The sequence below is a fragment of the Artemia franciscana genome, chromosome 2, assembly GCF_032884065.1.
Source record: "Artemia franciscana chromosome 2, ASM3288406v1, whole genome shotgun sequence".
In the NCBI taxonomy this organism is placed as follows: Eukaryota; Metazoa; Arthropoda; class Branchiopoda; order Anostraca; family Artemiidae; genus Artemia; species Artemia franciscana.
Window position 1 is genome coordinate 21,386,136 of NC_088864.1, and position 61,113 is coordinate 21,447,248.

The 61,113-nt window shown below is 34.8% G+C and overlaps 2 protein-coding genes across 2 annotated transcripts; both read right to left on the reverse strand.

The window, feature by feature from the left end:
* Positions 1-381: 381 nt before the first annotated feature.
* On the reverse strand, positions 382-10,253 carry LOC136043993 (uncharacterized). The gene is made up of 3 exons (XM_065729082.1): positions 10,186-10,253; positions 4,721-7,103; positions 382-525 (listed from the first exon to the last, which is right to left on the reverse strand). Exons 2-3 carry the CDS (start codon positions 7,067-7,069, stop codon positions 382-384), a joined length of 2,493 nt encoding a protein of 830 aa, XP_065585154.1. The 5' UTR covers positions 7,070-7,103; positions 10,186-10,253.
* Positions 10,254-19,462: 9,209 nt separating this feature from the next.
* LOC136034266 (uncharacterized) lies at positions 19,463-60,364 on the reverse strand. The gene is made up of 7 exons (XM_065715409.1): positions 60,184-60,364; positions 43,427-43,599; positions 38,636-38,750; positions 34,188-34,430; positions 26,147-26,263; positions 21,800-21,927; positions 19,463-19,882 (listed from the first exon to the last, which is right to left on the reverse strand). The coding sequence occupies exons 1-7, from the start codon at positions 60,235-60,237 to the stop codon at positions 19,711-19,713; spliced, it is 1,002 nt and encodes a 333-aa protein (XP_065571481.1). The 5' UTR covers positions 60,238-60,364; the 3' UTR covers positions 19,463-19,710.
* Between the last annotated feature and the right edge of the window lie 749 nt (positions 60,365-61,113).

Consider the following 61,113-nt stretch of genomic DNA (forward strand, 5'->3'; position numbering starts at 1 on the left):
GGTCTTCGAGAGGCATCCGAAGCTGGCCCTAGGAGCAGATGTCATTTAATTTTGATTTTGAGCATTTAGATTTCCCTCCAAAGTTGACCCCTCCCCCACAAAAAAAGTCAACTGGATGGTTTTTTCTCAACTTGGGTAACTAGCTAAAAACAGGTTTCAACTTTATTCTTAAAGTTGATAGGATGCCTATTTTCCTTTTCTGTAAGGCTGCAAAAGCTTAACCTTCACTATTTATCGAAAGTAAGAAAAAGACTCCATTTCGGCTAGAAAAAATGTTTTAGAAGCAAAACTAATGCCATTAATTAACAAACAAAGACATAATACATAAAACAAACAATCTGTTAAAGACAAGACGGCCATCGATTTAGACTAGTATAAGTTTTACAGTATCAATGAAAACTTGCCCAATTTCCTTATTTTTCTTAGATCGACTATCTTGGACATTTTCCCATTGGCTTGCCTGAAAATCAACGACCGATCGGCAACAACAGCAATACCACTTAAGAAGGGTCCCGACACGCCTTCCTAAAATAAGGAGAAAACTTGTTTTTTGAGTAGAAAAACATATAAGTTGTAATACAAAACTTAACTAGAAACAAATGATACAAAAAGAACAGAGGATAGGCTACTTTTCATTCATAACTAAATAAAATAAGATATAATCATCACGCCATCACAAGGGAGGAAGACAAAGACATTCACAGGAAAGGGTGACGGGAGCTGTTACCATGGAAACTCAATGATATGAGAATTGATAAATCCGAAAATTTGAAAATATGTCTAGTGATTTTCTTGCAAAATTTAAAAACCTATATACCCCCAAGGCATGACTTACAACCCTATCCCAAGGGCACTGGGGGGTTGTGTCAATACTAGAGGCATTGTTATATGTTCTTTGGATTATTTCGAACAAAATCGCTATCTCACAATTTGAATCAGATTCGTTTGGTGAAAAGATTAGTTAGGTGAAAAGAGGCAGAAAGGCAACTAATCAGGGCAGAAAGAGGAGGCTAGTTGCCCCCATCACTTTTGACTCTTAAAACAGAACAAGAACTTCCCATTTTGAACCGGATGAGCCTCCTACATGGTTTATCCAGCCATCCTTTCCGTAAAAACCTTAAATATCCCTGGTGCATAACTTACAACCCTTGCCCCCAGGCTCTGGGGGTTTGTTTCAACCCCAAAACTTGTTTTTATATAATATTAGGACTATCTTGAACAAATTAACTATCTCAAAGCTTCTATCAGTATTTCGAGAAAACATCAGGTATGAGGGGGTGGGAAGTATCTACGCTCTAATCACTTTGAATCTTAAAAAGGAACCTAGAACTTCTGATTACCAGTCAATTGAGACCCCCCCCCCAATGTTTATGCGTCCACCCTTTCAATAAAAAACCTTGTATGCTCTCAGGACGTAACTTACAACCCTTGCCCTTAAGGTTGTGGGGGTTTGTCATCTTAAAAGACATACTTCTCGGACTTTTAAACTATGTTAAACAGAATGGCTATCTCAAAATTTTGATTGGATGTTTTCGGGTAAATTTTGGGCTTGGGAGGGGGGAATTTTGTCCTTCAATTACATTCGACTTTTAAAAGGGGCGCTAGCACCTTCAATTTCGAATCAAACTAGCCCTTTTAGAAGTTTCTACGACAACTCCTTCTATACGAAGTGCCCTGGTCTAAAACCAAAAGATAAAAATACATTGTGCCAACATCTTTCTTTGCTTAGGCGGCGCGATTGCGCTGCCTATGATATTCCATTCAAACATATAGAAAATCTAGTGGTACGACAGACTGTTCTTCAATTTAATCTATAAAGATAAATTTTTTATTCTTCAGTATAAAATATTTGCTTTGAGCAAACTAAAGAGATATATTTTCGGATGAATGTAATCAGAAAAAAAGTAAAAAAAGAAAAGGGGCCATTTTAACCAAATCCTCAAGTGGAAACCAAAAAAGTGTATAATCCACAAAGTTTTTCTCTCTCCTGTAACAAATTATTGTTGTTTTGTTGTTGTTGTTGACAGATAAAATCATTTTGTTTTGTTGTTTTTATCGACTAATAAAGACATTGTGGTGAAACAAAATATACAGTACAAAATGCATATCTATTTCAGTGAAACACAAACGACACTCCAGACTTCAAGAATTTTGAGGAGACAATGAACCCACTCTTAATTAAAATCAAGTTGCCACCAAGGCATGACTAATTTAAGAAATAGCCAAAGCAGATAATTTGAGTGAGAGGCAAAAGCCTTTTTCAGGATTGTATAAAAATGATGTCATCTTGTTGATAGATAGTCTATCATCCATCCATCCATCCAAAAGCAGATGATGGAGATTTTTGGGTTGACTCATAAAGGACAATGTCAACCTGACTTCTATGTAAAAGGGGGGACTAAATTTCCTTGGACTCACAGGTAAACAACTGGCCTAAGCCTAATAGGCTTGCCCCCTTAGAGTCTTAGGCAGACTACCAAGTTCTAGGATTGACACGTGACCTACAAGTCCCCTGGACTCGCAGGAGAACTGGGAGACCTATAGTTTTCTAATTGTTTGGGTAAAGGGCACGGGTGAACGACGGGAGTAATTATGACTCACTTATTGGACAAATTATTGCGTGTTAGCTTTTGGAGATGCCCACCTACCTAGAGTATCAGGCAGGTTGGTCAAGTTTTAGAATTGACACATAATCATTAATTCGCCTGAAATCGCAAGCAAACAAGTGTCCAGTCCAAAGCCTAATAGGGCTCACCCACCTAGAGTGTTAGGCCAGCTTTAGCACCCAGTTCATGAGCTCAGACTGTTGCGCAAACAAAAAAATAATTAAATAATGGTTGACCGACAAATCGCCTGAACTCGCAAGCCAACAAGCGTCCAGAGCCTAATAAGAGGCCCACCTGCATAGAGTTTCAGGCGAGTGACCCAATTCACAAGTTTAGACACTTACGCTAACAAAAAAAAATAATTAAATATTGGTTGACCAACAAGTCGCATGAAATTGCAAGGCAAACAAGCGTAATTTATGATTATTCCGCCAAGAGTGCATCCCTAGAGTGCTTGCCTAGAGTTTAACTTACTATTGTTTTCAGTTTCATCTGATTTTTCGAACATTTTATGTCCATTTTGAACTAGATTCATTCATTTTTAGTAATATCTGGTATATTTTAGTTTGAATTAGCTATTCATTTTAGCTGCTGTTCATTTTAGGCTCTATTTATTCATGCATATTAGTTTCTGCTCATTTGAAGGTTGACTATGGCTTTATATCTTCTGATCTGTCGTAACTCAGTCTATTGATGTTCTGCGTGGCCATATAGAGCCTAGAGTTTCATTCTAGATGTCACAAAGTCGGGTCACAGGCCTGGCACTTGTTCTTGTAAAAAGAACCAGCAAACGAAACACCGATTTGATGACCTGTGAGAAATCAATGGCTCTGAGCGATCTTTATTTTCCTTATTATTTCTGTTCAATTTAGGCTGGAGAATCGCACATTACTTCTCTTATATTTTTGTTGTTTTTTTTTAGAGTTTATTTCTGTTCTTTTGCGATTTGATATTTTTTAATTATAATTTAATTGCATAAATAATTCCAAAGTTTTTTTTTAATTTTTCTGTTCAAAAACTATAATGTTGGATATTTATTTTAACATTAGAATACATTTGAAAATATTCAGAGTTTTCCATGGGATGTTGCAACACAGGGTACCGTTGTTTTCTACGTTTTCATAAGGTAAAGCTTCCCGAGAGTCTTTTTAATTAGGAAATACTAGTTCATATCCCTGCACACTTTAATATGTTTGAATTAAGATGGTCTATAATCAGTTTTAAAATCCGAGATTCAAGCTTTCATGGTGTAAACTTTGCTGGGGCTTCATTCAGAGGGAACCTTCTTCTTCAGTAATCGATATTCAGGTTATTATGGTGATTTTCTGTCTTTTTTCTTGACGTTATGACAAATAAAATCAAACAACCCGAGATTGAAATTGTTTTCTGTGAATTACAAATTACCGCCGCACCTTTAAAAGGCTTAGAGGGTCTTAGCCCAGCTCATGTTCGTGGTCATTTCTGTTCTCTTTAAATTTGAATTGATTATTCATTGTGGAGTTTCATTTATTCACTTATAGTGATTACTGTTCATATAAGTTCGGACTATTATTTTACTTAATTTCTGCTCGTCTTTTTTTTAAATTCAACTATTGACTTTTTTTGAAAAACTTAATTTTAAATACTTCTTAAATTTAACCATGTCAAGAGACTGCGGATATATTAGGTCCATCACTATCCTTCGTGGTATACCCATTAGCACACACAGTCATAGGCCCCAATTCACATATTATTATTTTTTTTTTTTAATATTCAGTGAAGATACAAGGAACAGTTTTTCATAATATAGGAGGATTTTTTTTTCGATTTTGGTTAATGAAAATACTCAATAAATATATGTTCCAGAATATGCCCCCTCCCCCCCCCTCAATTAGCGACTTTATCTACAAAGGACGAGGAATTAAAATTTTTATCATAGTCAATAGTTATCATAGCTTTACAGCTCATTTGAAAAGCTTTACAGCTAGTTTTTAAAGATCAAACGGAGAAGGACATAGATATTTACTCCATATACCTAGTTTATACAATGCTAAATTTCCTAGAGTACTATAGATGGAAACTTGCAATGCTCGAACGTTTCCAGCTCCGTGTAAGAATAATAAATCGATACATACCTTGTAATAAACTTTAGCTAAAAACAACACATTCCTGGCTAAAGAGCCTTGTGGAATTTTGAAACAAAGGTATGACAGGATTCTTAGCCATTCTAAGGAACGTTCACTGCTGGACAGAAAAATGTAAATAGTGTCACGTTTTTCAGAGCACAATACAAGCTGAATGGTGTTAGTTTTCTCTAATTTCAAAGAAATGACTTTCCGTGTTTGTTCAGTCCGTTTCAAGCACTTGGAATCAGAAAAGTTCAAGCTGATTGAATTGACAATGAGTGTCATTAAAGATGACCTTTTTTTGTCAACACTCTTTCCCATTTGAACCAAACCTTCAAAGAATTCTCCAGAAATTTTAATGGTTTCATCATGTCCAACGATTATAGATTGTTTTAGTGATGACATATTGATCAAGGAAAGTCGTTTTATTTTGCCACTAATTTTATTCTTCTTTTCGTTATTAACCGTATTTGATTCTTTAAGAATAAAGGATGGATCACCCATAGTATGTTCCTTGTTGACTTTTAATGACAAAGCATCTAAGGAAGACGCTTCACCACCTTCAAAAATGGGGCTTGAAGTGTTTTTCTTTTCTTCTTCATCTTCATTGCTTTTATTGAGTTCTAATGATATTTCTGGGAAAGGAAGCTTCCCAGAAATATCATTTCTGGTTTCATCATGTCCAGCGATTATAGATTGTTTTAGCAATGACATATTGATCGAGGAAAGTCGTTTTGTTTTGCCACTAATTTTATTCTTCTTTTCGCTTTTAACCGTATTTGATTCTTTAAGGATAAAGGATGGATCATCCATAGTAAGTTCTTTGTTGACTCTTAATGACAAAGCATCTAAGGAAGACACTTCACCACCTTCAAAAATGGGATTTGAATTGTTATTCTTTTCTTCTTCTTCTTCATTGCTTTTATTGAGTTCTAATGATATTTCTGGGAAGGGAAGTCTCGTGTTGTTCTTTCCAGAACTACTTCCAGTTTTTTTGGTTTCAATATGAGTAGGGTTACTAAAAATTGAAGGCGGGTCACCAGTGCTAATTTCTCTTGGAGCTCTTGGCGAGGAATCGCCCAGAGAAGGTGTATCATTACTGAATTCTTCTGACATAACTGGAATATGACTATCAGCTTCCATAGAAGGCAAATCAGACAGTACACCTCCATCCATTGATGAAAATGACCTTGCACAACTTTTTGAGCTAACCACAGCTTCAAAGGGATCAGCAATATTTGGTTTTTCTGGAGGAATGGAGGTCAAATCAGCATCTGTTGACGTTGCAAAGCAATAGAAAAGAGGATCAAATTCTTCTAAAACTGTCGCGACGTCTTCAATTCCCTTATGGTTTTCAATTACAGTTCCTACTTCATCATCATCACGATTTTTAGAATTTGCATTGCCTAAAGATTCAAATGCAGCGTCCATAGCACTCTTATGATTTAAAGGAAGACCAAGTTCACTAAGAGCTAAGTCTTTTACATCCTCCAGCTTGGAATCAAAGAAAGTTTTGTTGGTTCCAATAAAGTAAAATTCTTTGTTTTCTAGCGATACTGTTGGGGTGTTAAGTATCTTAAGGGTGTGTTTGTTAATTTCTTCTAATTTGTCTTGAAAGGGAGCAAGAGGTGTAGGTGAGCAACGCTCCTTTATTTCTATTAATCTTGGTGCCGTTTCGGGTAGCTTATGATTGTATTCATTATTTTCTTCAGGATTTGGTTGGGAAGGTATAGTAATATTTGAACATGATATATGTCTCCGTGTAACAGGAATAGGACCATCTAATAAAATTTTATTTCGAGTTAGTTCAGCAGAATCATCTCCATTACTTAGGTCTGATGTAATTCTAATAAAAGAAGTACTGACATTGTTCGTGCAAAAAGGATTCGTCCTATTGATTGCAATTTCACTTTTAGAATCATCTGTTAATCTTGAAGAGGGACAATTATCAAATAGGTCAAAATTATTAGCTAGATTATCTGAACTAATAGGCAAGCCATGTGAGCCAGCCAATTGCAAATCTAACTCAGTTTTTCCTTTGGATTCATTGCTCTGAGTGATCAGGGTACAAAAATTACGTTGAGGCACTTGTGGTAAGCTAGTAATAAGCTGTGGAAACTTTTGGTAAGCTAGCGGATAATATACATTTTTTGGTCTTTTTGGACCTTTGGATAGGTATGACTCACAAAATGGATTTTGATTACTATCATATGATAAGTAAGGCAAGGACTTATTCTCTTTGCTGGGCTGGGCTACTTTACTCGTCCTTACAGCTGGCACTGGTAGCTTTGTTCTTGTTGTAGGAGTTGGAGCACCCTTATTATTTGGATTAGGCCCATTCGTGCCATTTAAATCCATCTGGCAAGTTGCATACAAAGTCTTTATTAGCTATCTGAAATACAAATAAAAGCAAATTAATAAAAATATTGCGCCACACAAGAGAAATTGGCGTAAAAGGACAAAGGTCCTACTTTTTTGATGTAATCTATTTTGCTTCTTCAACTTTTAAGGCCGAAATATATTCCAACTAAATTTCTTCCTGAGAATATCTATAGGTAATTCATGCACAAAAAGTGGCAAATGATGTTTGCTTAAAATTTTAATCCACATAATCAATAAATATTATTAAACAAGCTGATAAAACATTTTAAAACTTCTGGTCTTTCGAGTTCAAGCACGTGCTTCAAACAAAGATTTGACATAATTCTAGTATTGGGTGCTATTCTGTAAAACTATTTATCTCCAGTGTTATCTGTGCAATTAAATAAGGGGCTAACTTCAACCGCGGTCATAAGCTAAGCGAGTTAGCTTTCGTTGGACTGGCAGGTCTATTATATCCACCATATTGCTTGAAGAGCGAGCGGTCACTTTTACCGGTGACTTATTATATTATGCTTTTGTAACTGGGGCTGATTACGGACTGTTTTTTTTTTTTTTTTTTTTTTTTTTTGAATAGGTTATATGTGCAAGAGTATCCTTTCACCAGCAATTTTCTGGTAATAGATGATATTAGGTCAAAGCTGATTGCAAGACCCTGTGGCTATTACCCAAAGTCTCGAATTTCTTAAAGTGTTATTGTGATTGAAGGACTTTGTTGGTGACTGGACATTATTTGATTTCTATGGATATTTTTGAAGAATTTTGAGAAGTTTTTGTCTTAGAGAATTTCTGCTTTTCCTCTAGGTCGAGGAATTTAATGCACTACTCGAGTAGCTTGCCAGAATGGAGACTATTGCTATCAAATTGGAAAATTTGGCTAGTTTAAGTGATATCTATTGGACTATTATTTAATATTTGCTTTTCTACAGATTGAAGGAAAATTTTAACGAGTTATTTGAATATCCTACCAAAACGGAGGCTTTTATTGGTCGATTGGGAAGTTTTCTTAAATCGGCTGATATATGGTTTCTTGCATTTATTTTCTTTTTTTTACACATATGTACCAAGTAAAATCGTCAACGTGTTTATTATTAATAAATTATGAAAATATACTGACATAGTTGGATACAAAATGTCTCAAATATATGTTTTGATAAATTATAAAATGGTTAAGAATTCTGTTCCGTCGATTGAGAAGCTAAAAAATTTGTATGACTCAAACATCCGTATGGGTTACAAGTTCCAGAAACTGGCCACCCACTAACAGTTCTCCCACCTAGAAAATCTCACCCTACTAAAAATCACCCGAAAAATTCCCCGCATTAGGAAATACCTTCCCTGGAACATTCCCCCTTTAATATTCTTCTAAGAAAATTCTCCTCTGGAAGGACTCCCGTCATATAAATTTGAGGAGTTAATAGAAAATTAAGACAAATAAAAAGAATGAAGGAAAACAGGATTCCAGGAAAACTTAACTGTATTCCGATACGCATATAAAATGTATGGTGTAGAATCAAACAAGTCGTGGTAAGGAAATGTAATAAAAGAGCAACTCGGGTCAATAGTAATCAAAACACTAAAACAAGGATTTTGGTAACAATTAATGCATCAAAAGTAATTAATTTTTATAAAGACTTCAAATATATAAAATTTCATTAAGTTTAATGTTAAACATCAAACGCTGCAAGTGTGAGAAAATTTGCCTGATTTCCAAAAAAAAAAATGAAGAAAAACCTACTAAAACAGCAAGTTAATATTAATGAAAATGACATGCCTGGATTCAGAATGTTAAAGAAAGGTACTGTAGAGATTTTAAGCTCCTATCTACAAAAATTTGAAATTTGCATTATTTCATATGAAAAAGATCACGGATGTGTGTTTAATTGTTGTTGCTTTTTCCTAGAGGTGATTACATCGAACCAATAGTCCTAAATGATCAGGGGGAGGGGGTTAATTCGAGTGGACGTTAAAAGCTATAGAACCTTTTTAAAGTGAACAATTATATTATGTAACGGAAAAATAGCGTTTTGGCCAGTTTGTAGCACCAAACTATGGGTTCCCCCCATGGACGACCCAGTTGCTATTGACTAGAAATTACGAGAAAGCTGCTCTATTTTAAAAGTATTACAAATTTTATCTGTTGAATTTTCTAGTTGCACAGGAAGTAATGCTGCAAAGTTACCCGTTCCTGAAAGGTCAGGTAGTCCATACAACTTAAGGTACTTAAGAGAGGAAAACCTTCAATCTAGGCCTAGTGGACGATATCCTAAATTTTTTCGCGAATATAGCTAGACGACTTTTTGAAAATTTTCTTTATTTAATCTTTTACTTGCTTATTTGGAATGAGGAGCTCTCTCAATTTTAAATTTGATTGTTTCTGACTTAGTACTTGACTTCTTATTTAATATAGAATAAAAATCCACTGTAAAGGTACTTCCAACGGGAAACCCTTCTGTTGTGCACTTAGTCGATGCGTTTTCGATCGCAAAAACTAAATTGGTATTATGCACTATATTCTTCGCCACGGGCGTTACGTAATGGGGAGGGAAGGAAGCCAGTCTCGAATGTTTTCGGCTAGACAGATAAAAAATTTCACCTGGTAATATAGTGGCGCGAAGATTCAATGTTTTAATATTTCGATTTTTTTTTTATTAGGGCGAATGGGTAGGGAAATGTGTGACGTAAAATTAATGAAAGAAGATCAGTCTCAGTCGGTATTCTAAAGTAACTTCTACAATTTCCAGGGGTGAATCACCAGAATTTTATTCTGGTGCAAGAAGGGGTCCATATCTGGATATTCAAGAGGCATGGGATATATAATAATTTTTCCCCAAATTTTTTTTTTGGGGGGTGGCAACTCCCCCCCCCCCCTTAAAACGACGCCCCTGACCCCAAATGACTTGCCACAAAAATAGTTTTCTTGTCGAATTGCCCCTTTCTACGTTAAAACAACAGGATGTGTCGGTACATAAATAAGAGAATAGAATATTATGCTCGTTATTGTCAAAGTCAGGTTCAAGTGAATTTCTAGTTCATAAAGTAAATAACGAATAAATTTATAATATAGAAATCCAAGATAATTTGAATCAACTTACATTTGATAGCAAGAAGTTTGAGTGTTTGACTCACAATTAGCTTGACTGACAGTTCTTTTTGAATAGATGCCAAAAGCATACAAAATTATAAGACTGATCAGCAACTGATGATAAGTCCTTATCTCCTCCCAATCGTCCACAGAGTTTGGATCAGACACTTTAACAGGATTGACAATTAGCAGGGATCATTTTGCTAAAACAGCCATTTGGGCACATTAATTGAAGCGAACTCGGGTTCCACACTTAACCTTAAAAATCGAAAAGCAAACATGGGCATCAAGCTCAATCTTTAAATTAAAAACAAATCTTAAAACTAAAATAGAAATCAACTCTTCTTTGATACCAAATAATAACTTTACAGGATCTCAACACTAAGAAAATGAAGAGTTAGGTATGAAACTGATTTCAAGCTCAAACTCGTGTTCCAAATACCTAGCTATAGAGGTCAAACAGGATAACAAAACATAGCACACATAACACAAGAAGTGCAGAAAACAGATAAAGAAAATACTACAAGTTTCCTATGTTTTGGTTCTAAAATGATAATAGATAATATAGATAAAGGGAAGATTGGAAACCTCCCATGTTGTAATATTAAAATGAAAACTTTTGACATTAGAGTTAGGTAAGAAACTGATCTCAAGTTCAAACTCGTGTTCCAAATACCTAGCTATAGAGGTCAAACAGGATAACAAAACGAAACACACATAACACAAGAAGTGCAGAAAACAGATAAAGAAAATACTACAAGTTTCCTATGTTTTGATTCTAAAATGATAATAGATAATATAGATAAAGGGAAGATTGGAAACTTCCCATGTCGTAATATTAAAATGAAAACTTTTGAAATTAGAGCCTCTTTCTGTTAAAAACATTAGTCGGAGGAAACGCTCTAGCGTTTCTAGTAGTAAACAGCCATAAGCATTCTATATATTTTCATCATTATTTTTGCCCCCAAAGTCACGGAGATATCCCACTCCTGCAATACCAATTCACACCTCAACTCAATTTACCCATTAATTCAACTTTATTCATTCAATTCTTCGAATACTAAAATTATGTCATTATTCCGGCCAAAATGGTCATTTTTTTTTCTCTCTCTCTCTAATTACTATATTTTTCACTAGGCTATGCCTAAACCCTCTGAGACCAAAGAGTCCCTCGCTAACACAATAGGTTTATATTATTTAGAGCCAAGATTGCGAAGTTTTTCGACTAACGAGATTATTTTTTAATTCCGTGTCTATTTGCGTAATTTACATAGGCTATAATAGGCTAAATTAAACCGTATCTCAAAAAGATGCGTTCAATTTGCAGCCAGTGTCCAAATAGGGCTCATAGTCTATAGATACCACTAGTATTTGTATTCTGACAACCGCTGCTGTCAGTATTTGTACTGTCACGTCATTAGTGCTACCACTGATGTCACTAGTATAGGTATCATGGTATCATGGAATCATGTATCATAGGTATCATAGGAATCATGGCCCATTGCCTTTTACGGACTATCTGTGGCGAACCACATATTTTTTCGTGATCTGCTCTCACCGGTATTTGGGCTTTAGAGTGGCCAAGAGTATGAGAGGTATGGCTACTACAAGTGTAAAACCTGTGGGGAGTAAGCGCCACAGTCTTTTTCCATGGGTTTACAAGCCTATAATCCTCCTTCCCAAAATATCTCAAATTAGTATAGGACCTCTTTCCTTAACTCCAATAATACTCTTCACTATACTCTTCACTGTTTCTCTCTGTCTCTCTAGAGATGACATTATTCAGTCAAATAACTGACAAAGGAAGCCTGTGTAGGAATGGGAAACATCTTACTATTACAACTCAAGCTCACAAAAATGTGCTGAACTAAAAAATAAATTCACTCATCTCTCTGGATCTCTCTGACAAGAGTCATGCCGAGTAGATTTCAAGAGATCCCGCCAATCATAAGCCTCGAGGATGAATCTGTTACCCATCCACTGCTCCATATCAATTGCTGGCAGTTTCTCCCCTTTACTATCCCCCCATTACTAATCATGAGACACTGGTTTTTGATCAGTCGGTGAGTCACCACCCGACCATCCCTTTTTAAGTTAAGCCAATTGGCAAGACTGTAAGAATCTACCTAGGAAAGGCCAAAAGAAAGATTACATGATATTTAAAGTAAGTAGGGGAGGAGTGAAACAGAGAGTCCAAAAGTAGCAATGAAATCTACTTAAAAAAGGAAATTCATCAGATAGTCTGGGCCAAGGGCTCTAGCATGGGGACGTTCAGATCTACACAGGTCAAATGTTTCACTTCCTAGACTGTATCCAGGAGGATGTTTCTGGGTTAGAAACTCACACGAGATTTCTGTCCAACTCGTAAATACATAGCAAAAATATATATAAGTAAATTTTTTGTGCGTTTTTAAGCTTTTTGTAACCATCAATCTCCCCTCCCCCCCCCCCAACGCAAATCCTCGATAAGCCTTTGGTCATCTCCATCAAATTCGCCCTTAAAAATGGAATTGAGTCTAAGAATTACCGTTCGAATTATTGTGAAACGAAATTTCACACATCTGTTTGTTATAACTGTTATATGATTTTATTTTCTCATTTGAAAAAAAAACATACACATGCACATAATTTATAAGTTTAGAGCTTCATGCCATTCTTTTTTTTATATTTTTTTGCAAATAAATTGGACTGTAATTTTCTCAGAGTAAACTATTCTATTTACTAATTATTTTTCAACAAACTTACTGGGAAAAATCATTATAAATGTTCAATCTGTACCAAGCAGTACAAACTGTAAATAAGCAACGACTGGGCCTAAAATTAACCGAAATTCTCAAAACCGAAATTTTTAAATTAATTGAAGCATTAAAAGAATGAGATGATTATGCTGATTCCGAAAATGTATAATTCATCAAGTTTAATGTCAACGATCAAAAGGTAAGAAATTGGGAAATTTTGCCTAATTTTTAGAAAAAAGGGGGCAACATCCCTAAAAAGTCAAGTGACCTTAATGAAAATTACAGCATCAGATCCAGAATATCAGGGAACCCTTCTGTAGAGGTTTCAAGCTCCTGTGTACAGAAACGTGGAGTCTTGTATTTATTTGCCAGATGAAAGATCACAGTTGTGTGTTCTTTCCAAGAGTGATCGTATCTAACTGAATGTCCTAGAAGATTGGGAGAAGGCTCATTCAAAGGGAAATTAAAAGTTTTTGTGCTCTTAACGGAATAATTTCTTTTCGTTTTAAGTTTTAATGTTGCCCCTTGATTTCAAGTAAATAAACTTTTTTTATTCATAAGCATCAATAGTGATCATAGAGCAGCCAACCACATCCAGCAAGAATTTTGAGATAAATATATTGTTTAGTATAGTTGAAACGTCAAATAGCTTCATCTTTGAAGATGACAAGAAAGAATCCCGAAAGGCCTTGGGGCAAGAGCAGTAAGTAGTACAATGTGCCTTTTGCTTACATATAGTGTTTTCTTAATCAGAAAAAGAGGGGGGGGGGGGCATGTTTGACTTTTTTTTTGTCCAAAAGGCAAAACGCATTCAGGTGAACCTCTTAGGGGATGTTGAAGGTAGTGTTGAGCTAAATCAAAACACACTGTGTGCCTGCTGTTTGTCTAAAGGTGTATCTAAGGAGTGACAGAGTATTGAGTTGGAACTTTCAGAAAATGACGAGAGTGATGACCAATTGACCAAAAGGCAATATGTGTGCGCTACTGCTACTACTACTAGCCTACTACTACTAATATTACTTCTACTAATGCTACTACTACTCCCACCACCGCACATGAGCAATATATTAGGAACAGCTAAGCATATTAAAACTTCCAGTTGAAACTTCCACGGCATGATAAAGGGGATGCTCAACTCACCACAAAGCCAATGTGTGCATACTGCTACTGCTATTACTGTTGCTACTGCTACTAATACAACAGCTACTGTTACTACCTAAGGTAATGCTTCTATTATGACTGCTACTAAGGCTAAGGGCATTAAGAATTTCAGGAAACGTTAATGGGAAGTTGAACAAAATTAAAACACACAATGTGTGGGCAGATTGTCAAAAGGGCATATAATCATTTATTTAGGAACCACTCAGAGCATTAAGTTGACACTTTCAGAGCATTTTGAGGAGGATGTTAACTAACCTAAAGGCACTCTGTGCAATTTATCACTATCACTACTATTACTACAGCCACGAATACTACATCTACTAAGGTGAGGGGATTAAGCTGAAACTTTGAAGGAATATTTAGGATATTGAACTTCATCAAAATACGCTATGTGCATTCGAGTTCCAAAAGGATATATGAGCAATTTCTCAGGAACAACTTAGAGCATTAAGTTGAAACTTTTAGGGCGGGCATAGAGAGATGTTGAACTAACCAAAAGGCGCTCAGTACACAATACTACCAAAAAATAATATTACTACTACAGCTACTGAGGCTAAGGGTGTGACCAAGAAACTGTCATAGAATATTTTGTTGAATGTTGAACTAAATTGAAACATACTCTGTGTATGTAGGTTGTCAAAAGGGCGTATCAACATTAGCCCAAGAATGATCAAAGCTACTATGTTAAAACTTTCAGGGTATTTAAGGGGGAGGTTAAACTACCTGAAAGGCACTAAGTACATACTAGTGCTACCACTGCTACTACAACAGGTATTAGTACTAATACTACTACAACTACTACTAGCAGTACAACTGAAGCTAAGGATATTAGGGTAAACATTCAGGAAATGTTGAGGATGACGAGAACTATTTTGAACTAGTGAAAATGCATTGTATGTATACTAGTACTATAAATAGTAGCAGTACTACTACTATCACTGCTATTAGTGTTGCTATTACTAGGGCTAATGGTATTAATGTGGAACTCTCATAGACTCTTGGGGGGAACGTTGGGCTGAATTTGTTTCTGCAGGTGGTCGAAACGGAATAACAGGATTATCTCAGAAACAGATAGGGATCTTCAACTAGACTCAAAAGACATAATGTAAGTGTCTTTACTCCTAAACCTGCAAATACTACTACTACTATCTACAATACTACTACCAATGCTGCAACTACTACTCCTGCTATTTATTTCTAGAATTGCCAAATAGTAATGTTATTAGTAAAAATTCCTGGCAATGCTGAGGGTAGTGTTGAACTTAATCAAAGCATGCTATGTTTTTCTGGGTTATCAAAGGGGTATATTAACACCATTGGTATCAAACTAGAAACACCTTAGGGTATTAAGCTGAAACTTCATGGGTTGTCAATATTACTATTCTCTATTCTATTGCAACTATTTCTGCAGCTACTACTGTTATTGTTAGAACAAAACAAATAAGTGTCAAATTAGGAAAGGGTGTCATTTATAAAAACTCAGGGAAAATTCATGCTACTTGAAAACTAAATGAAAAGGCACTATGTGCATGCTGGTTGTCAATAAGACGTATCTGCAATATCTCGAGAATGACTGAGGCGATGAAGTTGAAACTTGCAAGGCTGCTACTATTACTAATTCTGCTCTTACTATTATTTTAAATCAAAAGGTTGTATGTGCATCCAGCTTGTTAAAATAGCTTAGATAAAATGTCTTAGGAAAAGAGAATCACATGAAATTTTAGTTTTCATGGAAAGGTGAAGTTAAAAACTAAATTAAAATATACTCTATGCATCCGGATTTCCAAAAGGGCATATATTATTAAAAACTATAGAAAAAGTATGTCCAGCATATAGATAGTAAGCCAAAGTCTGGATTCTTATAAAGAAAAACCGAAAAGATTGAAATAGTCTTTGCTTAATCAATAAAGAAAACTAGGCTATGCCAATTAAAAACGAACATAAATTAATTTTTAAAAACTTTCTCTAAAAAAGAAGTTTTTAAAGAAGTAAAGAGCTAGATTAAACCAAGGTATATCAGTACATATATTAAACTTTCAATTTAGATTCATTCTGTTTTTAGTAATTTGGTTATAATAGTGATTTTTTTTATGATGAGAAAAAAATACAGCTCAAAATAGGGATTATTTTAAGTAGAGTGCAAATTATGCTCTGGTCTATCACAGATTAAAGAGCATAAGGGTCCGTTGGTATGTGACTTAAAGCAGACCTATCAGAAAATACAGAACAGGAGTACGTTGCGTTTTGGACATTAACCACCTGATAGCTATTTCCACCTCCCCCCCATCCCCTGACGTTTTTCATTTAATTCAAACAATTTTTCAAACTAAGATGTATCCTACATAACTTTAATTTAAAATCTGAACAAAGAATTATAAAGCAAAAAAGAATAAAGGGAAACAAAATGGAAAACTCACGTTTTCCATTTAATTTAATTGACATTAAATGACCGAAGTAAAAGAACAAATTGAAGTTAAATGAAAGTAGGAAATAAACATCTCAAGATTAAATATGTTCAAAAAGCATCACATTGACTAATGAAATAATTTATAAGAGCAAAGAATCAAAGAATCAAAGAAAACAATCAATCAAAGAAAATACAATAAGATAAATAAATTGATTCAATAAACGAAAAGACAAAGGTAAAAGACGCTATATTTTAACAACTGCAAAAAATAGGTAGTTATTAAACACTTTACGAGTAAAATCAAAAACGAATTATTTGGCAAAGGTTCAGTCTTTTCTATAAAACTGTTCAATCCGTTTTATTTTTTAAAGACGCTTTTCAAAGACTTTATCATCACAAATTTTCAATGTTTCAGTAAGGTTACGTAAAAACCAGTTAAATCACATTTCTAGTAAGACTGAGTAATTGACACAACTTTACCTAGAATTTCACCGCAAATCAATTGACTCAGCCAGGATTCTTTTGTCTCCAAAAATATGTGCAATTTAAATTTGAAAATTTAATGTTACAGCTGAAAAAATAACTTTCAACATTGAAAAGTCACAAAGGTCCTATTCGATACTGTAAGTGTCTAGAATTCAAATCTATTAGCAGCAAACTAATTCTAAGTTTTTGAACTATGAGGATGGGATCTTGAACTAGACCAAAAAGACACAATGTATGTACTATTACTGCTGCTAATACTGCTATTGCTACCTACAATACTACAACCATTGCCCCTGCTAGTGCTTCTACTATCTATTTCTAGTATTGCTAATAGTAATTGTTAATTGGAAAATGAATCGATTCCAAAGCTGTTTCTTAACATACTCTTCAGTAAAATTTGAAAATGTAACCTATACACTTGTCTCTTCATACTACTGACTTTGAACAATTTATTTAATCAATTGGGTTTAAAAGTGATCAAATTAAATTTCAAACACTATTTTTTGCAAACACTAGTATTTATGACAAAATAATTTTAATCTCTTATTTTGCATAAAAACAATAGAAATATCTAATTCAATATCATTTGTCTTCAATCAAACATTCCCCTCTGGACATCAATGAACAAGATTGAAAAAATCAACGGTTCTCGGCCTTTTCTTAGAGGCATACCCTTTGTGTATTTCTATATTTTCTACCTTTTACTCCATTGAGAATTCAAATAGAGACAACTTTAATTATCGTTACAATTATCAAATTTTGTATATTTTTATAAATATGACTGTACCATCAAAACTAAGCATGGTTAGTATAAAAAAGAACAGATCAAGTTTCAGTTACTACAAAAAAAAAGAAAAAAAGGACACACATTTGCAAGCTCTCTACTTTCTTGCATTTAAGTAGAGTGCAAATTATGCTCCGGTCTATCACAGATTAAAGAGCATAAGGGTCCGTTGGTATGTGACTTAAAGAGACCTATCAGAAAATACAAAAAAAAAAGGCCACACATTTGCAAGCTCTCTACTTTCTTGCAGTTGTGTGAACACAAGTTGCGTAAATTGACTGAAAGTGGGGGGGGGGGCCAAATGTATAATTCAGAATATAAGGGTGACCAATTTTTTTTTAAATTAAAGTACAAAAAAAAGTTAAAAAAAAACACTGGTAAAAAAAATTAAGGTTTTTTCAGCATCTAGAGGGAGGGCAAAAAATTTTAAGGGCCCAATGCCCTCCACTCTCCAAATGAACATCACTGATGTACACACAAAATAGGTAATTGAAGAAAATAAGACCCTTGGTGCTTCAACCCTTAATGAAATAAAACTGCTAGAAGCAGAGACAATACAACGTTGTCCGGTTAAGTTGAAATTTTTAAAGGTCTTTAGAAATACTGGCACCATAAACTATCCATCAGTTTGATTGATTTTACTAAATCAGAATTTAAAAAGAAACACGAAATCATACTAGACCTTCCAAAAATACCAAAATCTACGAACCACAAGGGCGGGAGAAATGGACCCAATAAAAAGTTAAATCCATTGATCCCAAACATGAAGCGGATGCCCCATACACTGACAACTTAATATTTTTATTGGGCATCTAAAAGATTTTCAAACAAGTTAAAAGCCCTCTTATATCCTTCTGATTGAAAAGAAGCTAGTTTCTTTGCAAAGAGATATATACATCGCATTGGGGGAATTAGAAAATTACTGGTACTTTTTCAAGGGTATGTCCTAATTGAAGTAACTAGAAAGCGTTGAATATGGGAGGAAAAGAAGAAATAAACTATATTCCTTGCTTTGGCAATCTTATGAAGACTATGAGAAAAAGAAGTATATCTTTTAACTACAGTACCTTAAGTAATATTCATTTGTAGCGAACTGTTATTTTCAATTGATGTTCCATAAGGGTATTCGTTTCAGCTGCATATGATCTCCACCTGCTCAAGATCCAAATTGAAATATTGGAAAAAGGGAATGAGAAAATTGGGAAATTTGAATATTGACCTAATTTATGATTGTCTTTTGGAAAATGAGCCAATAGTCAATAAGGGAATTAAAATTTAACATAATCACCAGGGGACAAGATTACCTACTGGACCAAAAAGAGTTGCTTCAATATTAGCTAACAAGACGATTATTTCACAACAGAATAGTTAAATTAGTTTCAATTTTTATAATTTTCCCTCAGTGGCTTTGATGTTCTCATTGAAGTAACTCTAATAGCTTTTTTTCCCTTATATCAGTAGCGACAATTGTATTTATTATTATTGGTGGAGATTTTTATTTGTTTTTAGTTTAGTGTTTTTTATTTTTATCTTGGGCTGGGGACGCCTAGTTTACATACAGGCGAAAAATCCGCGTTGTTTTAGTCTTTCTTCTCTTTTCTGTATACTGGCCGCAGTCTCGTTTGATATTTTTTGTTGAGTTTTATCTCTCTTTGTTGTTTGTAGAAATTATGCCTAAAACACAAGCCAGGACCTAACCAAAGACTAGATCAGGTAAAAACATATATTAATTAAAGTACGGTTATACGCAAAGAACAGGATTAAATTTACCAATAAATTTAGATTTTCTTATTTGCTTCCTGTTTTGAAAAACTATCTCTTATTACCCGATATTTTATATATCGGCTTGCCAGAAAGCATTGTGAAATATAATGATGACAAAATATAACGAAATATAACCCTATCAAAAAGGCAAAACAGTAAAAGTATTATATCACTTAAACTTATGCTGGAGCCTTTTCACGCTGGAATGAAACGTTTGACGTTCTGCTCAGTCCACGAAATATCGGACATAAAACATCGAAAAATCGGATCCAAATATCCGTTAGTCATTAGCAGGGTGTACCACCTTAGCATCTCGTCTTCTGAATACACACAGAGCGTATAGCCACAAAACGGCACATCTTTAGACCTATAAATGAAATAACCAATAACAAGCAATTAATAGACCTGTAAATAATTTGTAACCTACTGAACTTGTTTTGGTATGAAGTAGAAGAGCTGGCAATTTATTCTTTTTTTGAAAAGAAAAAACGAGCTGAGACACAAGTTGAGAGGACTAACCAATAACAATGATTAGTCATAATGCTCGTATAACCTTTGGTATATCTTTCAGACAACTGAAATAAACTCCTAACATTAAAAAAATAAATATAAATCGACAAACAACAAATTTCGGGCTTCTAAGAAATATTTCTAGCATTGTTATATCCACTAACATGGATAAAACCATACAGATTGTTTCTTATAAACTCTCAATGTGTTTAAATGTTCTATGCGATAACCTGTTTCTAAGTTTTATTAATAATCACTCCCTTACAATTAGTTTGAAGACAATACTTATTAATGCTGTTCCAACCAGCGGGCGTCTTGGGGGGGGGGCAGTTCCTCCGTGTTCCATAGCAATTTTCTTCCCTGCCCTTCACTCTATCGGGCATTAGGCTCTCACAAAAATCACCAAAAAAGTAAGCTAAAGCTTTTGGGTCTCATTAATTAGGCATCATGCAGTCTTTCTTCGCTTACAACGGTTGGCAGCCTGGGCCTTCGACCATTGTAAATAACAACCCCAGTTCTTTAATCCTCTCATGCTTGTTACCACAACATCAAATGTTTATTTTTGCAGTTTTAGGTTTTGTTTTTGTTTTTCCTGAGTTACAGTTTTAAAATTCATAAGATTTAGGCCCATTCACATGATTCCAAACTATACATCAGAAAATTTCATGGGTCTACACTGGATTATTTAGCAAAATATTCAGTAAATATAAAGACAGACACTTTATGAATAGAATGATATACCCTCTTTTACATACAAATAAAAGTAAGTATGCAGGTAGCGCGAGAAATCAAACAGGTTGTGGTATCAAACTGTCAGTAAGGAGCTACTCGACTCAATAGTAACCGACACTCAAAAAGTATCGGAGCTTTGGTAACAATTAGTACATCAAAGATTTGGCTTCTTACGCTGATTCAAAATACATAAAATTCATTGAGCTTAGTGTAACCATCAGACGTAACCATCAGAAGCTATGGACCTGAGAAAAGTTGAAAGGTTTTCAAAAACGGGGGTATCTTCGAAAAGTCAAGTGATCCTAGCGAGAAGTATACTATTCGGTTCAGCATATTAGAGAACCCTACTGTTGAGATTTAATCCCCCTATCCATCGAAACACGGAATTATATATTTTTTTCATAATTAAGATCGCGGGTACGTGTTTCTTTATTATTTTTTTTCCGATGGGGATCGTATCAAACCAATGGTCCTCAGAGTTCGGGAAAGAGCCTTTTCAATTTTAAATTAAAAGATCTAGCACCCTTTCTAAGTGACAAAATAGAGTGAAGGGCAACTATTCCCTCCCCTGTGCCCTTTTTCCCTCTAAAGACATCTGATCAAAATTTTTAGATGTGCATTTTGTTCAGCATAGTAGAAAGGTCTAATAATTATGCTTCTGGGGATGACATGACTCCCCAAAGCCTCTGGAGAAAGGATTGAAGAATATGCAATTTGTTCATTTTTTACATGTAGTATTTTTTTATTTGAAAATATACTTGTATTTTCTGGCGGAAATCTTCTGCGTGTAAGGAGTGAGGATAATCCATGGGGATGAAATCTAATGGGGTAATTTCCCAGCGGAAATGTTCACTGGGGAACCTGCCAGAATTCGTTTTAACCTTTGATTTTGCTCCTTACTTTCGGCTGAGAAAACTTGTTTTTTATTTAAGTACTTACAGAGAAATATTGGCATCAAAATTTCTCATAAAGAACAGAATCGGACAAAAAGTTTAATCGAGGCATTTAATTATCAATAATTTACTGTTTCTTTACCACTCACCTTTTTAGACTTTCTTTGACTGGTAAGATGGTTATACAATGAGGAGTAGCTGTTTTTCTTTTTGCCTCATGGCCAATAAAGTACTGGACACCATCCAAATTCCATTCATGCAGAAGTGTGTTCGATTTCTAAAAAAAAAAAAAAAGATTATCTTGTCTCCTTTAACGAGCGTTAATTGTGTATGTAAGTAGTTACCTATTAAGGCTTCGCATGAGGCCCATAGGGGGTTTATCTGGAGCCACAAGAAGTCACCAGCCCCTTAAGCCGTTTTCCCAAGATTTGTTTCTTCAAGCCATTTTACAAGACCTTCGTCCAGTGGGGAACCTCGGCATATAAAATATGATCTTAGTACCGCTTCAAAAACTTATAAGGTTTCCGGGAGTCCTGTCAAACCCTCAGAGCATTGCTCAAGACGTTAGTCTATTGTTTATTCGGTCTAAATGTTTACTTATGTGAATTCAAACAACCTTGTCAATGACATAGTTTTGCTTCCAAAAACTTTTTAACCAGACGGCAATGGGATTTGAGGGTCAACGTCATTTGTCTATGTAGGGCTTAAGCAAAACTTGTTGTATTTCCAAGAACCATTATAACCCAAGCACATGGGTTTCCCCAGCGCCATTACCGGGCTACCTCAAGAGTGTTTACATTTAAGCTTCACACATAGGTGGCTGTTACTTTTCAAAACGTATAATACAGCATATGCTATTGCTTACATATTGAAATTCATGACGGTTAAAACCTAATTAAAAGTAAGTTAGTGGAAATGGGATTTGGCAGGCTGGTACATTGTTTGCACTTTACACTTCACGCAAAGGAGGTTGTTAAGTTATAGTTTAGCAGGTGTTACTTTTTAATTATCCAAAGTTAAATGTAGATGAGGTAGATTTTTGCTAGGCATAAAACATTTTTCTTCAAGATATTTTTTCAAGCTGTTTCAAGACGTTTTTCAAAATTTGTTTCTTCAAGATATTTTTCTTAAGATGTTTTTTCAAGACATTTTTCAAGACATTTTTTCTACAAATTTGTTTCTTCAAGATGTTTTATTTTTAAGACGCTTCAAAATGTTTTTCAAGACATTTTCCTACTAGTTCTTTTCTTCAAGATGTTTTTCAAGACGTTTCAAGACATTTTTACAAGATTCTTTTCTTCAAGAACTTTTTCTTCAAGGCACTTATCTTCAAGATGTTTTTTCAACACGCTTCAAGAAAATTTTTTGAAAAAGTTTTCTCCGACGTTTTCTATAAGACATACTTCAAGAGGTTTTCTCAAGATTTTTTACCTCAGGACATTCTCAGGACATGCAACGGTTTTGAGCAGACTGGCTTTTTCCGTTATCGGGCTTGCGCAAGAGTTTATTGATGTGTAGGATTTTACGTCCCATGGCACAAAAGTCTCATGGATACAAGTGATCAGGTAGATTTTCCCGTTACTTAGCTTACGCAAGAGTTTGTTGATCCTCTTACCGGGTAGCTCTTTGTTTCTCCAGAGTATAATATTTTTTCAAAGCCTTAGATAATAAGAGTTCACAACAATAACATTGTGAATATAGATTTTTGTTTGTAGAAAATATATTTCATTACTCGATATGGGTGGTTTTACTCTATTGGAACTTGAAAGTACTAGTGGTAATGAAATGAAACCAAAAGTTCCCATAGGATCAGAATATGGTATGCCTTCTTATGTGGATGCGACCCTGTCTTTGTCTCTTCGATTCACTGAATTTTACAGTTATATTTAGAACAGTCTTGAACAAGTGCACCTTATGACTACAGATAAAAAAGACTATTAGACCTATTACTACAGGTGTACATAGACTACAAGATTCTATAATAAAACTGTCAAATGTATTTTGGACAGGGATTCGAATCAGTATATGAGAAAAGAGTAAGATAGCCATATTGTTGTTCCATTTTTGAAAATAAACATGTTATGAAATCAAAAAGTTTTCTTTTTTCTTGCTAAGTATTTTAGTGGGTTACCAGGCTCCCCAACATCAAGACACACACGCAGGAATAGATAAGAAGAATCTGGAAGGGATGAGGAGAAAAATGCTGAACGAAATGCAGTGGACAAGAATTGAGAGAATCACAGTTTTAGCTTGGCAAAGTAAGAGACTATTAGAAGAAAGGGAACCCTAACGGCCCAAAGAAAGCTAAAAAACACAATGAAGCTCTTGGAAAAAGACCTATAGTATACTAAAACGGATTCACGAAGAGCAAAATAAAAGCTTGAGAAAAGCAGAGCCTCACTACAGGAATTCTTGACATTCTTTGAGAAATAACAGAGAAGATTCGACAGCAACCCTGAGCCTCCTCGGTTCAACCTTCAGAGAGTGCCATATCTCTTTCAAGGGGGTCTCTAATGTCAATAAGTTTCATCCTAGCGAAATTTGTCCCATAAGAATCATTTAGTTTGAGATTTTTTTAGATGGAACTTGCGATCTTCCATGCCAGCCAAGAGCCGCACTCGATCAAACCTTCCGAGGGCTCCCTGTCTCCCTCTAGGGGCCCCAGTATCAAAAGATCTCCTGCTAGTGAACGATTTAAAAGTAATGGATATTAGAAACTTTTTTCGGCTAAAACCTAACAAGAGTTAAAATGATGGACATCAGAGACATTTTTGGGGGTTAGTACTAAACAAGAGCATTCAACACTTTAAAAATTTTCAGATGGGTTTTGATAAAACTAAGCAGTTTTGGCCTCAGGTGGCTTGGTGGTGCAGTGAGTTTTTAGTAGTAGTTGCACCTTCGTGTTTTTTGTTTGCAGGCCATTCATACAATACCTATAACACTTTAAATATTTTCATTATCAAACGTTACTGTTTCGGCCGAAGATGGCTTGATGATGCAGTGATTTGTTAGTGATTTGAATTTTGCAGTGATTTGAATGGTGCACATTAAATTTTTCAATAAGAGTTAAATTGCAAGCGAAAATCTCTTACAGTGCTAGCTATTAGGCCTTTGTAGCAATAGTGTTTTCGTCCTTTTTTGCAATCCATTCACAGAATATTTTAAGCTTTTTCAGGTATTTTCTTGATAAAACGTTGCATTGTTTGCCTCAGGTGGCTTGATAATGCAGTGAATTGTTAGTAGGAGTTTTTTTCATGTTTTTTATAGCAAGCCGTTCATATAATACCTTAAACACTTTAGACATTTTCATGATGAAAAGTAGCTGTGTCGACCTCAGATGGCTTGATGATGCAGTGTGGCCTTAGTAGTAGTAGTAATAGTGTTAGCAGATTATACGGTTTTTGAATGTTGCCCTTCAAATTCTTCTATAAGAGTTCTATTGTAAGCAAAAATCTCTTACACTGTTAGCTATCAAGCTGTCGTAGTAATTGTGTGTTTTAGTTCTTTTTGTTGTTTTTTTTGAAGCTACTCATATAATGCTTCAAACATTTTCAGATATGTTCTTGGTACAACGATACAGTTTTGGCCTCAGATGGCTTGATGATGCAGTGAGCTGTTTGGAGTGATTGTATTTAAATTTTTAATACACTAACTGCAAATACACACGCAGTTAGAAGACTTGCGACACCGAGCATGTGAGCAAGTCAAAAATGAAAATGAAGAGCAAATACACACGTGGTTAGAAGACATGCGACACCGAACATGTGACCGAGTCAATGAAAATCAACCTTGACAGCGAGAATCAAAACGTGTCAAAATTTAAAATGATTGCAATGATGATTGGGTTCGGGATTTTGACATGGATAACGTCATCAATGTCTACCATACCTATTAAAATCAAAAACCTGGATTAGATAAATCATTGGAAGAAAAAGGATTTTTATCCCACCACCTGAATTATTAAAAGATACAAAGGTTCGGCGATGTTACTTTCATTATGACAAAAGACAGGCCAAAGCAAAAGTTAAAGGTCCAGTAAAAAAAAAAAAACATAATTTTACAAAGGCACTACTTCTAATTTAAGGTCCATTTGGGCGTCATGACATCAATAAAAGGCTCAAATTGGCTGCATTTAGAAGACAAGCTACGGTGACAATCCATATATAGTTAGTTTCACCGTTCATGTTTTTTTTTAATATGTCCAGTGTCTCTTAAACAGGTGGATTTCTTGGAACAGCCCCTCAGAGAGGTGGTTCCGGGTAGGTGTGCAGTACCAACCAAAGCAAATTTTTCAAGTTTTTTTTTCTTATGCGTTTCTCCCAACAATTCATCAAAACAGCGGTTGCTGGTCCTGTCCCCCTTCCTTCTTCCCTATGTTGGCAGTGCGCAATAAAATGAAACCTTGCCATTCTTTTAAGGAACAGAGCCTTAAGTACTGTATAGGCTTTATATATAAAACTATTTTTATTGTTCAGATACAAGTGTATACCACTTACTTTTTGATCTTTGTGGATTTGAATTCTACCATCATTGACAACTACTGATAAAAACTTGTAGTCCTTTGATTTTCTGTCAGCAAATTGGACAACTTCTATTTCTGGTCTATTGTTTATCTAGAAAAAAACGGGAGAAAAATCAATATTTGGTTTCATCCCATGCATCACTTTAAATACTCAGCGAGTAAAACAGACGAGCTAAGAAGGTTGCCACGACAAGGTTACTCGAGCCATCAACAAGACATATGATTAAAGAAGTTAGAGTTGCCACCTTGCCAATAGGTGTCAATGTTTTACAATTGTTTTCTTGTGTTGGGTAAGCATACAGTATTTTTCTTTCTTTTTTGCTTTATACGACAAGCAGCTTTTTATGACTAAATTGAACTGAAAAAAAAAGAAAAAAAAAAAAAAAACTAGAAAAAAAGTAATGAAACCTAATGAATTGAATTTCATAAATTTTTAGCTACTCAGTAAGCCACACATAACTATATCTATGTTCAATGCAGGAAGTATATCTAGGCCTTGCTAGTCAAATTTGTGTTGCAGAAACATGCATGTTTGCATAAAAACACATCTGTGTTGCTCTAGAATAACTGAAAATTAAAAAATCTGGAGTTCGCTGAAACACCTATACATAGAGATTAGAACTAAACGTCAAGAAGCATGGAAGATGAAAATTTCAGCCATTTAAAACTTGATATTAGCAACCTAATCTTCTATCAATCTTGCTATCTGTATAATCTAGTGCTTACCCCCTCCCACATCCTTGGTGCAATACCTTGCCATAAATTGAACCAATTAGAACATCTTTATTGATTTTAGTTACTTGTTTAAAAAGCAATGAGTAATTTATTTTTCCGGACAAAATCCAAACTTTCACTTAGTTATTGCAACAGCTGTTTTTAAGGATCATCACTAACCAAAGGACAGCTAAAAACCCTTTAAAATCCCTTTAAATTAGCAATCCTTTACAAATACATTCTAGTAGAAATGGGACGTATTACAATTTTTAAAGGCAAATTTAATATTTAAAGACATACTATTTTCCAACCACCACCAGGGTAAGGGTCCTAAATTATGCAAAACAGTCTGTCTTACAACATTTGCCTTATAAATAAATTTTAGTCAACATGTTGAACAATGCATACCTTGTTGAAATCAGTATTCAACACTGATTTTCGTCTAAAAAATATAAAAGGAAAAGAATATGCTTATTCACTACAATTAAATGAAGAAAATAAGTTTTTTTAACTGAAAGTAAGGAGCGACATTAAAACTTAAAACAAACAGAAATTACTCCGTATATTAAAGGGGCTTTTCCCTACTCAGCACCCCGCTCTTTACGCTAAAGTTTGATTCTTTCTCTCAACTTTACCTTTTAAAACAGTAAAAAACTTTAGTGTAAAGAGTGGGGTGTTGAGGAGGGAAAATTCCCTTTTTGTAACTTGCATCCCCTTCCCTTAGACTGTGAGGGAGTAAGTCGCCCCCAAACACATTGTTATTAGGATTTGTGACTATGCTGAAAAAATGGCTATCTCAAAATTTTGATTCGTTGACTTTGGGGAAAAAATTAGCGTGGGAGGGGGCCTAGGTGCCCTCCATTTTTTCGGTCACTTAAAAAGGGCACTAGAACTTTTAATTTCCGTTAGAATGAGCCCTCTATTGACATTCTAGCACCACTGGGTCAATACAATCACCCCTGGGAAAAAAGAAAAAAAAGGAGAAAACAATCAACACACACCCGTGATCGGTCTTCTGGCAAAAAATACGAAGTTTCACATTTTTGTAGATAGGAGCTTGAAAATTCTACAGCATTGTTCTCTGATATGCTGAATGCGATGGTGTGATTTTCGTTAAGATTATACGACTTTTAGGGGGTGTTTCCCCTGTTTTCCAAAATAAGGCAAATATTATCAGGCTCGTAACTTTTGATGGGTAAGCTTAAACTTGATGAAACTTATATATCTAAAATCATCATAAAAATCCGATTCTTTTGATGTGTCTATTACTATCAAAATTCCGTTTTTTAGAGTTTTGTTTAGTATTGAGCCAGGTTGCTCCTTACTATAGTTTGATGTTTGATAGTTTTAAACGAACTGTTTGATAGTTTTAAACTAGTCAACACTTTCATATATAAAGGTCTGAAAAACATAAAATAATTATTTAAAATGGCTATTAAGAATATTGCTCAATAAAATATGGCATCTTTCCGTAGATTAAAAAAAAAGTTTTTTCAACTGAAAGTAAGGATTGACATTAAACTTAAAGCGAACAGAAATTATTCCATATATGAAACGGGTTGTTCCCGTCATCAGCGCCCTGCTCTTTACGCTAAAGTTTGACTCTTTCTCACAACGCTACTTTTTAAAACAATAAAAAACTTTAGCGTTAAGAGACAGCCCTTTTATATACGGAATAATTTTATTCGTTTTAAGTTTTAATATCGCTCCTTACTTTCAATTGAAAAAAACTTGTTTTTTTCTTATTTGATTTCTGAGCGTTTTGAATTAATGCGTGTTTTGATTTTGACTCACCGTACATGGATAATTTGCATATTTTTTTTTTTTTTTGGCAAGATGGCTTTCTCATAGTTTTGGTAGGACGATTTTGATAAGAAAACGCGAGGGGGAGGAGGCCTAGTTGCCCTCCAGTTTTGAGTTACTTAAAAAGGCAACTAGAACTTTTCATTCGTTTACGAACGTTTTTATCTGTAATAGATATACGTAACTTACGAATTAACCTACGAAACGAACTTCTATATTTGTATATTTTTATTTCGTATATGAGGCGGTTTGCCACCGTCTCAATACCTTGCTCTTTACACTAAAGCCTAAATTTTGTCCCAATTCTATAAGAATGGGCCCTGAATCACAAAGGCCATAGAATAAATAGTTGAAATTACTAAGAATACTTTAGCGTAAAGAGCAAAGTATTGAGGAGGAGACGATCCCCCTTTCTACGTAATAATATTCTGTTTGTCTTAAGTTTTAGTGCTGCTCCTTACCTCAAGTTGAAAAAACTTTTATTTATTTGTTTATTTTCTCTTTGTTTTTTTAAATAATACTAGAAAATCCTGCGCCCTTTCATGGATTCGTTTCCCTCATAATAAATTCCTCCATGTAAAGATCCTCCCACGTAAACTCCTCCCTCAGACCCCCCCCAACGCGAAAACACCCCCTGAAAACGTCTGTACACTTCCTTATAACCATTACTATTTGTAAAAATAGCGACTAAGACCACACTGCCTTTCCATAACAAAAAAATAAAAAGTTGAAACAATAGGGAAAATCTTTTCAAGACAGTGGAAATCAATTGTGTGAATATTTCGGTCCTATGCCCAAGGGCCGTCTTCAGCACAATACGAGAAAGAGAGAGAGATAGAGAGAGAGAAAAAAATATGCATATATAAATAACTTACATTAAAATGTGAGAATTAAAATTAATAATACTTTCTTTTATTAAAACAGTCATAGCATTTTTATTTCAACTAAATTCAGCCAGGACTGACAAAAAGAATGAAGTGAGATGATAAATTCATTCAAACAAAACATAACAAAGTGATTAAATGCAATTTCTCAGAGCCAACCTTGCATTTTTAGCAGCCTGTCTTAAAGGCCTTTTTGTAACTGGTTCAGTACTATTATAAATCGGTTTAGTAAAATATTTTGTTAGATCATTTTCAATTAAATTTCAGTATAAAGAATTTAGTGAGTACTCCTGTAAGTCCCTGTTCAAAGAAATATTATTATTTATTTTGAGACTAATTTTGATTGATTCCCGAACCACCTGTCCTAATCATTACTGATGAGTGAAGATTATTCAAACAGTATCATGTGGGAGGGATTATTAAATATATGCCAACCTAAAGCAGAATCGAAGGAGTTGTTGGGACTATTTGAAATTAATGCCTTGTCTATGTCTTTTTATGCTGTTGTAGCCGTTTTTTTCGATGCTGATGGGTCCTGCCAACATAGTAATTTCCACAGTCACAAGGTATTCGATAGACCCCTGTTTGGCGTGTAACTGGGGTCTTATCTTTACCGGAATTTAAGAAATTAATGATTTTAAAATTATTAGTAAAAACTGCATAAAGATTATTTTTTGTGCAAATATTTTTTATTTTTGTTATGATTTTCGGGATATACGGAAGATAGACAATATTTGAGGGCTTATCAGTAGCCTCACATTGTGAAATATCTTCTTCGATTTTACAAGAATGTCTTTTTTTTCTATCGTTAATTATCTTATTGACAAAATGAATGGGGTTTTATAAAACAGAATTGTTTTATGTTGGTTTTCGATAGATAGTAAAATCAAGTCTATCAGCATCACGAATACTTAACACATCTAAAAATGGTAGTTTATTTTCAATTTCAATTTCTAGGGTGAACTGCAAATTTCGGTCATAAGTGTTAAGATGATCTAAGAAGCCCCGAAGTTCAGTTTCCCCATAATTCCAAAGTGAAATTACGTCATCCATATAACGACCCCAATAGACGTGTCTTCAAAATAAAAATTTAATGCCCAATTTTCAAGGTCCTCGACATAAATATTTGCCAGTAGCCCGGATAAAGGTGCCCCCATGGGTACCCCATTCTTTTGGGTGACCCGTGGTTGAAACCATGGGTAACCCGTCGCTGAAACCTCGATTAAGTGGTAATTTTCTTCTATTTTGTTTTTTAATAATTCCTCAGAATTAGTCACATCTGTATTTGTATACATGGAAACAATGTCAAAACTACTAACTATTGTGTTTTCTGAAATACTTCTGTTACTAAGTGTTTTAACTAAATCTGCCGAATTACGAATATAAGAATTTTGGGAATACAATAAAGGTTTGAAAACTGTGTATTTATATATACATATGTTTTTTTTCTCTCTCTCTTTCTCGTATTGTGCTGAAGACGGCCCTTGGACATAGAACCGAAATATTCACAGAATTGATTTCCACTGTCTTGAAAAGATTTTCCCTATTGTTTCAACTTTGTATTTATTTATTACTATATGTAAATAATGGTCAAAGTTTGTAACTTTCAGCCCCTACTCCGGGGACTGTGAGGGATTAAGTTATCCCCAAAGACATAGATATTCGGTTTTTCGACTATGATGAACAAAATGGCTATCTCAAATTTTGATCCGGTGACTTCGGGAATAAAATGAACGTGGGAGGGGGCCTACGTGACCTCCAATTTTTCGGTCAATTATAAACGGCACCAGAACTTTTAATTTTCCCTAAAATACACCCTCTCGCGACATTTTAGGACCACTGGGTCGATACGATTACCCCTGGAAAAAAACAACGACAAAAAAAGAAATAAACACGCATCCGTGATCTGTCTTCTAGCCAAACATACAAAATTCCACATTTTTGTAGATAGGAGCTTGAAACTTCTACAATAAAGTTCTCTGATACGCTGAATCTGATAATGTAATTTCCGTTAAGATTGTATGACTTTTAGGGGGTGTTTTCCCCTATTTTCTAAAATAAGGCAAATTTTCTCAGGCTCGTAACTTTTGATGAGTAAGACTAAACTTGATCGAACTTATATATTTCGAATCAGCATAAAAATATGATTCTTTTGATGTAACTATTGGTATTAAAATTCCGTTTTTTTTCGTACATACAGTTCGTTACCACGAACTGTTTTATGATTAGAGAATATTTATTCCCTATAAAATCTTTAAGCTGTCTAAAATCAAACCCAAGAAGTGTAAGTCTAAAATCAAGGATAAAAAAAACTATCAAAAATAGCAACAAGAATACATCGAAACTGTGTAGTGCTACTTAAAGGCCAACACATTTAGATAAAAAGAAATGTCAAGCAACAAAATCCCTAGTTAAAACGATGACGAACAAAATGCCGCCCAAAGAAATTGCGACATCTTTCCATGCCAAAGTGAAATGAATGTGCTTGAAGTAAAAGTCTATTGCCACTATATTCAGTTAGTATAGCAATTATTTTCTATGATGTCAAAGTAGGGATAAAGAATCTAGTAATGAAAGTCGAACTGTAGGTATTTTAGTCCAAACTCATTAGTAGGATAATGTCGTCTCTTTTTCAAGGAGGTCTAATGAACTTGATTTTAAACGTTTTCATGAGTAATGAAGGAAGATTGAAAATAATTTTTAGCTCCTTTTTGAATTATCTTAATTTTAGCTGTCTTATCTTTACTGAGCCATGGATACCAATAGAAGAAGTGCTTTCAAGTGAGGTTCGAACGCAAGAGAAGTAAATAGTTCTTGAACTTGTCATTTGAACAGTGAATTCTTTAAGTTGAAAAAAAAAATTCCAAAAGCTGACAAATTTAACAATTATCGATAGAGGAGGTTTAAAGTTAAGGTCATCATTCAACCTTTTGCATTAGTCGCAAATCACTTGTATGAGTTTAAGAAGAGAAAATGTCCTAACTTCTTTACTATTCGAAGTAAGTTTCACTTACTCAAGACCATATTTTGAAGTTATTAGGTATCATAGGCTTTGCTGCTGAGACTATGGGTTTTAAGATGAAACTATTACTAAAGCTAAGGGTATTTATGGATGTAGGTATATTTTATTGCCCATAAAAAGCAAAACCGACAATGTGGAATACAAGGACAAAGAAATGAAACAAAAAGAAAGAAAGAAAAAAAAATTCTCAAATACATTAAGCAAAAAAATAATTAACCCGCTTCAAAAAGGAAAAAATGCAAAAGAAAGTCATATTCAGAAATGAAATTCAAAGTTCTGACGCATTGAGCTTCGGTAAGACTATTAATTTGAGACGGTTTATCAATAAGGTCATATAAAAAATTCATTAAATTGAATGTTATCCATCAAAAGCGATGAGCATGAGAATATATGCCCAACTTTCAAATAATGGGAAAAACCCCTCAAAATAAAGCGATTTTACTGAAAATCACACCATTAAATTCAGTAAATCAGAAAAAACCTTACCGTAGAGGTTTCAAGCTCTTATTTAAAAAAGTGCTGATTTTTTTTTTCTTGTCAGAAGACACATCACAAGAGTGTGTTTAATTGTATTTTTTTTTTTCAGGGACATCGCGTCGAGCCAATAGTTCTAGAAGATCGGGAGATGGCTCCATAGAACAGAAATCAGAAGTTTTTGTGCCATTTTAAGTGGCCAAATAGATTAGAGGGCAACCAACCCCCTCCCACACTTTATTATCCCCCAAAGACATCTGATCAAGATTTGGATTTGATTAGACATAGTTAGAAGGTCCAATAGCTATGCCTTTGCAGATAAAATGACCCCCCAGAGTGCCCGGGGAAAGACCTGTAAGTGGCACAATTTGCTTATTGTTGACATGTATATTTGTTGTTGGGAAACATGCTGATTTTTTTTAGGTAGGGGGTACTTCTGATGGGGAGATTTTCTGAGGGAAGAATTTCCTGTGTGAAGGAAAGTTTCCAAGAGAATTTTACAAGGGGAAAAAAGTGGATTTCCTGGTACGATTTAAAAAACGTTCAGAACAAAAAACAAGTTTTTCAACTTAAAGTAAGCTGCAACATTAAAGCTTATAACAAACAAGGTTTGCTCCATTTATGGGGAACCACCTCTTCCTCAAATCTCCTTTTAACTTTAAGGTTCGACATTTGTCACTATTTTTCTTAGAAAGGCTACCAAAACACACGGGCTGCTGAATTTGAATGAGAAGTATTTTTAAAATATTTTTAAAGTAGTGAAAAGAGCGAGAGTGGAGAATTAACGGGTTTGAGCCAAATATACTACTGAAAAACCTTGCCTTTAAAATGCCTTTTTACTTTCTATATATGTGCTTGGGGTAAAAATATTTTTGATTATTTTAGCGGAAATAGGTACGAAAACCAAATTATCTATTATTGGCAATAAATACTTGGACCAAATTTATTAAGAACAATGAAATAGAGGTGCTCCTAAATAAATATATAAAAGTAATACGAATTTCAAGAAAATACATTTGATATATTTTCAAATTGAACTTGAATAAATATGAAGAGGCTCAATCATATAAACCATATACATTAATGAAAAATGTACTTTCATACAAAAAGAAACATACCCAAGAAGCAATCCTCTTCAAGAATCCATCTGTCCTTAGAATTAGCTTATTGTCTTTTCCGTCTTCTGCATCCCATTCTGCCCATCGTAAAACAGCAGGCAAAACTAGTTCATCGGGATGGAACGGACGAACCAAATTATCTTTTAGTATTGATTCAACCAGCATACAAGAACCATTATAGTCTAACTTGTTTCTAGCCTGAATCTCTTTAACAAGGTCCAAAGCAATGGTAGTAGGAGTTATCTGCATGAATAAGTCGCATTTAATAATATGTAGTTTACATGGGGGAGAGTGTTGTACCTTTGACCATTTAAAAAAAAAATGGTTTTACGACAACTGTATTTCAATCTGAAATGATTTGTTATATTCATGACAAGCTTTAGTTCTTGATGCATACAAATAATTTCTGGAAGCTATATTGCATTAATTTTTTCAAAATACATATAGGTCACAAAAATATATGTTAACTGGTCAGAGGTGCAACATAGGTCATGTACCTTTGATTACTCTATGTTGTACCTTCGACCAATTTCAAAAATAAGTACAAAAACTAAAAGGAACATGTTTACTACTAGTTTTTTTTTTTAGCAAGTATTAACCATTCTAAAGTAAATTTTAACAAATCAATTTTGAATCGCAGATGTTCCATTTGACGAGCAGTCCTACAGGTTTTCACTGGAACTTGAAGTTTCAATAAAATATCTGAATTCGTCAATATGACACTCCTTTTGATCAGTCCTTACAAATTTAAAAGAGTTTGTATCATCTAGTTTTCACACTGCCATTGCCAGCCAATTTTTGCCAGCCAGCCTTTTCTGGAGTGTCGGTCAATGTTCATGGCTTGGCTCTCTGCCTCCCTTCGGTGACTTTTTTCCTGGGCCCTGCCTATGGATGAGGTATAATCATCTCTGGTGAAATGATTTCGTTGGCATTTTCGGATGAAAAATAAGTGGCTTCCAAGGTTTCCTCACCATACCAATTCAAACTTTCAGCGACAGGAAGTGGTGTGTCTGTTACAGTTGGAGATGAAGATTCCTCTTCTATGAAAATATTTTCATTCAGTGACGCTAATCCAGCTACCTTAAAGTCATTTAGAATTTTATTCTGGCAGAAGGGCTTTGGACCTTCTGCCCGAATGGGCAGAATGGGACGCAGAAGACGGGATACGCAAATCTAACTAAAGAAGCAACATCATATATTGTGATAGGCTTACCAGAATTACTATGTGTCAACATCCAATCATTTGATGCCACGTTATAAAGGATTTAAAAGGTCTAAAAACAGACCTGTCTAGTGGCTGCATTTTGTGACTGGTGCGGGGATAAAATGTTAATAAATGTATCCCACAAGATTTTGTTAAAGGGATCGCTGGCATGGTCACATGACTATCGTGGTTGTCCATCAGAAGAACCACTGATGTAGCAGCTGTTGGCTTACGTGCTTAATGGAGTGTTTCGTAAACTCCAGGAATAATTTTTCATTGCACCACCCTAACTGATTTGCTGCTCCAAAGGCACCTAGTGGTGCACCTATCAGCATAAAATCTTAAAATTGACACTGATGAGTAAGATTGACACTGATGAGTAAAACTAAACTTGATGGAACTTATATATTTCGAATCAGCATAAAAATATAATTCTTTTGAAGTAACTATTGGTATTAAAATTCCGTCTTCGTTTTCGTACATACAGTTCGTTACCAGGAACTGTTTTATGATTAGAGAATATTTATACCCTATAAAATTTTTAAGCAGTCTAAAATCAAGCCCAAGAAGGGTAAGTCTAAAATCAAGGATAAAAAATATAAAGAAAACGATAAAAAATAGCAACAAGAATACATCGAAACTGTGTAGTGCTACTTAAAGGCCAACACATTTAGATACAAAGAAATGTCAAGCAACAAAATCCCTAGTTAAAACGACGACAAACAAAATGCCGATCAAAGAAATTGTGACATCTTTCCATGCCAAAGTGAAATGAATGTGGCTGCATTTTGTGACTGGTGTGGAGATAAAATGTTAATAAATGTATCCCAGAAGATTTTGTTAAAGTGATCGCTGGCATGGTCACAGACTCTCGTGGTTGTCCATCAGAAGAATCACTGACGTAGCAGCTGTTGGCTTACGTGCTTAATAGAGTGTTTCGTAAACTCCAGGAATAATTTTTCATTGCACCACCCTAACTGATTTGCTGCTCCAAAGGCGCCTAGTGGTGCACCTATGAGCATAAAATCTTAAAATTGACACTGGAAAATATTAACATTGGTGGAATGCTTACGCTAACAACATATCTGGCGTCTATCATCGTAATATTATTGCCTCTTTCACCAGATGTAATGCTTCCAATTTGTTTTACCCCCCTCAGGTGACAATATCGTGAGTGGTACGTGAAACGTTAACAACCCGTCTCATCAGCATTCCAAATATCAGAAAGCTGAAAATCTTAGCGGTTCAAAACGTTCTTGTAATTATTAAAGACAAGTTTCACAGTTTCTTTGTTGAAAGCTGTTGACCTGGTGAGACTAGTTGGCTTTGGTTTTCTTAATAAAAGTTCTTCGGAGAATTTTTCCCTGACATCCCTTAACTATTTTCTATCAGCCATTTATTGTCATTCCTTGATTGGGGGTAATTTTTATTATTGGCAACCGCATACTGGTAAGCTAATTGCCTGACAATTTTCAAAGAAATTCCATACTACATCATGGCTGCTTCCTTGACATAACTCACAAGTAACCTTTCTTCTTCATGTTGACCGGTCAAAGGTACAACATTTATTGTGGTCAAAGGTGCAACATACCATTATTATTCATTAAATGCATTCATTGAGTTAAAGGCTATGAATTTAGGATTGAAATAATATGCTATTTATTTACTCCAAAGATATAACTGCAATGTAGAACAGTGAAAAGTAAATCAATATTAATATTAAAGAGTATAATGAAAAATCTGTACATGAAAATGCTTACATATAGAGATAGAAATGGATAAAAATTTCTTGAAAAATCTGCAAGCACGTGTTGATCTTCATAACATGTATAAGAGCTTCCTAGGGGCTAATACCAGGAAGTTTAACTGCCAAAAAATGTGTAAGATGGCAGCAAAAGACAAGGTGGTCAAAAGTAAATGCCGGTCAGAGGTACAAGACTTTCAAGGGAATTTTTTCAAAACAAACAGATTGCCCACATTTACCAAAGATATCAGACGGCCATAGAAAAAAAAGAAAGCGTTAACGGAAGAATGTTCAGCCGGGATTAGATAGTACCTGAAGTCAAGCTGATTTTAAGCTGGAGGAAAAAGCTACGGAATGTAAAATCCGACTGCTGGTAGAATATAAGAAAAGGTGGGGAAATTTGTCCCTATTCTGCCTAATTTTTGTGTCGAAGAGCAGGCCTTTGTGCCCTGAGCTTCAGCTCAGTTTGGTGAGTCCTTCTATGTTAAAAATAAGGGAAACTTTAAACACTCCCATTTTTTCACCTATTCAAAAACATCTATAAAGATAAGCACCATACTCGAGGCAGAGGTACCCTAGTTCAGCTGATGGTTGTATTTTCTTAATTGTTGTAGTTTTTTTTGAAACGTGTTTGTACAATACATCATTGTGCACAAATAAATAGCTGTTTAAAATATTTGCCAACATAACTGAACAGCCACGCTTAATATACAATGATTGAACGATATGGGCTTTTTAAATGCTCCGAGGCTTATCCACATTTTGAGTTGCAAATCCGGATAGTAGTTAATACCTAAATATTAAAAACTGCAAAATCAGATGTACCCGGTTGTATTTCGACTAAGTTGGTCAATTTGGCTATTAATCTAGGTCTTATTCATTTTCTAGTCTGTACAATACAATTATAAGCTGCTATGTTTATTTGTAGTAGTTTTTGTTTTTTATTATTATTTTTTTCGTTTCAAATTATAACATTTATATCGTAGTTGTTCTCAATCAAGATTTAGTTTTTGTTTTTAATGTCTCTGCAAACAAAATTGAAATCGTTTATCTTAAAATCTGTGTTTTAAAGTCAATCTTGTAAAATTTTAGAGCAGAGATACCCCAACATATCTAAAAATCCTTATATTTCTCTGCACACACATGAGCTAATTTCTTATTTCAGGATTAGAAAATATATTTCTGAATTTACAGAAATTCTTATAAAAAATTCATCTACTTGCTAAGATATAATGTACAGAAAACATGAAGCTTTGAGTTTATTTACTGCTCTCAGCTTTTACTATTAATTGCTAACAGCCTCAAGATAAAAAAAAAAATCTGCTAAGTGCTGCTTGACTGCTGCTAAGCGAGTATAACCGAAAATGGTTAATATAAATGAAGGCCTTTAACACCTGTGGCCTAGATCATAAAAGTCATTTTTTTTTCTTCTGGACTTGCGTCTCTTAAGAGCTGAACCCTTCAAATACAGCGACAGAGGATTATAAGACAAACACTCACAGACACAACCATAGGCTCTGAAGAATCTCTAGGGAATGTGCTAGTCAAGGAGCATCTCTCAAGATTGTCACCACCTAGCTCGATGTGAACCCAGACACGGAGATCACCAGCTTTCCTATAGGGAAATACATAATAAGTGTTGTAAATAAGTGTAATAAGGTAGAATAGAAACATTCTACAATTAATTTTTCTTTCGAGTAACTTATAAATTTAGTCTGCTGAGGCTGACAAGGAATCAAACTTGAAGAGTTACGTCCAAGAAGTCACAAGTTGAAAGTCAAAACACGACATAATTCGTCAGAATGATCTCTTTCTTGTTTGCTTGAATTTCATCAAAATGAATATGTACACAATGCAAAAAATCCCACCACATTTGCTGTTGTAAAGCTGCTTGCTACGCTGAATGATATATGTGTATATTTAAGTATATACTTGATTAAAACACTTAAAGACAGCTTATTAGTTTTTTTACATCCGCATCTTCAATTATACCACAAGACTGGGAGGAGTGGGATATGACCCGTAGTCCCACCAGCTTCAGGAAAGTCTGGAAACATAATTTAAGCATATACCACCTGAAATCATGAATTGTACGATGGTAAAAGAGGAGAATATCTTTATTAGCTGGAGCATGCTAAACCTGAGGGGCAGATGCTAAACCTGATTTAGGCAGTATGCCTAAACCTGAGGGGGATTCTCCCCTGATCCTGAGGTGGGTCTACGTTCACCACAGATTTTGTCACTGACTACTGATAACACACTTTCTGAAACATCGAACCCTCTGGTACCAGACAAACTAATGAAAACTTAAAGTTTAAAATTTATACACCTTAAAATATAAGATAGGGAAAAAGTTCTATCACTTCTATATTGTGGAGCTAAATTTTGACTAAAAACAATCAATTTACTGTGCAAAAATCACCAAGCGTACAAGTCCACAAATTCCTACCAGAATGTTTCATAGAAAGCATAGCTCAAAATGAAAATAAAAGCAAAATAAGGGTCAGTTCGATTTCTGTTCGTTTTGAGTTTGAGCTGAATATCGGTTTTATTTTTGATACATTCTAAGCTTATTACTAGTTTCGTCTTTTGTTAAGCCTAATATTTATTTCTTTTAACTTTTATATCTATCTTTTAATATCTGTGTTTTTCTTTTAACTATAATTGAGTTACAAAGGAACAACTTCTCAATTCATATATCTTGTAATTTCGGTTCGTTTTGAGTTTGAGTTGAATATCAGTTTTATTTTTGGTGTATTTTAAGTTCATTATTGATTTGATTTTTTATTAGTTTTAATATCCATTTCTTTTAACCTTTATTTTCTTTGTTCATAATTGTTTTTCATTGTTGTTCATATACCCTCAATTTGCCATCACTTGACATCACAACATGGTCTAAGCTCTCCTTTATCTATCGAGGAATAAAATTGTGGAATAGTAATGATAAGACAATTAATGACATAACAACGTTTGAAGAATTTAGAAATAAAGCTAAGAAAAAAATGTATTCTAATTACGAGTTTTAAGTTATTATTTGTCATTTTTATTTATATTTTTTTGTATAAATTTATGGACTTGTAATAATATGATAATTAATGATATAAAATGTTTGAAAATTTAGAAATAAAGTCAAGTAAAAATAAATCATATTAATGAGTCCTAAGCTATAATTCGTCTTTTTTTTCTTATTTTCTTTTCTTGCTTGAGGTGTGCGAAGGAGTGATGCGAAGGATGCGAACGAAAATCACATCATCGCATTCAGCGTATCAGAGAACCCTACAGCAAAAATTTCAAGCTCCTATCTACAAAAATGTGGAATTTCTCATTTTTTGCCAGAAGACAAATCACGGGTGCGTGTTTATTTGTTTGTTTGTTTTTTCCCAGGGGTCATCGTATCGACCAAGTGGTCCTAGAATGTCGCAAGAGGGCTCATTCTAACGGAAATGAAAAGTTCTAGTGCCCTTTTAAGTGACCAAATATTTGGAGGGCACCTAGGCCCCCTCCCACGCTCATTTTTTCTCCAAAGTCAACGGTTCAAAATTATGAGATAGCCATTTTGTTCCGCATTGTCAAAAACCATAATAACTATGTCTTTGGGAATGACTTACTCCCCCACAGTCCCTGGGGGAGGGCTGCAAGTTACAAACTTCGACCAGTGTTTACATATAATAATGGTTATTGGGAAGTGTAGAGACGTTTTCAGGGGATTTTTTTTGTTTTGGGGGTGGGGTCGAGGGGAGGGGGCTATGTGGGAGGATCTTTCCTTGGAGAAATATGTCATGGGGAACAGAAATTCAATGAAAAGGGCGCAGGATTTTCTAAAATTACTATAAAAAACAATAAAAAATAAACATGGAAAAGTTTTTTTCAATTGAAAGTAAGGAGTAGCATTGAAACATAAAACGAACAGAGATTATTACGCATATGAGGGGTGCTAAAAATACTTTAGCATAAATAGCGAGGTATTTAGGAGGAGATAAATACCTCGCTCTTTATGCTATAGTATTTTTAGTAATTTTAACTATTTATTCTTCAGCCTTTCTGATTCAGAGGTTATTCTTAAAGAATTGCGACAAAACTTACGATTTAGTGTAAAGAGTGAGGTATTAACGAGGGTACAAACCCCCTCATATACATAACAAAAATTTAAGAATATAAAAGTTTGTTATGTAAGTTAACTCTTAAGTTACGAATATTTTTTACTAATAACAACATTCGTTAAAAATTAAAATTTATAGTTGCCTTTTTATGTAACCGAAAAATTGCAGGGTAACTAGGCCTCCTTCCCCACCCCTTATTTCTCAAAATCGTCCGATCAAAACTAAGAGAAAGCCATTGAGACAAAACAGGAATTAATATGCAAATTTCATTTTAATAATTTATATGTGGAGAGCCAAAATTAAACATGCATTAATTCAAAAACATTCAGAAATTAAATAAAAAAACTAGTTTTTTAACTGAAAGTAAGGAGCAACATTAAAACTTAAAACGAGCAGAAATTACTCCGTATATGAAATGGGTTGACCCCTCCGCAATCCCTCGCTCTTTACGCTAAAGTTTTACTCTTTGCCACAATTCTGCTTTTTAAAACAATTAAAAGCTTTAGCCTAAAGAGCGAGGGATTGCGGAGGGGACAACCCATTTCACATACGGAGTAATTTCTGTTCGTTTTAAGTTTTAATGTCGCTCCTTACTTTCAGTTAAAAAACTATTTTTTTTTTATTTAATACATACAGTAATGGTTATTATGAAGTGTACAGACGTTTTCATGGGTATTTTTCGCGTTGGGTCCGGATGTGTCAGGGGAGGGGGTTACGTGGGAGGATATTTCCATGGATATTTCCATGGAGGAATTTATTCCATGGAGGGAAGATAATTTCCATGAAGGGGGCGCAGGATTTTCTAGCATTATTTTAAAAAAATGAGAAAATAAATAATTGTTTTTCAACTGGAAGTAATGAGCAGCATTAAAACTTAAAACGAGCAGAACATATTACGTATATAAGGGAGTCCGTCTCCTCCACAGTAACTTGCTCTTTACGCTTAAGTATTTTTAGTAATTTCAAATATTTATTCTACAACCTTTGTGAATCAGGGGTCACTCTTAAGGAATTGGGACAAAATTCGAGCTCTAGCATGAAGAGTGAGGTATTGACGAGGGGGCGAACCCCCTCATATACGTAATAAAATACACAAATATAGAAGTTCATTACGTAAGTTAATTCGTAAGTTACCTATATTTATTACTAACCAAAACGTTCGTAAAAAATAAAAAAAATACTGTTACATTTTTAAGTAACCAGAAATTGGAAGGTAACTAGGCCTCCACCCCCCCCCCCTTTGTTTTATCAAAATCGTCCAATCAAAACTATGAGAAAGCTATTTAGCAAAAAAAAACTAATGTGCAAATTTCGTTTTAATTATTCATGTGCGGTGGGCCAAAATCAAAATATGTATTATTTCAAAAACGTTCGGAAAATAGAAAAACAAGTTATTTTAACTGCAAGTAAGGAGCGACATTAAAACTTAAAACGAACAGAAATTGTTCTGTATATGAAAGAGGTTGTCCCCTCCTCAGCGCCTCGCTCTTTAGGCTAAAGCTTTTTATTGTTTTAAAAAGTAGAGTAGTGAAAAAGAGTCAAACTTTAGCGTAAAGAGCCAGGCGTTGAGGAGAGGACAACCCCTTTCATATATGGAATAATTTCTGTTCGGTTTTAGTTTTAATGTTGCTCCTTACCTGTAGTTAAAAAAACTTGTTTTTTTTTAATTTAAGTAATCTTTAAGCTTACGTAGAGTTGTTATCATTCACAATATAAAAAAGAGTATCTTTATTTCCTTACTTGTTAAAAAATCGAGAAGAATAGTTTTTTATAATAGGTAATATTATAGATGACATGCTGCACATGTTAATTGTTTTAGAGCAGAGTCTGAGAGGCGGGAGTGAAGTTGATTATAATCTATTTATAATGTCGTTCTTCATAACAAGATATTTATTTGGCAAACTTTTTCTTGTTTGTTCAATAATTTAAAGCGGCTGAGTGGGAAGAAAACTGATGTTTTGTTCTGTTCGTTTCCCTATATTTCAATTAGAAATGACTAAATAGTTGCATGTGCAAAATTGAAAATATATGAGTATGTAATAATGAGGTTTGATATCAAAAATTTTTACTAATTCATTGTTACGGAGCTTAATGAGATATTTTTGCTTCGGATGGCAGTATAGGTCATTTACCAGGAATCAATTTCATGTTATACAAGCTCTTTAGTTTCCTCACATTTCTTGCAACATACCGTTTGGAGATTTTTCCAGTAGCAATTTCGTGTGCCATCTCAGACACAATCTGAAGTTTCATTTCTTTGTCCAGCTGCTCCGGTGTCAGTCCATACAGTTTTGGATAATGGACAATTAGATCGTAAACCAGCTTTGCGTCATTATTAGCACTGAAACGTAATTCAGTATTTGTCTGAAAGAATTGAAACAAGCTTAGTATTAAATTTAGTTCTAAAAGAGAAACATTTTATTAATGAAGAATTAAACCATAGGTACCAATTTTCGGACCAATTGCGGTTTAAAAATACAATAAGGCTATCAGATCTCAATCAATCTTAAAGCAGTGTATCAACATTTTTAAATTTAGAGTCTGCAGCAGACAAGAACATCTACCAATACGTTCAGAGAAGTTATAGTCATTTACTTTTGCTTCGCTTGTGATCTTCTCTTGTACCCGGGGGATTCTTTTCTGTTAGATACGTCAACCATTCACGCAGTTGGTAATTATCTTCCTATCAAGACTAGCGGCCCATCCTCCTGTAGTTGGTAGCACCTTAAATTTTGCCACAGAAAAAAAATTAAAATTATTTTTGGATAGCCCATCTCGGTCACATCAGATTGTCCTGATGTATGAGTTGGAAGCAAATTTTTCATTTAAAAGATAAATTCTCTCCAAGTCAACCGTCAAAGTATGTATGTTACACACAAAACCTAATAGGAAATATGGCTGTCAACATAGTAATTTGGCTTCAAAAACCGTCTTGGTATCACCTGAGACAGTCTAAAATATGGCTAGTATAATGGCCTATCGCAAGTCAAAACATAAACTTGTAAATGAAAGACTCGAGGTAGCGTCAATGTCTGTCCTTTCTTAATTGATATGTACACTCATACCTTTCTAGGAAGCTTTAACTCTCTGCCACCCTTTATTAAGGTACGCACGAATCCAGCGCCATCACTAACCAAAATTTTTTTTTGCAGTAAGAAGGACTGTGTATTTTACCGACAGCCTGATCATTCTTACTGACTGATTCGGGCGATATCGCTATTAAAATAACTTTTTTTCATCCACTTTATATTAGTCTAGTAAAAATGTGATTTGACCTTGAAGAAATTGCTATACAAAAGATGCTTTCACTATCTGACTAAAAAATATGTGCTGATTCTGAATCTGAAAAGTTTATCGCTCTAACTCTTTCACAAATTTGAGCTTTTTTAGATTGAATTTGAGGTTGAGGCAAAAAATGTTGATTGATGAAATACCAGCAAAGTGATTAGATATGTCATTTCTACGATATTTTTTTGCTAATGAACATGAAACTAAATGTTTAAAGTCAAAATAATTGTTTGGGGCTCCAAGCTTTGAAAGAGAATGAGAATGGGGGAGATGCTGTAGAAAAATTGTGAAAAACAAGGGGTCGACCTTAAAAAAAATTGCTATACAGATAATTCCTTCACTATCCGCCTAAAAAGTATGTACTGGTTCCAAATCCGAAAGATTTGTTGCTCTAGCTCATTCACACGTTTGAATTTCCTTATTTTGACATTGAGGGTGGATATCTTAATGTATTAAATATAAAAAACTAATTTTTTTAGCTGAAAGTAAGGAGCGACATTAAAACTTAAAACGAACAGAAATTACTCCGTATATGAAATGGGTTGTCCCCTCCGCAATCCCTCGCTTTTTACGCTAAAGCTTTTAATTGTTTTAAAAAGTAGAATTGTGGCAAAGAGTCAAACTTGGAGGGGGCCTAGGTGCCCCCCAGTTTTTTTGGTGACTTAAAAAAGGCACTAGAACATTTTATTTCCGTTAGAATGAGCCCTCTCGCAACATTCTAGGACCACTGGGTCAATATGATCACCCCTGGGGAAAAAAACAACAAAAAAAAACAAATAAACACGCATCCGGGATCTGCCTTCTGGCAAAAATACAAAATTCTACATTTTTGTAGATAGGACGTTGAAACTTCTACAACAGGGTTCTCTGATACGCTGAATCTGATGGTGAGATTTTCGTTAAGATTCTAAGACTCTTAAAGGCTGTTTCCCCCTATTTTCTAAAATGAGGCAAATTTTCTCAGGCTCGTAACTTTTGATGGGTATAACTGATCTCGGTGAAACTTATATATTTGAAATCAACATTAAAATTCGATTCTTTTAATGTAACTGTTGGTATCAAAATTCCATTTTTTAGAGTTTCGGTTACTATTGAGCCGGGTCGCTCCTTGCTACAAGATTAAATTAAAAAAAACTAATTTTTTTAGCTGAAAGTAAGGAACGACATTAAAACTTAAAACGAACAGAAATTACTCCGTAAATGAAATGGGTTGTCCCCTCCGCAAGCCCTCGCTCTTTACGCTAAAGTTTGACTCTTTACCACAATTCTACTTTTTAAAACAATTAAAAGCTTTAGCGTAAAGAGCGAGGGATTGCGGAGGGGACAACCCATTTCATATACGGAGTAATTTCTGTTCGTTTTAAGTTTTAATGTCGCTCCTTACTTTCAGCTAAAAAAATTAGTTTTTTTAAATTTAATTTCTGAACGTTTTTGAATTAATGCATGTTTGGTTTTGGCTCTCCTCACATAAATTATTAAAATGAAATTTGTATATTAATGTATATTGTATATATATTAATTGTATATTTGTATATTAGTATATAATAAGGGGTGGAGAAGGAGGTCTAGTTCCCCTCCAATTTTTCGGCTACTTAAGAATGCAACTAGAACTTTTAATTTTTAACGAATGTTTTTATTAGTAAAAAATATACGTAACTTAAGAATTAACTTACGTAACAAACTTTCATAATCTTATATTTTTATTATGTATACGAGGGGGTTTTTACCCTCGTTAATACCTCGCTCTTTACACTAAATCGTAAGTTTTGTCCCAATTCTTTAAGAATGACCCCTGAATCAGAAAGGCCGTAGAATAAATAGTTGAAATTACTAAAAATACTTTAGCATAAAGAGCGAGGTATTTATCTCCTCCTAAATACCTCGCTATTTATGCTAAAGTATTTTTAGAACCCCTCATATAAGTAATAACCTCTGTTCGTTTTAAGTTTCAATGCTACCCCTTCCTTTCATTTGAAAAAAACGTTTTCATATTTATTTTTCATTGTTTTCTTTTAGTAATGCTAGAAAATCCTGCGCCCTTTTCATTGAATTTTTCTTCCCCAATGACAGATTCCTCCAAGGAAAGATCCTCCAACATAGCCCCCTCCCCTCAGCCCCACCCCCAAACAAAATAAAATCCCCCTGAAAACGTCTGTACACTTCCCAATAACCATTACTATATGTAAACACTGGTCAAAGTTTGTAACTTGCAGCCCCTCCCCCAGGGATTGTGGGGGAGTAAGTCATCCCCAAAGACATAGTTATTATGGTTTTCGACTATGCTGAACAAAATGGCTATCTCAAAATTTTGATTCGTTGACTTTGGGAAACAAATGAGCGTGGGAGGGGGCCTAGATGCCCTCCAATTTTTTTGGTCACTTAAAAAGGGCACTAGAACTTTTCATTTCCGTTAGAATGAGCTCTCTTGCGACATTCTAGGACCACTTGGTCGATACGATGACTCCTGGGGAAAAGAAAAAAAAAAAAAAAAAAAAAAAAAAACAAACAAATAAACACGCACCCGTGATTTGTCTTCTGGCAAAAAATACAAAATTCCACATTTTTGTAGATAGGAGCTTGAAACTTCTACAGTAGGGTTCTCTGATACGCTGAATCTGATAGTGTCATTTTCGTTAAGATTCTACGACTTTTAAGGGGTGTTTCCCCCTATTTTCTTAAATAAGGCAAATTTTCTCAGGCTCGTAACTTTTGATGGGTAAAACTAAACTTGATGAAACTTATATATTTAAAATCAGCATTAAAATGCGATTCTTTTGATATAGCTATTGATATCAAAATTCAATTTTTTAGAGTTTTGGTTACTATTGAGCCGGGTCGCTCCTTACTACAGTTCGTTACCACGAACTGTTTGATACTGTACTCTACTTTCTAAAAGTTACTGGTAAAAGTTTGTGGTAAATACAGAGGTAGATTGAGGTACAAGAATTAGCAAAAAATCTGATTTGTCAATTGAAACTTGTATAATTCCTGAAAATTTTAACAAAATCGCTAAAGTTATTATGTAAACTGCAAAAATATTTTTAATTTTTTAATTCAAACTAGAAAAATACCTGAAAATTTTAAAACTAGTTTGGTGGTAAAGGTTTGATGCTGATGCTGGTAAAAGTGTGCGGTAGATACAAAGGCAGATTTGAGGTACAAGAATTAACAAAAAAAAACTGATTTGTCCATTGAAACTAGAATAATTCCTGATAATTTTAACACACTCGCTAAAGTTTATTATGTAAACTGCAAAATATTTATAGTGTCTGAGTGAAAATTTTAATTTTTTAAATTCAAATTAGAAAAATACCTGAAAATTTCAAAATTATTTTGGATTTCCTTTGGCTTAAAGTGACTCGTTACGTCATTTTATGGGGTGGAATACTTGTCTAGAATGGTGATTTGTTTAATATGTAATAAGAAATATTTGAAGTGGAGGAGAAACTTGTTGTGACCGATGTAGGGGCGAGAACTATAAACGAATCAAGTAAAAAGCGAAAACAGACAGTGACGGCTGTTGTTGGGAATTGTTTTTACAAGTAATGCCGAAGTTCCTACACAAATGCAAGAGCCATTGATCAGAACTGAAGATTCTTGATTAAGCAAAATGAGTCCCAGAGGAGGAGTTCAAATCACTTCGTAAAACAATTCGATTTCAAAACTGACCGTTCATTTTGCTCGAGCAGAAGTGGCTTTTGAGAAAACCCACAAGAAGGAAAACAGCTTTCGTGTCCACACAACAGAGTTCGGTGAGACACTAGTGGGACTTCGAATCGTCAAAAGCGAAGAGATTACTGATCTGAGAAAGTTCACGGCCGAATTTTAGCAGCAAATATGGATCTACTTGCAGCAGGTGTTGTATACCACAAAACATGTTACTGCAACTTTGCATCTAGCAAGAACCTCCCTTTGAAACACGCAGGAAATCAGACTGACAGACTCAAAAAAAAGATAGGTAGGAAAGTAAACATGAATCAAAAGCAAGCATTTGAAAAGGTAATGCGGTTCTTTGAAGCGAATGATGATGACTAGTGTTTTGTCTCGGCTAAGGGAAGCTCTTTGACAGAATGTTTTTTTTTTGTGTTGTTGCCAAATATGAGTTTCAACTTCCTCTCCTCCTCATTCATATTCACTTTCACAAAACTAAGCTTCGAGGCATACTGGACTTTACCTAGATCCAGTCTTGATTGTTACCTAGGCATGAAGCTACAAATATTTTGCCACAGGCTAAGTTTAATATACACCTGCAGGCTGAATCTCTCCCCTAACCTCACTCTCCCTCAAAACTTTAATCCCCAAACAACTCTTTTGAATATTAACATTTAGTTTTATGTTCATCAGCAAAAAAGAAGGTAGAAATGACATATCCAATCACATTGCTGGTATTTACTCAATCAGCATTTTTTTTGTCTTAACCTCAAATTCAACCTAAAAAAATTCTAAATTGTAAAAGAGCTAGAGTGGTAAACTTTTTAGATTTGGAATCAGCACATATTTTTTGTCGGATAGTGAAAGAATCATTTGTATAGCAATTTGTTTGAGGTTGACTCCTTTTTTCACAATTTTCCTAGAACTTCCCCCCAATCTCACTCTCTCTCAAAGCTTTAAGCACCAAACGGTTCTTTTGACTTTAAACATTAATTTTCATGTTCATCAGCAAAACAAGATCGTAAAAACGACATATCTAATCACATTTGCTGGTATTTACTCAATCAACATTTTTTGCCTCACTCAAATTCAACCTAAAAAAAAACAAATTTTCGAAAGAGCTAGAGTGAGAAACTTTTTGGATTCGGAAACAGCGCATATTTTTTAGTCGGGTTGTGAAAAAGCCATTTGTATAGCAATTTGTTTGAGGTTGTCCCCCTTTTCACAATTTTCTTAGAACCTCTCCCCCAACCTCACTCTCTCTCAAAGCTTTAAGCCCCAAGCAATTCTTTTGACTTTAAGCATTTAGTTGCATGTTTATCAGCAAGAAAAGAGCGTAGAAATGGCATATCTTATCACATTCTCTGGTATTTATTCAATCAACATTTTTTGCCTCAACCTCAAATTCAACCTCAAAAAGCTCAAATTTGAGAAAGAGCTATAGCGGTAAGTCTTTTGGGTTCTGAATCAGCATTTTTTTTTAGGTCGGGCAGTAGAAGAATAACTTGTATAGCAGTTTGTTTGAGGTTGACCCCTTTTTTTCACAATTTTCCTAGACTAAGATTTTCTTTCATTGATTTTAAGTCATGTATTTCCATCAGCTAGTCCCCAAAGACGTTACGAAAACCCCCGGCACGTCACTGAAAATATTGTTGCTGGTGGAAAGGACTACGTCAACAAAAGAACAGAAAATAATTTAAGAAACTTTTTCACAAAATATGTTTTTCAAAGCAAAGTAAAGAGCTACATTAAATCAAAAATGAGCAGAAAGAACGTCAAAGAATTTTTCAACCGTTTTATCTACTACCAATCACCATCAATAAGCAAATGAAATCAAAAATGAACAGAAATTTAAACAAATATCAGAGTCAAGCTCAAAACGAGGAGAAACTAAGATGACTAGGGTTGACGCCACTCATGGCTTATGGAGATCATAACATAATTTGTGCTTTACTGAAAACAAACACGTTTTAAATTTTTCACTTTTTGACTTTGGTAAATCAAAAAATTATTAAGACTTTAAGAAAGAAATATCAGTATATGTGCATCACATACACTGAAAATATCAGTAATTGTCAATTCACATTCATTTGTTGTTGCTTTTTTTTGGGGGGGGGGGGGTTCTTTTACATACTGATGGTGATTAAATAAAAAAAAGTTTTTAAACTGAAAGAAAGGAGCAATATTAAAACTGTAAACGAACAAAAATTATTATGTATACGGGGCGCAGTGCCCCTCCTCAACACCTCGCATCTCACGCTGAAATTTTTCGGCATTTAAAAAAAAAATTACTTATTGTTCTAATTAACACTGCTAACACTACAGTTATAATCACTTTTAAAGAATTGGGACAAAATTTAAACTTTAGCGTAGAGAGCTTAAACCTCCCCACCTGAATAATGTGTTTATACTTCCCAATAACAAATGCTATATGTAAACAATGGGCAAGTTTTATAACTTAGAGACCTTTCCCCTGGGGTTGTGGGGGGTCGTGTTATCTCCAAAGACACAGTTGTTAGGCCTTTCAACCATGCTGAACAAAAAGGCAATCTCAGAATATTGATGGGACAATTTGGCAAAAAAGTGGCGTGGGAGGGGGCCTAGCTGCTCTCCAATTTCGTTGGTCACTTAAGGCACTAGGACTTTTAATTTCCGTTAGAACGAGTCCTCTTCCGATGTTCTAAGTCAAATGAATCGATACAATCACCCCTGGAAAAAAAACAACAACAAAAAAGCAAGAAATAAACACGCACAACATTTTTAAAGATAAGAGAATGAAACCTGTATAGTAGGGTTTTCTGATACTCTGAATCTGATCGTGTGATTTCATTAATATGCTATGAATTTTGGGGGATATTTTCCCCTTTTTTCGAAAATCAGGCAAATTTTGTCAGGCTCGTAACCTTTCATGGGTAAGAATAAAGTTAAAATAACTTATCTATTTAAAGTCAGCATAAACACTCGATTCTTTTGATATATATCTATTTGCATAAAAATTCTGTTTTTTAGAGTTTCGGTGATTATTGAACCGGGTCGCACCTTAGTTACAGTTTGTTACCACGAACTGTTTGATTTGTAGTATTTTTACCCTTAGTAGATTATTATAATTTACTTCTGCTCATTTTTGGTTTAAGGTTGTATTTTCAAAAAAATTGTACGAAGAAGTCAGATTAGATTTAGGTTATTATTTTTTAACACCTCAAAAGCCCCGATGCCCCGACGGGGCTTCAAATCATCTGACAGGCTTTAAATCAGAAGCTCGGAGTGAACTTAATTCCAAAGGTTTGTTTGTGAGCCCCAAGGTCTACTTCATACAAACACACATAGTAAATAAAAAAGCGTTGCCTTAAAGAGTGTGCCTTTCACTATCTTAATGAAAATTTCTTTATGACTGCAAATCGCGAGTGTGTGAAAAGTAAAACCATTTCTCGGGCAAAATTAATGGTGATCGATTCATTTAATTAAATTAAATTGTCGAAATTTAAGTGCCACGACAGCAATATCAGACAAAATGCACATTTTCAGATATGGGGTAAAAATACCCCACTTCTCTTCATTAATTTCTGGGACAAAGGATCCCAGCGTACCAATCCACTCGGCTAGGACGGCTTACAGCAATAAATGGTCATCTCAAAATTTCTATCGGATTCATTTTGGGAAAGCACGAGGGGGATATCCACCCTCTGATCACTCCGAATCTTAATAAGGGCACCAGGACTTCTGATTATCAATCCAATGAGCCCCCTCCGAGGTATATATATATATATATATATATATATATATATATATATATATATATATATATATATATATATATATATATATATACTAGCTGTTGGGGTGGCGCTTCGCGCCACCCCAACACCTAGTTGGTGGGGCGCTTCGCGCCCCCCCAAGCCCCCCCGCGCGCGTAAGTCGTTACGCGCCATATTAGTTACGCGCCATTGTAGTTGTGTCCCTGTGTCCCACCTGTGAATATAGATAGATTTATATATGTGTTTCAAACTACGTAAAAATTGCGAATATACAACATTTTTGGCTTTCCCACTACTGGGAGCTTTCCGTTTCCAATTGCCGTGTGCCCATAAATTAGAATTTTTCAGGCAAGCATTCATTTCGTCTGCAGGAGTTAAACTACGTAAAAATTGCGAATATACAACATTCTTGGCTTTCCCATTGTCTGTGCATATACAAAGCCGTATGTACTAATAATGACGTCATATGCAAACGCTCTTTTTACAAACAAACAAACATGCATACTTAACCGCTTCATTTGGTTCCAAAACTGTGTCGATTGACTTGTAAAGGACTGCCTGGTCTCGAATCTTGGTCAAAACAATATTGTTGATTTCGTGGACGTCTATATTTTTGGGTGCGAGAATCGCTCTTTCACTTAGCCATTTATTATTTTTATAATTTTTTAGAATATTCGGAAATACTTTTTCAATCAATTCATTTTTGGACGTCACTAAATTACAGAAATCAGCAGGTAGTTGTATACGTCCTGAAATTGAGTATCGTATCATAAATGTCTTTTTGTTCCGACGTTAACTTGGAAATGTTATTTTGTACATACGACAATAGATCACTCGTACTGTAACTTTGTTCACGATCCAATTCTACACATGTCGAAACAGCAGCGATACGGTTAGATGAAGGCATTCCCAAATCCTGAAGAGGTTTGTTTGCCATACGTACGCACAAATCTTCTATAATAACTAAAGTGTAGTTATAAATTTCTGATGTAAAATCAAAAGTCATATCTGACGTCTCCAACTGTTTTCGATGGAGTATATCTACGGACATTTTTGACTTATATTTTCCCAGGAGCTGATGGAGAGCAAGTTGTTAAAATGATGCCAAACAATGCACGAATTTCACTTGGGGTTGACGTTTCGCACGCGTCATTGATGCAGTTATCCCAGTGTTGGTCATTCTCCAATAAATTCAGAGCTTGGCATGCACTACGGTAAGTGTCATGTATAGTACCGTTTACAGTTCTCAAATACTCAAAGGATGTCGGACCGGGTACATTCACCAAAAGCAGGCGTAGAAAGAAGCATTCATGTTGATTGGGGTGACCGGTGTAGAGTCTTCCTATCGTGGTATCTTTGAAGATGGTAGGTTGGCCGTCGACTGACTTACCCTGTTTTCGACGTTCAAATACTTTATTTTTAGTATTCCACGTGTAATACGAAGGCACTTCAGTATACAGCAGTTTTTTTGCAAAAGAATCATTTTTGCAAAGCGAAAAAAAAGCTGTTAATTTTGTATCCGGTGGATTCAGGGCTCTTTGTTGCACGTTGGTTTCCGAGAATTAAACACGTTGACCATTTTGTAAATGTACCGCTAAGTGAACAACAGCTGGACTACGTTCATGTATCGGAAATGAAAGAATTCGCCAAACAGCTTCATTACTGCTTATGTATCTTCCAGCCTGATATTGTACGATTTCGTCGAAATCTTTGATTTTGGGCTGCAAGCCAAAAACTGCCATGTCACTGCCTTTGTTGACGTATTTACATATGTATTTGATTGCCTTTACGGAGTTACAGTATTCAACGTTTATGTGTGCATTAAATGTTTTTGATAATAATGGGGAATATGGAACAACCCACTGGTTATCTACTTCGATGGTGGTACCGTTGCCATTGTAGGTTCTTCAGTCATTTTACAATTAGAAATTTCTCTTTCAACGGTCTTCTTACAATTAAAAATTTGTCTTTGAACGATATTCTTAAATACCTGTGTCCTGGTCGTCATTTATATTCCCTGTGTCCCGGTCGTCATTTGTGTCCCGGTATCCCAGTCTGTAATTTCTCTTTGAGTGTCCCGGTCGTTATTTATATTCCCTCTGTCCCGGTCGTCATTTGTGTCCCGGTCTGTAATTTCTCTTTGAGTGTTTTTCTTTTTAGTATTTTTTAGTTTTTTATATTTTTTCTTTTTTCAGTTTTCTTTTTCTTCTTTTTTTTTCAGCTTCACTATGAAATACATATCGCCGAACCTTTGTTTTTTTTAACTAAAATCTGGTAGGCATTGATGACCTTATCCAAGTCAAAATCCCAAACCCAATCATCATCGCTATCATTTTCAGTTTTGATATGTTTTGACTCTCGCTGTCCAGGTGGATCTTCATCTAACTGCGCGGTTTTGCGTTCTTTAGCCTCAAGCCTGTTTCCTTGCTGTTCTTTTGATTCCTCGGCACACTTTCTTTTCTGACTTTCTCTATCAGCAGCAAGTTTTTTGGCATAGACTCTTTGAGCATCTTCATCGGCTTTTGCCATGGTAAGTTCATCAGTCATTGTAAACTTAAACATTAATAGATTTCTACGTGAACATATGTCTTAAATATCCTGAATGACGTCACCGTCAAAGCAAAAATGACGACAACTAATTTCATGACGTCAGTGGACACAGAAACATGACGTCACCTGATCCACAGACAGACACACAGACAGACAACTTATTTTTAAATATATAGATATACTAGCTGTTGGGGTGGCGCTTCGCGCCACCCCAACACCTAGTTGGTGGGGCGCTTCGTGCCCCCCCAAGCCCCCTCGCGCGCGTAAGTCGTTACGCGCTATATTAGTTATGCGCCATTGTAGTTGTGTCCCTGTGTCCCATATGCAAAGCCGTATGTACTAATAATGACGTCATATACAAACGCTCTTTTTACAAACAAACAAACATGCATCCACATAACTCGTTTTTATATAGATAGATACAATACAAATTAACTGCGTAAAACTTGCGAATAAACAACATTCTTCGCTGTCCAATTGTCGCTGCATATAAATACATTGTCAGGTTTACCGACCCTCGAACATGCAACGTACAATTGTCCATGGGAAAAACAATCAGGATTAAGATCTATACCACATTTTTCTAATGATTGACCTTGAGCTTTGTTAATGGTGATTGCAAATACTAATCGAATTGGGAATTGCAATCTTTTAAATTGAAAAAGCAGATCCGTTGGAATCATGGGAATGCGAGGAATAAGAACAGCCTCACCCTGATAAGGCCCTGTCAAGATTGTGGCCTCTATTAGGTTTTCCATTGTTTTTTTTACGGCAAGTCGCGTGCCATTGCAAAGCTTTGGTGGGTTGATATTTCTTAAAAGTATTATTGGTACGCCTATTTTTAGTTGTAGCACGTGTGGTGGAAACCCTGAAGGATCTATGGAATTTAAAAATTCAGATGGATAATTAACCGCTTCATTTGGTTCCAAAACTGTGTCGACTGACTTGTAAAGGACTGCCTGGTCTCGAATCTTGTTCAAAACAATATTGTTGATTTCGTGGACGTCTATATTTTTGGGTGCGAGAATCGCTCTTTCACTTAGCCATTTATTATTTTTATAATTTTTAGAATATTCGGAAATACTTTTTCAATCAATTCATTTTTGGACGTCACTAAATTACAGAAATCAGCAGGTAGTTGTATACGTCCTGAAATTGAGTCTACTGTTTGACCAGAGTCATCGTTTTGCAATCGGACACGCATATATGTAGTTAATTTTAATATTTTTACGTGTGCCTATAAATTAGAATTTTTTAGGCAAGCATTCATTTCGTCTGCAGGAGTTAAACTACGTAAAAATTGCGAATATACAACATTCTTGGCTTTCCCATTGTCTCTGCATATACAAAGCCGTATGTACTAATAATGACATCATATGCAAACGCTCTTTTTACAAACAAACAAACATGCATACATACAACTCGTTTTTATATAGATAGATAGATAGATAGATAGATAAAATACAAATTAACTGCGTAAAACTTGCGAATATACAACATTCTTCGCTGTCCAATTGTCGCTGCATATAAATAGATTGTCAGGTTTACCGACCCTCGAACATGCAACGTACAATTGTCAATGGGAAAAACAATCAGTATTAAGATCTATACCACATTTTTCTAATGATTGACCTTGAGCTTTGTTAATGGTGATTGCAAATGCTAATCGAATTGGGAATTGCAATCTTTTAAATTGAAAAGGCAGATCCGTTGGAATCTTGGGAATGCGAGGAATAAGAACAGCCTCACCCTCAAAAGGCCCTGTCAAGATTGTGGCCTCTATTAGGTTTTCCATTGTTTTTTTTACGGCAGGTCGAGTGCCATAGCAAAGCTTTGGTGGGTTTATATTTCTTAAAAGTATTATTGGTAGGCCTATTTTTAGTTGTAGCACGTGTGGTGGAAACCCTGAGAATAATATCTCGAGGTAAAAACTGATCACCGACCATAACGATGGCCACTTCGTCGATAGTTGGAGCATTGTATCTACGCACATGTTGGCCAGGAGGCGTTTTGTCAGCGGAAATAACAATTTTATGCGTATAAGTAGGCATCAAATCGATGGCTGTTTTGAACAGACGCACTAAATTATTATTTTCGTGGAAAAGATGTTGTAATTGGGAAACGATTGTCCTTTCAATGTTGGGAGAAATTTCGCAACGTGCATTCAATTCAGAATTTTTAGTTTTTACGTTTTTTAGTTTTTTTTAGTTTTTTAGATGAATTTTTTTTTTTTAGTTTTTTACCTTTTTTTCTTTTTAGTTTTTATTGGTTTTTACCTTTTTTTAGCTTTTTATCTTTTTTATTTTTTTTATTTTTATTTTTAATTTTATTAGTAGGCCTATTCTTTTTCTCTTCTATTTTTCATTTTTCCTTTTTTTTAGTTTTTTTTAGTTTTTAGTTTTTTAAGTTTTTTCCTTTTTTAGTTTCTTTAATTTTTTTAGTTTTTCGGCTTTTTTATTTTTTTATTAGTTTTTAGTTTTTTTTGTAGTTTTTGCCTTTTTTTAGTTTTTTCAGTTTTTTTTTTAGTTTTTAGTTTTTTACCTTTTTTAGCCTAACCAGGATTTGAACCTGGGACCTTCATTCTCCGTTCTGACACCCTCTCTCACCGAGTGACTACTCCAGCATGTTCATTTTGGTGTTTTAAATGGTATATTATTAACCAAATTAATGTGTTTTACAATATACTAAGCATCGTCATAACAAAAATGACGGCAACTAATTTCATGACGTCAGCCGAAACATGACGTCACCTGATCCACAGATCCACAGACCCACAGACAGACAGACAACTTATTTTTATATATATAGATATATAAAATCCTTGTCCTGTGGGCGTGGGGGTCGTCATCTTCAAAGGCCTAATTTCTAGAGCTCTCAATTACGTTGAATGATTGTCTCAAAATGTTGATTGGATGTGTTTGAGGAAACGGTGGGCGTGGGAGGAGGCGCTAGTCACCCCCTATCACTTTCGACTACTAAAACGGGCACAAGCTCTTACAATTTCCAGTCGAATGAGCTCTTTTTGGAGTTTCTACGACAACAGATGGCCATCTCAGAATTTCTGTCAGATACATTTCGGGAAAATACGAGCCGTGGAGGGGGTATTCACCCTCCAATCACTGAATCTTTAAAAGGCACTAGAACTTCTGATTATCAATCCAATGAGCCCCCTCCGAGGTTTATATGATCACTCTTTCTATATGTACCTTATAATTCCTCAGGGCATAATTACAACCCTTGCCCAAAGGGCTCTGGGAGGGTTGTCATCCTCAAAGACACAATTTCTGTAACTTTAATTTACTTTAGGCAAAATGGCTATCTCAAAATTTTGATTGGATGTATTTGACAAGATGGTGGGCGTGGGAGGGAGTTAGTTGCCCTCCAATCACTTTCGACTATTAAAAAGAGTACTAGCCCTTTCAGTTTTAAATCGAATAAGCCTTTTTGAAGTTTTTACGCCAACAAATTGTCATTTCCATCAGATACACTTAGGGAAAATACGAGGTGTTTGGGGAGGGGGCTATCCACCTTCCCATCCCTCTCTGAATCTCAAAAAGTGAAACAAAACTTCTGCTTAGAAATCCAATAAGCCCCATCGAAAGTTCATACGATCACCCTTTCTATATAAACCTTATATGCCCCCAGGGCGTAACTCTCAGCCCTTGCCCGGCTGAAAATACGGAGGGGAGGGGTCATTCTCAAATACGTTATTTCCAGACCTTTCAACTATGTTGAACAAAATGGCTATCTCAAAATTGTTGATTGGATGTCTTTGGGGAAATGATGAGTATGGGAGGGTGTTAGTTAACCTCCAGTCACTTTTTGACTATTAAAAAGGGCACTAGCCCTTTCAATTTCCAATCGACTGAGCCCTTTTCGAAGCTTCAATGACAAATCCTTCGATACAAAGTGCCCTGGTTTAAAAAAAAAAATAATAATACATTTTACACACATCATTCATACATTTCATTCTTTACTTAGGCAGCGCTATTGCGCTGCCTATGAGTAATCTTATTACTCTGGATTCTGTGACTTTGATTTGAGGGTTGTTTGTACTGAATTTTTGAATGAAGGAAGTAGCATGGGTTTTTACCAAAGCCAAATTTATTGATTTATTTACTAAACAAATATTTACAACGTACAGAATAACATTACTCTTCTAAGCTACCCATGAGCTTGCCTCAAGGCTGTTCAAAGGGGCAGTCTAGTACATCTTGAAAAACAAATATATTCTCAGTTAAAAAAAACACACTAAACCATTCTCTAATAACTATTTAATAATTAGTGACAGATCATACAGGAACTAAATTAGCTCTTAAGAAATTTGGAGATTAGAGTTGATTGTAAAATGAAAGATGACAGCTGCAAACTTTATCCTTGAGGATCACCGCAGCTTAAATAAGTCAGTCTAGAGGGTGAGTCACCCACAAAGGGCACAAAGGAAATTCACACTGCGTTCGTTCTTTTAAGAGTATTCTTAAGTTTTTGTTGCCATTCTTCATAGGTTGATACAAGGTGTGTGGAAGTCAATTAGGTCACACCCTCTTTGACAATGAACAAGTACTAGATTAGTTTGTGTTTCTAATAGCCTTTTCTAATTGTAGGTCAGCAACCAGTTAAACCATTAGAATAACCTTTAACTTTAAGATTTATAAGATTATATTACTATTTCTCTAGTTTTTATCACGTTTTTGCTCCCAATTTATTTCAGCATATTTCTTTTTCACACCTGCAACCGATCATCTCCTCTTCTCATCTCTGAAGCTAAGCCAGGAGAAAGGAGCCCAGGGATACGCTTACATTGGGAGGGATCCTTTAATGTTTTCCCAAAAAAACTTTGTCGCATTTTCCCCTGAAACTTCTCATAAATTCTGTATGGTCATTTTTTTCCATTAATTGGAAACTGGGAAAAACCCCTTGCCTCATCTTTAATCCCAGCTCCCCGACATATATATTCCTGTTTTGAGTCATACCCTTAATAATGTGTCAAGAATTTTAAGATTTTTCATATTTTTCTAAAATTTTGAAAAAATTGCTTCTATTTATAACGCATTGACAAAGGCCTACACTCCCTAAAATGTAGGATAGTTTCCAAATACTTTGTCCATTTTCCTGTTGTTGGAAAGTAGGAAAAACCCCTTTATACTCTTGAAATATTGGTTTTATGGAATTTTTCTATACTTTTCCACCTGCCTGAAGATATTCCCCCTTACGTGCCAAACTATCCTTTTTTAAATAAATATAATTGTGTTTGATAAACAAAGTAACCTTCATTCAACGAAAAACATATTCAAACATTCCAAGGTTTGAGATAAGGAACATTGATGAGCTCATCCGATAATCTTACACTTTTATTTGACAAACATTGTTTATCATCCATATAACAAAAACATGGGAAACAAACTAACAATAAAGAGTTCGAAACAAAGGAGACCTTTTTTTCAAAATAAAGGAAAACATACAGCAACAACAGTCAACCTGAGTTATTTTCAGCTAATTTTGAGTTATTCCTTTATTTTTAAATATAAATGAGGATTCACCCCTTTTTAATGTTGTCTTGCTTTCAAAATTAAATTGTCTAGTTTTTTGCTAAAAAAAAAGCCTTTCAGAGATTTTTACGTTACTGCAGCAGCATTCTAAGCTCGATTAATCTTATTTATGATTTTCTTGATCAGGAATAATCACAAGTTGTAGAAATACTTGCCCAAGAAGCCATTAGTGTTGGACCCCAAAGGGAGCTTAAAGTCATAGCTGACATTAGGTTTCTGTCTGAAAGTCGATTGACGAAATAAAGATGGCCGAGAATAAATTTCAAGGTCGCAGCGTTCACTTCTGGCAGTCGTTGAATGAGCTTTCTGTATGTTTCTAGGCGATCATTTTCTTCTTGTACTGTTCATCACCAAAAAAATAAAAATCATTTTTGTTTATAAATAAGCAGTGCTGTTACTAAATCACCCACCATAGAAAATACGTTAGAAACTCACTGACATGCACACTTATCATGCATACTTATCTTTTTATTGAAATAGCGACGAAGACCACACTGCCTTTCCATAACAAACAAACACACTTAGAAATAATAGGAACATTTTTCTCAAGACAGTGGAATTCAATTCAGTGGATATTTCGGCCCTATGTCCAAGGGTCGTCTTCAGCACAATATAAACAAAAATATTTAAAAGACACATAAATTGTCTTTTCTTTTGTTTTACTTCAGACTATTTTAATTGTGAATATATTTATGTAATTATATGCAAGGTTTAAATTAATTCTAGCAATTCAGAGTACAGAAAGTTTTCCTTATGCTCTTCATCACCACGATGTGGTACTACACATAGAAGAGGAATCTAGCCTTTTTTGAAGCTTCAACAAGTCAATTAAACCCCCAGTCACATAGAAATTATCTAGATTAATAACAAATAATACAAATTTTAAGAAGATGCGGTTGATGGCTACACACAGCTCTTATAAATTATTATAAAAACAATTTTCTTAGCCTATTTTCTCTACACACAGTTAGTTCAGAATTTTAGAAGAGACAACAACAGCTCGAAAACTAACACAAAAAAAATATTAAAATCTTAATGCTTCAGGGTAGCCTTTTACAGGCTGGTAGTTGTCAGGCGAAGTTTCT

What these genes read in the sequence shown, in the direction of transcription:
- LOC136043993 (XM_065729082.1), bottom strand. Translation starts at nt 7,069, where the DNA reads ATGGATTTAAATGGCACGAATGGGCCTAATCCAAATAATAAGGGTGCT. An exon ending in TAGCTAAAGTTTATTACAAG is followed by an intron (nt 526 to 4,720) that starts GTATGTATCGAT and finishes TCCTTATTTTAG; the next exon opens with GAAGGCGTGTCGGGACCCTT.
- LOC136034266 (XM_065715409.1), bottom strand. Translation starts at nt 60,237, where the DNA reads ATGTCAGCTATGACTTTAAGCTCCCTTTGGGGTCCAACACTAATGGCT. An exon ending in TGAAGAGGATTGCTTCTTGG is followed by an intron (nt 26,264 to 34,187) that starts GTATGTTTCTTT and finishes GTTTTTTTCTAG; the next exon opens with ATAAACAATAGACCAGAAAT. An exon ending in AAATCCACAAAGATCAAAAA is followed by an intron (nt 21,928 to 26,146) that starts GTAAGTGGTATA and finishes TTTTTTTTTTAG; the next exon opens with AAATCGAACACACTTCTGCA.